The sequence below is a fragment of the Asterias rubens genome, chromosome 3, assembly GCF_902459465.1.
Source record: "Asterias rubens chromosome 3, eAstRub1.3, whole genome shotgun sequence".
NCBI classification, from domain to species: Eukaryota; Metazoa; Echinodermata; class Asteroidea; order Forcipulatida; family Asteriidae; genus Asterias; species Asterias rubens.
Window position 1 is genome coordinate 14,325,484 of NC_047064.1, and position 72,089 is coordinate 14,397,572.

The window sequence follows — 72,089 nt, forward strand, 5'->3', positions numbered from 1 at the left end:
TTGACACAGTAGGGCTTTTTAAACCAAGATAAACACCAAGTAGAAAACCATTTGAAGACCTTGTTTCAAATTCACTGAGCTCCGGCCAATCAACCAACAAATTTGATCCAGAAGGCCCCACATTTTGAAGAAGAAAAAGCCGGGGGAGAACAATAAGGGCAAGCTCATCCTCAGACACCAACATAAAGGCCTTAAATGCTAGTGGACACTATTGGTAATTACTCAAAATAATTATTAGCATAAAACCTTTCTTGGTGACAAGTAATGGGGAGAGGTTGGTGGTATAAAACATTGTGAGAAACAGCTCCCTCTGAAGTGCTATAGTTTTGCAGAAAGAAGTAATTTTCCATGAATTTGATTTCGAAACCTCAAGTTTAGAACTTGAGGTCTCAAAATCAACCATCTAAACGCACACAACTTCGTGTGACAAGGGTGTTTTCTTCTTTCATTATTATCTCACAACTTTGATGACCGATTGAGCTCAAATTTTCACAGGTTTGTTATTTTATGCATATGTTGAGATACATCAACTGTGAAGGCATAGTCTTTGACAATTACCAATAGTGTCCACTGTCTTTAAAGACACTGGACAATCGGTAATAGACCTTATGCACATGACGTCATTTCAGTAGGGCGCCCTCACCTAGAGGTCAAAAGGAGGTTGTTCATTGGCCAACCCTGTGCGTGCGCGTACAAATCTGTGCGTTTCGATTGTTTCGTCACCGTTTTTCCACTAAGATGGCCGCTGGATGACGTCAATGCATAAGGTCCATTGCCAATCACGCCTCTTCTCACTTAGACATCAAATAACAAACCTGTGAATTTTTTTTTAAGCTCAATTGGTCATTGAAGTTGTGAGATAGCTATAAAAGAAACACACCCTTGTCACACGAGTGTGCTTTCAGATGCTTCATTTCGAGACCTCGAATTCTAATTCAAAGGTATCGAAATCAAACTCGTGGAAAATTACTTCATTCTCGAATTACTTCTTTCCCATTCTTGGAAGATTACTTCTTTCCCATTCTTGAGTACCAAGATTTAGAATCTGTTACTTGTCCTTGGGTACCAAGATTTAAGACACGCTTGCCCTGTCCACATCAGATAACAGAATTATATAAAAGGCAGTTCAGCATTGGACATGGTCACCAATCTGACAAACCTCCTATAGTTTAGGAGTGAAACGCAACAACTAAATTATGTGTAAGTAACATCCACATAATTTTGGATTTGTAAAAACAAATCTTTTAATTCAGAATTTTACAGGATTGCTTTTCTCATCGTCCAATGCCAAGGTTACCCATTTTCTCAGCCTACCATACCAAGAGTTCGAATGCTTGTCTTAACACACACACACTGGTCTGCGTCTTGTCTGTCACTACCCCAACTTGTCAACTACTTTGATTACTAAATCTGGCGACCATGATTCAATTCATAAAGACTTGACGTTGAGAGACGGAAAGCAAAGACCAGGGGGATATTTATGAAGTCAATGCCTGTGCACCATACACACGGGTCAAAGGGGGTCTTTCCAAACAGTAACACTTAAGAAATAGAGCAGCTTTGGCACAAATATTACAAATTATAAGTAGGTTCCTAAGTATTAAACACACTGGACACTACTGGTAATTGACAAAGACCAGTCTTCTCACTCGGTGTATCTCAACATATGCATAAAGTAACTAACTTGTGAAAATTCGAGCTCAATCGGTCGTCGAAGTTGCAAGATCATAATGAAAGGAAAAAACACCCTTGTCACACGAAGTTGTGTGCTTTCAGATGCTTGATTTCTGGACCTCAAGTTCTAAATCTGAGGTCTCGACATCAAATTCGTGAAATATTACTTCTTTCTCGAAAACTACGTTACTTCAGAGGGAGCCGTTTCTAACAATGTTTTATACCAACAACCTCTCCACATTACTCGTTACCAAGTAAGGTTTGATGCTAATAATTATTTTGAGTAATAACCAATAGTGTCCACTGCTTTTAAGTTGGCACCGCCAAATATTTCTGACATTCTGAAATGTTTGTTGGAGTGCTATCTTATTCTCCTTGCCTCTCCCATAAGACAAATACGTTTACGGCAACTAATCAAAAGCAATATACTTGTGAGCACAAATTTTAATGAGTTTTCAAAAGTTTTGTGGCATGCTTCTGATAAGTGATAGAGGGTTTTTAAAACAAACACCATATTTAACTAGATAGCGTACATCCACTTACTAAAAAAACCCTCAAAGTTGAAGTTAACCCAAACTTCAAAGTTGCAGTTAACTGTGAAGTCATTAACAAACAAGCCAAAATTCTTGGTAGAAAAAAAATTCATCCTAAACAAATTATACTTGCACCTCTTACGTTTCATCTGATGAAAGAAGCTGTTGCAACGCAAGCTTAGTATGCAGTTTTTTAATGTAGTTAGTTCGTCGTTAAAGGCACTGTACACGTTTGGTAATTGTCAAAGACTAGTCTTCTCACTTGGTGAATCCCGTCATAAGCATAAAATAACAAGCCTGTGAAAATTTGGGCTCAATCGGTCATCGAATTTGCTAGAAAATGATGAAAGAAAAAACACCCTTGTTGGGCGAATTTGTGGGCTTTCAGATAGGAATAAAAGACTTCTAGTTTATAGAAGTCTTTTATTATTTTAGTGAGAAATTACCTCTTTCTCAAAAACTACGTTACTTCATAGGGAGTCGTTTCCCACAATGTTTTGTACTATCAACAGCTCGCCAATGCTCCTTACCAAGTCAGTTTTTAAGTTAATATTTGTTTCAAGTAATTACCAAGCGTGTACCTTCCTTTTAAATGCTACTACAACCTCCCTTGTTTCATTTCTGGTCAGTATACTACAAGAGCAGATTGCCAGCTGATTTAGGGCAATCCGTGCTCGTCGGATATCGGACAGCTATTCTGTAAACCTCGTCCCACTCCTATAACCTCATTCAATGCAGTACCATCAGCACCAATTATCCTAAGCCTCTGATATCCGGCTAAATGAAACACACACAAAAAAAAGACCCCGCAGCTTGGTCCTGCGCTTTTGTTGAAGTAGCAACGGCGACGCTCAATCAGGTCAGACAAAGTATATGATGAATCGGAGGGGATTCCGTCTGTGACAGCAGACCATGGCTGTTAAGCTCCGGCCAAGTAGACTGGCAATGACAGCAGTAAGAGAGAAAGATTCCTGTTCCAATTTCTTTCCCTCTCCGTGCGTGAATGGAAAGAATCAGAGAGGGAAACGTGCCGAGTCCGAAGTGAGCATCATCCCTAGTGACTGGCAGACAATATTAGATACTGGTGTAACTACAAGAAGGATTACTACAATTATTTGTCATCCCACTATGGATTAATAATATAGATTGTACCTCAACACCCCCCCCCCCCAAGCCTTCCCACATGGAAGGAAAACTGATCAGTAATTTCAGTAATTTCAGTAAGGTCAGTAATTTGTTTGGATCATTAGGCAAATCAAGTGCTTCACCACAAATGTTTGTGTAGGCCTACCATACCTTAAAATCTAAGGTCGTTTGTGATGATTTGAGAATCTAAGGTCGATTGTGATGATTTGAGAAATTAGTTGATTATTAGGGCCCCTAAACCGAGCTCCCATTTTGTGCCCTGTCCAAGGGCCAACTCACTACGGGAATCTTGTTTCTCATTTATAATGCAAAATGTTACCTTCATCTATACAGACATGTTATATGCTTCTTTGTCCAAGCGTCCAATACAAGTTTGTCGCTTCGAGCCGCAAACACAGAGTTAACCCCATTTTAAGGTTTCCACACAAAACAAAACATGACCAAGATTTGTCATCAAATCTGATTGAGTGATCTATGAATGTACAACATGCTTTAATGCTCAACGTAATAAAGCAAGTCGTCAAGGGAAAGATCAGTCCCGTTGACTGTACACAGACCTGACCTACTTCCATTATAATAGAACATCGTTATTCAATGCATGTTAGCATGTTATAACCACATGAGTGGAGACTGTATTCTATTATTTTTACCTTGACAAAGAAAATAGCCTCAACGACAGAGCACTTTTATAAGTTGGCGCTCGTCGAGTCTGTGGCTTTCTCCTTCTTCTCTCCCTTTTGAAAACAATGTTAGAATCGGACTATATAGGTCAGACTATATTGAGTAGGACTACAGCGTATGAACATGAGAGAAACGGTCATTCTTATCATTGTGTCTTTCCCTTCACTATACATTCTCATATATGAGAGAGTGTCGCACAAAAGCAGAATGGAACAGTAAGAGCACCACATGGGAATTGATTTCATTAGTAATAAAACTGCTCTGAAATCAGACTGTGAACGCACTTTAAGCGGAGGAATTTTTTTCTTCTTCCCTTTCGTCGTCGATATTAAGAGCTTTATCAGCTCCCTATGGAATGATTATATTCCTTTCTGCATAAAGACTTTTTCCGCATATTATCAAGTTTGCTCGTAACAAACTCAAAGTGGTGTGGAGGCTGAAGACAATTAATTATTTTGAGGATTTTAAGTGTCTTTTTCTCGAAAAATTTTGTTCATACTTCCTGCCAATACAAATGAGATGCCAATTATGATGAAAGAAACTTGGATTGAACAATTCGGAAGTGTTCATCCCCAGCGAAACATTCGCTGGAAAACATTTGCTGGAAAAAACAATCTTCGTCGCACCGAGAAGGAAATTAATTTTGTGAAATTATTTGATTCTCTTCTTAAAAACTACAGCATCTCTACAAGTAATATTCTAACGGAAGCTTTCTATCATCATTATCTTCAACCCGTGTTACTTTAATGTCAATCTGTGGACGTTTGTGTTTTGTGTCGTACAAGAAGTAGCCAAACCCTTTAAGCCTACACTGATGTAATAAGAACCGTATTTGCAACGCGCCTTTTGCCAAAGGAAAACAGATGTAAGCAGTTGTACACTCAGTTCACAGAACTTGAGAAAGTACAGAGTATACATGGTGCTTATACATACGAATGCAATGGCTCTTTACACCATTTTTAAGGCAAGGAATAGAGTTTGGTAATTTGTCCAAACTAACTTCCATACTCACTTCCACACTTACACAGTCGTGTTTGACCATTACTTTATGTTTCTGTATTGAAGCATTCCCTATTGGTTTTGTACACAAATGACTAGTGAGGACCCATGAAAACAAAGAACTGACTAGTGAGGACCTATTGCATGTACACACAGTCGTGTTTGACCATTACAATAGAGGACACCTATTGTGCTTTCTGTTGTTTCTGTATTAAAGCAATCTCTATTGGTTTTGTACACAAATGGCGACAGAGGACCCATGAAAACAAAGAACCGAGGACGTAAGGACCTATTGTCCCTATTGAAAAATGTCCTCGGAGGGTAGGCCATACAAACACACATGAGGACTCCATCTATAGTAAAATGAGTGCATCACAATATTGAATTTGACACTTCCCTTCCTCTTTAATGAATACAGAGTTTTATCTCCATCCAAAGGATGCCACGTCGACGACAACGGCGACGTCCCAATATCGACATCCTTCATTGTTGTGATTTAATTCATATTGGACATCAATTCACCAAAGAATTGTTCCATCACATTCTATAGCCACATATCATCAGAGAACCATGTCCAGTCTTATCAAAATAACTCATCCCAACAAATCCACAAAGGGGACCCCCATCTGTCCACCGGACAACCACCTGCCTCCGGCTCGGAGGTGCCATACTTTGTCGGCTCCTTTGAGTCTAATTCTTTTACAGGTTCGAGTAAAACTGTTACAAGGACTCTACAATACCAATCAATATCATCAAAATCAATTTCAATTAATTAAAACAAAAAAGAAATGCAGCATGTTTTTGTTTGAACAATACTGCCTTGATGTCTGAGTAGACATGACGAAACGCTGAATTCATCCATGCTTGGAAAAAAAAAAAAACAGAACTAGGCCGCAGCCAAAAGGTTGCATCAGTCCAAACGTCCTCGACATCATTTCAAAATGAACTGCCTCTAAAACAATGAGATGGGGTCCCTACTCCATTCTGCTTGATAGTTCAGCTTAACATTAGTTTCTGCTTAACAGTTTTAGATGAAGCTCTTTTCTCTATACTGACTAAGGGGCCATTCAGAATAGTCAATGTTTTAGTGAACAAATTGAAATTTATAGGATTTGAGGCATTGCATGGTGAGGTATCAATGTATATTTGGTTTGCGGTAACACCATGTGTGTATCTACTTGTCAGGTAGAGTTGTTCTTAGCGAACTGTCTTGCTTTATTCTACTGCCGTGGAGTAGATAATCGGAGGTTCGGGAGACTTCTCAGTTCTAAAAAGAACTGTCCTGCTTTTTAACTATTACACAGTCTCCTGACGATGACTAGAGCAAGCTAGTCGAAACGTTGAGACCAATTCAGAACTCCGCGGCAGTACAGTTATTACGATCCTATAAGCTAAAGTAGTAGTCCAGTCTAATTTCTATACCATCCGCCCTGGTAATAGTTAAAAAGCAGGACAGTAGAATAAAGCAAGACAGTTCCCTAAGAACAACTCTACCTGACAAGTAGATACACACATGGTGTTACCGCAAACCAAATATAAATTGAAATTTGTTAATTTTGTTTAAACTATGTTTTGACCCTTCCGCCCACCCCAAATTTCACTACATAACAAAGTCAAAACACTCAAAAACAAGGCAATGCCTCAAACGAACCAGATAGTTTAGTTTTGAATGGCTTTTCCTGACTTGAAAAAAACAACTTTGTAGTTTAACCAGGAATAAAATCAACAATCTTTGCCAGTTTGGCAAGCTAGGTATTTTGTCTTCTTCTTTTTCGCTTGTAATAATTTTTTATCATATATATGTCTTTTATAAAAACTTAATTTTGTTTTTTCATTTGTTTGCTTCTAAATGACCCACCCACCCAAAACTTTCGAAAGAAAAGAAACTAACAAAATTGAATGACCCACATGCCGCTCAGTTGGAAACAAACATGTACGTATATAAATATCATCACTCCATAAAAATCAGCTGTTGCAAAAAAAATATGATGAAGTGGAACAGAACGGGGGACTTGAGCTATTTGGGGTGGAGGGGGTGCAACCAGGGGAAGGCGCACACAGGATGCAGGTTACTTTCAATTAAGGAGACGGGTTACGTTCCCTCTAGAAAGACGGAACTCACCTGTAGTGACTCAGCGACAATGATAGGTCAGAGAAGATGACAAAAACACCTAGTTTTTCATGTGCGCTCCATTAAAAAATTATGAAATTATTTTGAAAAAATATTTGTCGCATCTTTCTGTGAGTACTTGTTGCGATACTTAAAGGGAGCATATACCTTTTTTTTTTTGGAACAGTTTGATCGTTTAGATCCTATATAAATGTAGATATTCAATGAAACTAACCTGTGAGTATTTCATTAAAAAAAGTTGGTAGTGTTTTCGAGATATCACCGTAAAAGAGCGGTTATGTCCACACAGGAAGAATAATCCGCAATTTGAATATGCAATCTGAGAAGCGTTTTCGGACAGGAACATTTCTCAAATTCAAAATTTGGGGGTTTAACCATTTAATTTATTCATAACCACATTGCTATGAAGTGAAATGATTCTCAAAATGCTTTATACTATCAAAAGCTGTTGTAGGTCCCCTACTCCTAACCAATTCAGTTTTTTTTTTGTTATGTTAATTTTAGGAGTGATTACCAAACGTATACCTTCCCTTTAAAGAGAAAGTTATAATAAATCAATCTGCTTTAAATAGCTAGCTACAATTAGAAGTAAGCAACCTCAAAATGTGTCATGGTGGCTTGTAACCTGATAGGAGACTTTCGAGACGCTGGAGGCAGCAGACATATTGGTCCATTTTCTGCTGCTCTGATCGCTGCGCGCAGGCTCAGTACTGTGCGCGTAGGTCTGAGCATGCGCAATACTGTGAAAAAGAACCGTCTTAAAGTCACCCATTGAGCTACATTCCGTTGTGCTAAATGTTTATGACATTTACACCAAGTTGTGTTTCCCTGCTGATGCTGCAACTTAAATTGCTTGAGATTGAAAGAGTAACGAGAGACTGAAGGAAGGGATTGAGGGTCAGGGGTTAAGGGTCATAGGTCAGCCACTCACCATACTGGTATCTCTCTCCGTGCAGAGTATTCGTCCCCTATCTCTGGAAGAGCTCTGGGCTGCTGCTGCTTTTCTGCTTATTGAATGACATGACTTACTGTGTCCTAATGTAATCGCCTGACACATTGTATCTGTAACAGACAAACAAAAACGAAACACGGTGAGAATGACGTCCAATAATCAGGCAAATTGGGAAAAATAAATACAGGAAAATGTTACACATGGAAGGTTTTAGAGGACGTTTCAGGCTATTTAATCACAACTATTTGTCTGATTTTTTTTTTCCAGAGAAAAGAAATCAGACTTAGTAGTAAAAATATTATGTCTGTTGCCAATTGATATTATGGAAACTTTGACTGTTGAAAACAATTGAGCAACCTTCTTCTGAAGTCATCTTCTTTTCAGGCAACTCCCTTCTGAAACTTCTTCTTAACTTTACAAATGTTCAACAGTCCGGCCTAAACATATGGCTATTGAGTGCGTAGGTGACACTGTCTGGTCTGTAGCTGGTGTGAGCATCTGATATCAAACTCTAAGTTTTGTGAAGTAAGACGATCTCTTTGGGCTCATAGTCACACGAACCTTGACTGACCTTTTGGCTGGTGTTCTAAATGACCATTGAACATTGAGTGTTCTAGCCTTTGTACCAGTGATCTTTAAGACGTGATTCAGTGTAATACATATCGCTTGCATACGGGGCATACATTTGACTGATGATGAAACTATTTAATGCGTATTAATCAAAAGCAGCAGACTTTTAAAATTCAGATATGTTCAACCAGCTTTAAAGGGTCTGCAGCCGATTAATCCTATCTTGAGTTACTCGCCCTTCAAGGTCTAAGTAACTTTTGTAGGACAAAAAAAACAATGTCCACAGATTTACACTAAACTTACACAGTTTGAAGATAATGATAGTAGAAAGCGTCCCCGAAAATTATTACGTGCTGAGGTGCTGTAGTTTTTGGGAAACTAGTAAAGCAATGTCATGAAAATTATTTTCGTCTCATGAGACGTAAATTATTTTAATAATTTACAAACGTATTTTCATGACATTGTTTTTACTCATTTTTCAAAAACCTCAGTAAGTAATATTTGAAGGGAAGCTTTCCACTATCATTATCTTCAAACCCTGTAAGTTTAATGTAAATCTATGGACATTTTGAAAAGGTACCCAAATCCTTTAACTTAGGATTAATCTTAAGGTCTGCATGCTACAGTGCAGGGTTGGGACTCGTCCGAAGTCCTAAGATTAATTTTAAGTTAGGAAGAGTTTGGTGAAATCGACGGCTGGGTACTTTTTATAGGACACAAAACACATTTTCATTGAACACAGTTTAAAAATGATGGTAGAAAGCTTCAATTCAAATATTACTTGCTGAGGTGCTGCAGTTTTTGAGAAATTAGTAAAACAAGTCACAAAAATCATGTCCGTCTCAGTAGACGAAAATTATTTCAGCATAGAATCTATAGTTTAGTGACATTGTTTTACTCATTTCTAAAAAACTACAGCACCTCCAGCAAGTAATATTTTAAGGTAAGCTTTCTACCATCAATATCTTCAAACGATGTAAGTTTAATGTAAATCTGTGGACATTGTGTTTTGTGTTACAAAAAGTACCCAAATCAGTTAAAGTTGCCCAAATAAAAAGATTGTAATTTAAAGTAAGATAGATTGGCTTAAATCTAATGGAACACCTCCAATTTGTTTTCTTGCAAAATAAGAACGCAATTTCCCATGAATTAGTGTTATAGGTGTGTCCGAAAATATAACACGTGATCAATGCGCAGCAATATTACAATATTACAAAACAATTAATAACATTGTGCCAATTGTAGTGATCATCTCCATAATATAAATTTGAAAATTTTTCTACCTAAAAAAATATATGTTTCACAAAACAAAATCAATCAACCAGAGGGAGGGGGGGGGGGTCCTTATGATTATAAATTCATCATCAACTGTTAAAAAATATATTGATTAAGGACTAGATTAAAAGTATTGATCAGGCTGCCTGGTTTGTGTATATCCGGTTCCCACGCAGCTAGCTAAGCAGCAGACTGTTGTGTACGCAGTGCTGTACATTAAGAGTCCAGAATGCACGCTACAATGTACATGTAGGCCACATGAATGATGGCACCCCAATCCAATTAAATATGTGCATACTGTCTGGCATCTAGGTCTGTAAACACTTTCTTAAAGGAACACGTTGCCTTGGATCAGTCGAGTTGGTCCATGAAAAGTGTTTGAAATTGTTATGAAATGCAAATGCTTAGAGAGATATTTTAAAAGTAGAATATAATGATCCACACAAACATGCCTCGAAATTGCATGGTTTTCCTTTTACTTTGCCATCTAACATCTAGTCGGCCATTTTATGGAGTAAAAAACTTGACTCCACAAAAAGGTGGCCGTGTTAGTTCACAACGTACAAGGGGAAGAAAACAATTTGAGGCATAATTTTGTGGATCGTTATATTCTACTTTTAAAACTTATTTCTGACCACTTGCATTTCATAAAAAACGGTTTCAAATGCTATTCATAGACCAACTCCCCCGATCCGAGGCAACGTGTTCCTTTAAAGAATCCACGCTGCTGCTGCTGTCCAATCAAACACATTGTATTCAAATACTTTCTGACGACCGATTTTTTTTGTTACAACACTCGTCCTGAAATATTATTGACTATTTTTGTTTTATATTTTTGTTTTCCTCCAGTTGAATGTCAAAATAAATACTTTCCAAGGTTTCCCAGTTGTCACATCTGTTGGGATTATTGATATTATTATTGTTTACAAAAATAAACAAGTGTGTGATGACGGCGACAAAAGCAAGCTGCATGAGTTTGTCTCAAGGAAAACAGTCTGAGCAAAATACAAAATATCATTTCAAGAATTTTTCTTTCAATTTATTGCCATGAATCTTTGGGGGTTTGTACGAATAGAGGTGTGAATACATGCTGCCTGCATACCATAATTTGTGTAACTTAAAATTGTGTTCCCTCAATGGGTATAAAACAGCGTTAGACAAAATAAACTTGTACAGTGATAATTTAAGAATAAAAAAAAGGGTGATAAACCGTGCTTCCACCGTACACAACTTTGTATACATGTACCTAAAAAATTGTGTTCTCTAATAATCAGTCTTGTGAGTTGACCCTTAAAAAAAGAGAGCTGAACCACTACATGGATGTAAGAATGACTGTGTAACGTCAAGTGAGCGCGCCTCACGCATTTATGCTAGTCGAATTAGAGCACCCCATTATTCCAGTAACTAGGCTAATCTCACATTATTGTAGCTGTACATTGTTGTAGCCTAGCTTATTTATACAAGGCATGGCAAACTTGTAAAAGGGGAATGGACAAAAAAACTGAAAAAAAAAAACGTCAATACAAAATCTGCCTGATCAATGAAAAGGCCTGAAAAATGGCAACTTAAAAACAATGCCAGCAAATATGAAGTGTTTACTTTTAACTGATTATTTCGCACACAAAAATACAGGCATGGAAAACCCTTTACAAATATTTATAGCCTAATTAATAACAACTTTAAAAACGAATTGTTCGTTTCCCATTTTAGTTGAGGTTGGTATATCACAAATTTCCTAGAAATCTTGCCTGTATTGAGAAGGTTCAAAGCATGTATCACTTTTTGGTATTTTAAAGGCAGTGGACACTATTGGTAATTACTAAAAAATAATAATTAGCATAAAACCTTACTGGGTAATGAGTAATGCGGAGAGGTTGGCAGTATAAAACATTGTGAGAAACGGCTCTCTCTGAAGTGGAGTAGTTTTTGAGAAAGAAGTAATTTTCCACGAATTTGATTTCGAGACCTCAGATTTAGAACTTAAGGTCTCGAAATCAAGCATCTGAAAGCACACAACTCTGTGTGACAAGGGTGTTGTTTCTTTCATTATTATCTTGGAACTTCGACGACCGATTGAGCTCAAATTTTCACACCTTTGTTATTTTAGGCATATGTTGAGATACACCAAATGAGAAGACTAGTCTTTGACAATTACCATTAGTGTCCAGGGGTTGATTTCACAAAGAGTTAGGACTCGTCTATCTCGAGTAACTCGTCCTAACTTAGGATCAATCTTAAGGTCTGCATGCTACAGTACAGGGTTGGGACTCGTCCCGAGTCCTAAGATTAGTCTTAAGTTAGGAAGAGTTTTGTGAAATCGACGGCAGTGTCTTTAATTTTACTTTGTATTCTTATTTTTTAACATTTTGGTTACTTTACAACAGATTCAAATTAAAATGGTCTTTTGGGCAGGAATTTTAAATTGGAAAGTTCCCTAGGACCTTGGGATGTCTTGACGTTCTTTCAGCTTTGTTGAATTCTATTCTTGGCCCAGATATGACTTCATACAGTCGTATTTAATTGAAGATGATGGAAGAGGTGGGTGTGGGGAGTGTTGTTGGGAGGGGGGGGATATCACCAGACATAACTTTGACATCATTTTCTGACCACCTTAGATTAGACTTAGCGTTCAAAACATTTGGATTATTTACAGATGTAAGAATTGAATTCAATTATGGTTTAATTTATGAAATTCATAGCAGAGTTTCAGATGTTCAACTTGGGTTTGCCTATTTCTGTATTTAATTAAATGTTGACCCTTTGCGTTTCTTTTTTGTTTTGTTTTGATTTTCAGCAATTATGGACAAGTCCATTCAAAAACAGATTATCTCAAAATCATTCAAGAATATTCAAGAATATCAAGAATATTCATACACCAACATATTTTGAAGGGAATATTTGAATTCTTTCTTCACCTTTACTATACTATTAGCAATTATTAGGTAAGTTTACTCAGTACACAAACATGTAACTATGTGTATACCAAAATGATAAATTTCTAATGTAATTATTAATCAAATGTTACTGTCATATTTGCTTTCATGAAATTATTAATATGACTTTGAATTTTCTCTCACATCATTTTTTAGCCTAATTGTTTTTTTGATAGTGACTTGTTGGCATTGGATAATAGCTTCCAGTTTGTTTGGCCTATTTTTCATTTTCATTATGTTTAAAGGCACTGGACACCATTGTGAGAAACGGCTCCCTCTGAAGTAACATTGAGTGTGAGAAAGAAGTAATTTCTCAATATAATATTTGAATTGAATTGGCGACCTCAGCTGAGGTCATGAATTCAAGGCATCTGGAAGCACACAACTTGTGTGACAAGGGTGTTATTTTCTTTCATTATTATCTCGCAACTTCGCGACCAATTGAGCTCATATTTTCACAGGTATGTTATTTTATGCAATATATATGCTGAGATACACCAAGGATGAGAACACTGGTCTTTTACAACTACCAAAGGTGAGTCCAGTGCCTTTAAAACAAAAACACAAAAAAAAATGGAGTTGAAAAAAGTCAAGGCAAATGTACCCAAGTACCAAAAGTATAAGATTGTGAAAACCTGTTATCATACTGAGCCCCTACCTACCCACGCATACATTACAGTAGTCCCTCTGTCTACAAGTAGGGAAGGCAATTAGTGTTCCAGCCAGAGTTGGACTTACTAATCAAGAATTCTCCTCTAGGAAATCAGGGCTAATGGAACCCCATCAGGGTCACCAGAGTGACCTCATTTGGGGGGTGGGGGATGGGGTTGACCTAATTTGGGTCATTCTCGGGCTCAAGGGTAGAAAGGAGGGTTGGCAGGAATTTCCCCCAGTTGTTTTTTTTTCCTTTTCAAAGGAAGGCTGGCTCAACCTGATACTTGTTTGTATTGGCGCCATTGTTGTGTTCATAGTTAATGCAGAGTGACATTTTGTCCTACTTGTTACTATGGGATAGGGCCCAATTTCCTGGCTCTGCTTACCGCTGAATTCTGCGCTTACGATCATCATTCTCTGCTTACTTGCAACACCAAATTTCCGCGCTAGCTGTGAGAGTGAAGAATGCCTAGTTAAGTGGAATATGCAAGCGCAGGAGCCAAAAGTCACCTCTAACCCGTGAAATCGTTTGACGTAAGCACGGAATTCCCTTCTTTTGTATGTATAGATTCTTTGCTTAAGGTAAGCAGAGTCCAAGTCCTTTGCACATGCTGGACCGTTCCTTTGGAATCAGTTACCCCCACACATTCGAGATAGTAGCACAGTGGACACATTTAAAGACAGATCAAAATTACATTTGTCTCAAACAGCTTTTTAGTAGTTTTTTCTTTCTTAATTTCCCTTTGTTCCATCTTTCCTCTGTTCCTTTTTCTTTCCTCTGTTTCTTCTTTCCATCTCGCGACCATCCCGCGACCAACTTTAACTCGGCCTTTAGGCCTGTGTTCAAATGTAAAATTCAAGCATTGCAATAATTTGGTTTCAAATTTGGAACCATAAAATTTAAAACACTCTTAAAAATCAATTGTGAAGTTGTACGGACCCATATAGATTGAAAACATACCCATTATTATCAGCAATAAAGTGACTACCAGACAGTACAATACCTATGTGTAATGTAACACAGACTTGTGTTATAAATGCACATAAGTATGTAAATATGTTCTATTAAAGCCATTGGACACTTTCGGTACAGAAAAAAAAAAAAAGTTCACAGATTTACAAATAACTTACAGGGTTTACAGAAGGTAGTGGTGAAATACTTCTCTTGAAATATTATTCCATGAAATGCTTTACTTTTTGAGAAAACAGTAAAACAATATCAATTCTCGTTAACGAGAATTACGGATTTATTTTAAACACATGTCATGACACGGCGAAACGCGCGGAAACAAGGGTGGGTTTTCCCGTTATTTTCTCCTGACTCCGATGACCGATTGAGCCTAAATTTTCACAGGTTTGTTATTTGATATAGAAGTTGTGGTACACAAAGTGTGGGCCTTGGACAACACTGTTTACCGAATGGGTCCAATGGCTTTAAACATCTGCGCCTTTTGTTGCTCACTCTATATGACTATCACCCTGCTTCACCCCATCAGTCGCCTCCAACTATAGCCTGTAGTGTCTCTGATAACATTCAGAGCATTGTTATTATTGATAGCACACATTATAAACAGATCTAACCAACATTGCGTATTGCCATTACTTTTAAAGACACTGGACACTATTGGTAAAATGTCAAAGACCAGTCCTCTCAGTTAGTGTATCTCAACATAGGCATTAAATAACAAACCTGTGAAAATTTGAGCTCAATTGGATGTCGAAATTGCGAGAGAATAATGAAAGAAAAAACGTCTTTTGTTGCATCAAAAGCTGTGTGCTTTCAGATACTTGATTTTGAGACCTAAAATTCAAATTCTGAGGTCTCGAAATCAAATTCAAATATTTTAGTGGAAAGTTATTTCTTTCTCAAAACTATGTTACTTCAGAGGGAGCCTTATCTCACAATGTTTTATACTATCAACAGCTCTCCATTACTCGAAATCAAATTCAAATATTTTAGTGGAAAGTTACTTCTTTCTCAAAACTACGTTACTTCAGGGGAGCCTTATCTCACAACGTTTTATACTATCAACAGCTCTCCATTACTCGAAACCAAGTAAGGTTTTATGCTAATAATTATTTTATGTCATTACCAGTAGTGTACTGCCTGTAAAGAGTGATTACCAAAGGTAAGCCTTCCCATGTTACAGTAACAGGCATAATGTGTCCAATATCTGCCCAAGCAGCCGAAAGCCTGATTCATACTTTCTGCGAATGCGAAGTGAAAATTGACGTCACATGGCTGTTTTCGCAGGGCGCAGGGCGTTGAGCGGAGGGCAACTGTTTCAAATTTGCGTTGCGAATTTCTGACGCCAAGTTTCATATAGCGCATTCCCATACCCAGGAAGTATGAATCAGGCTTTATGTGGTTTAAATCCGGAGATACGTGTGAACCTTTTTAATAAAATAAAACTAATTAATCATTAAAGATTGGAGAGGGAGAGGGGGTGGGGGGTTGCATTTAAGTAGGCAGGTCTTAGCAAAGTCCATAGCCAGTGTATGGTGTAAGTAGGTTCAAACTCCAACTGAAACAACTCAAACATAAACAGTGCGAGCTCTTCACCAACGACCATACTTATCCCAACCATACAAACGCTGATGTTACAAGGGTACAAGAAATGAGTTTATTTTTCACAGTAAATAAAAAAAAAAACCGAGAAAGTACAGTCCCAGCGACTCTCCTGGTTGAACTGCAGGAACTTTTTTGTTTCCCGAAACCCTGATCCATAAATCAATTTTCCTCTGGGACCCATGCCTTGGTAATCTCCTCTGCATACTCATTGCTAAAAACATCTACAGATCAGATGTCATAGGGAATTTCAGGGGACTGCTTGAACTCCCAGCGTTATTACCATTGTTGCTTTCAGGGAGGAGACTTAATTTAATTTGTAGGACTTATCAAGTGCAGCAGGGGGGCTTATAGCCTGGATGTATGCTGATACGCCAGTCACATAAATATGTATGAATCTGAATCCACTACGCTGTCTATGAATGTACAATGTGTTTCATTGTTTACAATTGGGACTTCCAATGGAGGAATGACAATTATTTATGGGCGTGACACATATATTGAGTGAGTGGAATGGACAACTTTTATTGAAAACAACTTCCTCCATTAGTAGCATCGTTTAAAGGAACATTACAGATTTTTTTTTTTTTTGGCAATCTTAACAGTTGCTGGCAGCGTAATCACAAACCTGTAGAAGTTTGAGATCGATCGTCCATCTGGGTCACGAGAGAGAATAGTGAAAAACCGACTACCAATTTTGCATTGCATCGGTCGATGCCAAAATAAAAATGATTAAAACGCATACTGTAACAATCATTTAAAAGAACAAGAGTCACAGAAACGTATTTTTAGTACAAATTGTCTTGGGAATATTTCCCTCACAGCTGCGGTTCCTTCCAGGAAAAGTTTGCAAAATAATTAATTTTTTTCAGCAGCTTCAAGACAAATAAGCATGACCTATAACAAACAAAAACTTCAGTGAAATTTTGAAAAAACATCTTTCTCGAAAAGCCATATTTCATGTTTGTGAAAAACAAAACTAATTTAATAGGAAAATTACACAAACACTGAACCAGAAGCCGAGTTACCAATACCTCCACGTTCAGTTGGTCAAGCTTTCCAATTCCAACACCAATCTTCCAGAGAAATTAAGTTAGGTAAAATGGCACGAAGAAGCAAAATAAACAATTATAATTGCCTAGCAGATGATTTGCCACCTACGCTAAAAGGAGCAGGGTAAGAAACTTGTGTAACCAGAGAGGAACTGTCAATCATAGTTTGTGGGTTTATAATCAACTGAAAGAGGTTTCTAGATTCTCTGTGGCATTCTGGACGCTTCTTCTCAAAGACTAGGGGAAGTTGAACCATGTTTGAATTGAAGACTACAGCTGGCTTACTTACAATTGCAGTAAACAAAGATATTGATGTCAACTGAAAAAAAAAAAGGCTATTGATAGCTACGGCTTAGATCCGAAATGGAACATAGCATTTCAAAACACAATAAGCGCCCATAGGTTATGAAGATTGCAAATGTAGGGATGATTTCTGGTTTATGGAATAGATGATTTCTGGTTATGGAATGGATGATTTCAGGTAATGGAATGGATGATTTCTGGTTATGGAATGGATGATTTCTGGTTATGGAATGGATGATTTCTGGTTATGGAATGGATAATTTCTGGTATGGAATGGATGATTTCTGGTTATGGAATGGATGATTTCTGGTTATGGAATGGATGATTTCTGATTTCTGGTTATGGAATGGATGATTTCTGATTTCTGGTTATGGAATGGATGATTTCTGGTTATGGAATGGATGATTTCTGGTTATGGAATGGATAATTTCTGGTATGGAATGGATGATTTCTGGTTATGGAATGGATGATTTCTGGTTATGGAATGGATAATTTCTGGTATGGAATGGATGATTTCTGGTTATGGAATGGATGATTTCTGGTTATGGAATGGATGATTTCTGGTTATGGAATGGATGATTTCTGGTTATGGAATGGATGATTTCTGGTTATGGAATGGATGATTTCTGGTTATGGAATGGATGATTTCTGGTTATGGAATGGATGATATCTGGTTATGGAATGGATGATTTCTGGTTATGGAATGGATGATTTCTGGTTATGGAATGGATGATTTCTGGTTATGGAATGGATGATTTCTGGTTATGGAATGGATGATTTCTGGTTATGGAATGGATGATATCTGGTTATGGAATGGATGATTTCTGGTTATGGAGTCACCAGGATTTGAAAAGGATGAAAGAGGTCACCAGACTAAAGCTGTGTAACATGCTAGGATTTGCAATCGAGGCAAGTCTCCAGATTAGAACTACAATCATTTTAAGATTTGAAATGGATGAAAGAGGGCTTCTGCGGCCTGTCCCAGGCTTCAACTGCTAATGTTTGAACCAACGCGTGAAATGCACACCCTGCTCCATAGGCCTGAAGGTCGACTCATACTCGATTCATACTCGTTTTCACTGCGTACGCAGCCTGCGCAGCCCAAGACGGAGCCCCAAGCCATGGCTTTAAAAGAAAGGCCCCCAGAATTTGCAATGGAAAAGAAAAGTCACCAGAACAGATCTATGTAACATAATGGAAGAAAAAGGTCACCAGACTAGAGCTATGCAACATACATGAACTTGCAATGGAGGAGAAAGGTCACCAGACTAGCTCTATATGCAACATACCAGGAAAGAGGGGTCACCAGACTAGAGCTATGTATTCGTAATGGAGGAAAGAAGTTAATGAATCAGAAACAAGACTTCAACTGGTTGTTAATGGGGTTACCACATACTGACGGATGTTTGAAGAATACAGGACGGACAGAATTTTATGAGAGTACCATGAGTTGCCGTTTCAGAAATACAGTTCACCCGACTTCTCAGTCACTTGGTCGACCTTGCCCTTTCCAAAGTTACGACCAGATAACTCTTGTTTAAAGACAGTGGACACTATTGGTAATTGTCAAAGACCAGTCTTCTCGCTTGGTGTATCTCAACATATGCATAAAATAACAAACCTGTGAAAATTTGAGCTCAATCGGTCGTCGAAGTTGCGAGATAACTATGAAAGAAGAAAAAACATCCTGGTCACACGAATTGTGTGCTTTCAGGTGCTTGATTTCAGACCTGAAATTCTCAATCTGAGGTCTTGAAATCAAATTCGTGGAAAATTACTTCTTTCTCGAAAACTAAATTACTTCAGAGGGAGCCGTTTCTCACAATGTTTTATACTATCAACCTCTCCCCATTACTAGTAATCAAGAAAGGTTTAATGCTGATAATTATTACCAATAGTGTCCACTGCCTTTGAGCTTCGTTGCCTCACAAGAGTGTGAAAAAAAATTGCCAAGTGCAATGTAAAACCTAATGAGGACAGCACTGGTTTCCTCAGACGAGAGATGTTGGAGCATGAGATTTCCTCTTCAACTGTAACTTTTTAATGTTCGTTCGTTAACGCTTAGCCGTACCCATAGGAAGCTGTTGCCAATACAACTAGCCTTACCTTTAAAATAGCAATTCCTTTCAAAAATGACTCATAATATAACATGCATGTTGCATCAACAGTTTCCTGCCATATTAATATTATATTTTCTCTTCCCCTTCCCTAGTCTGGTTTTTGGTCCATTTTGTAAAAATAATTTTATTATTATTTTTTATTCAAATCTAGTCTCCGTGTCTTGTGATGCAAAATGACTCAGGGAAAAGATGTTTCCTTTTTAAGTTTGAAAATTTAACAAAATCAATCATAAGAATTAGATGATCATGGTAATATTTGTTTTATCTAACGCAATTTGTTTTGATAGCTCCATATGTTTTAATGCCGTGGCAATTTAAATGTCAAAGAAAAAGTGTGGGATTGAAATCAGAATCTCCAACCATACCAGATACACTCCTCCAAAAAAATTTTTTTTTTCAAAAAAGAAAAAGAAAAAAACTACACCAACAAAATCATGTCAAAACCCCCCTGAAATCTCTATTTGATTGTTGCAATAAGCATGTATATCAACGTGAACATGCTAGGTACAAAGCGTACTGTTAATCGAAAACGTCTGGAAATATATGAATTTACTCAATTCTAAACAAAAAACTAATGATGTAGTATACCCTTGAACGTCCGAAACTGATCAATACAAAAGTAGGTCACCTGGTCACCCAGACACCACACCGCTTAAATACATAGTTCTAATTAAGAGCATGGCCCGAGGTGCGACTAACACATCATGCAACTTCGGCAACTTCCCCTCCCCCCCAGCCTATTGATAAAAATCATGTGACACATGAACTTCAAAAAACGTCTAGAACGTTGAGACACTGTTACAGGCTGACTGTTACAGGCTGATTGCACTTAATAACACTTAAAAGTGTTATTAAGTGCAACCAAGTGAGCCTTACTAGGACTAGGTCAAAGGTCAAGGGAAGGGTCAGAGGTTACCAAAGTTGGCCTTCTTGCTTCAGATACACTCCACATGAAAATGGGTGATCCCCGCAGAGAATTTTGACTAAGTGAAAAACCATCGGCAAGGAATACACTTGACATGACATATTGAAAGGGTGAATCAAATACATCCAGACAAGAACAGCATTTGGTATTTCCAGAGAGAAATATTTGTAAATTTAAAAATCTATTTCTTATTATTAAATAAACATTGTTGTCATTCAGTTTTTGGTTGTAATAGCTCCATGTTGTAATTCAGCCTTTGTGCTGCAAGGACAATTCGCAAGGACAGTTTTTATGAAAATAACTTCCGTCTCAGGAGATGAAAATTATTTCAGCATGTAAAACGTATTTTTGTGAAATTGTTTTACTAATTTCTCAACAAAAATACAGAACCTCAGCAAGTAATATTTTAAGGTAAGTTTTCTACTATCATTATCTTCAAACGGTTTAAGTTTAATGTTAATGTGGACATTGTGTCACAAAAAGTACCACAACCATTTTATTCAGTTTTTTTAATAAACCATTTTATCTATCTACCTACCTATCTATTAATTGTGCCATACAATTCAAGAATAAACTACCTCTATTTTACGCCATTCCATTTCAACAGCTAATCAGAAGCCATTGGGAACTCCATTGAGCTGGATTTTGCGAGAGGAATCGTGCAGGAAACTGAATACTTATTGATTAGCCTTCCGCATGACATTTGCGTAGACTCATGGCCAGGGTCTTATTAAAAATGCAAATTCTTCTCAGTGACAGTGTTTTGAAACAGAGAAACAAAGCTGTTACAGACAGTGAACACTATTGGTAGTTACTCAAAATAATTATTCGCATAAAACCTTACTTGGTAATGAGTAATGGGGAGAGGTTGGTAGTATAAAACATTGTGGGAAATGGCTCCCTCTGAAGTGACATAGTTTTCGAGAAAGAAGTTATTTTCCACGAATTTGATTTTGAGACCTCAGATTTAGAATTTGAGGTCTTGAAACCTAGTATCTGAAAACACACAACTTAGGAATAGTGCTAGAATAATGACATTTAAGAGCAAAATCAAAAACCCAAGACAAATACCTGTAGCACTGAACAGAATGAGCTCTACATAAACCAGGGGTTAGAATCACGGCTTACTGAAATGTCTGCAACCATTGTTTCAAATGCTAGGAGTAGTGCTGAAATAATGACAATTCAGACTTTAAAGATGCTATGTCAGATTTTTGGCGGATTTGACCCAAACATTTTGATTTAAAATTCAATAGGTATTTTGATGGGGGTCGAGAAAGTTACAAGCTTTCATTGGAGCCATTGCTCAAAAAAGTTTGCCAATTATTAGTAGCAGTGAAATAAAGTGCTCAAAATTAGTTTTTGTCGGGATCCCGACAATATATCACGTGACCAATTCTTATGTGTTTTATAAGAAACGTTTTTAATTTTTGTCATGGTTCCTGACCATTAAAAGTAAAAGTTAAACTTGTTTTCGTTAGAGCGGGTAAAACTCTTTGAAATACCATTCACTAAAAAAAAAAAAATTTTTTAATGTTTGGGGCCAAAAATCTGACATAGCATCTTTAAGTAACTCCTGGAGTTATAGATTTCAAGGAGCTTTTGAAAACAGTAGCCTCGGCACTATAGAAGTAAACAAGAGCAGGATTGCTATGAATAAAGAGAAGATAACAGCACTTTTTTCAGACGGCAGACAAAAAACCATCTGCATTCAGACAAAATAGTCTGAAAAATCTCGTCCCTGATTGAAGGCACATTGCTTGATACAACACACCCTGAAACGTATTCTTTCTCATTTTTTAACCCTATGCTGAAACGGACAACTATATGTACAGTCTCCTGACGATGGCGAGAGCAAGCTAGTACGCATGCGTACAGACCCTTCTGGTTGGCAAACGCCATAGAGTTGTGCACTAAGCAGACGCGCAATCGCGTCTGCGTCACGCAGCCATTAGCCATGTACAAAACAGCGCGATTTTCCCTCATTTTGCCAACCAAAATGTTAGTGCGCATGGGAAGGGTCTTTTCAGAACTGACCCCGCGGCAGTACTGTTAATTTTGATCCTAAAAGCTAAAGTAATAGTCCAGTCCATTTTCTATACCATCCGCCCTGGTAATAGTTAAAAAGCAGGACAGTTCTTTTCAGAACTGAGAAGTCTCCTGAACCTCCGATTATCTACTCCGCGGCAGTAGAATAAAGCAAGACAGTTCTCAGAGAACAAACTCTACCTGGCAAGTAGATACACACATGGTGTTACCGCAAACCAAATATACATTGATACCTCACCATGCAATGCCTCAAATCCTATATACATGTACTTCCTTGTTTACTCTACTAACCACTGGCCAGTAGAGGAGTGTCACCCTTCAGCCCTTTTCATGGCAAACTGTTTTCTTCTTTTTTGAAAAAAAGAAATGGGTAAATGTTGGTGTGATACGGCGAGCAATGGTTGCCACAATAACAGACTCCCATGACAAACTCGCTGGAACAGAAAATCCCTGAATCGCCTCTGGGCTGCGGGGCTCTACCTCAACACATCTTATTTGTTGCCATTTGACAATGAGCCATTGTGGTTGCCTCCCACCTCTTGTGTGCATACATAACACCGCTCTACCCCTTTTAGGAAAGGAAAAAAAAGAAGCCTTTTATGGGTCAGGTCGGCCCAGGCTGGCCATGAACGCAGGTGTGCTCCACCTCTATTCAATGGGTTGTTTTGCCAAGGAATCCAGGCCCTACTTTTCCAGACATTTTCTGCTGTTCACGTTCGAAAAAGAAGGAAAAAACCTGGGTGTTTTTTCTGCTCTCTGTTGTGGCAGATCAGATGGCTGGATAAGAAAAAAAGTCTATTGAGAGTTCACATTTCCATTGCAGTAAGGGACGAGACAAATAGTGGGGGGGGGGGGTGATGAATATACATATACTTTTATGCTTATTGGTGAGAGTAACAGATTTATTTTAATAACTTCTGGAAATAGAAAAAACAAAAACATTGGGACAAGATACTGCAGCTAAAACCAAAAGAATCTAAAATATTTATACTGTTGATTGCCACACACATAAAAATCTCTGTAGTTTATAAGTTGTCTGGTGATGACAAATATTAAACTATAAGCTATTGAGGAATTCAACTGTAACCCCGAGTATCAATATAGTTTCCCAAAAGAAACAATATAATATTGAATTTGTTTTATTTAGTATAAGCTACCCCTAATCCAAACAATCGAATGCAAGTATTTTTAGCCAACCCAAGGTTATCTATCATACATATATCCTCAATCCCCTGTCCTTACAAACAGCTCTTCTGGCTCTTTTATGTTTAGATTAACCTTATTAGAAGCAAAAGTGCCCCCTTTTTCTTATACTTTTGACATTTTCCCCAGGCTGTATCTTTCCCTCAGTCCTCCAGAGGCCCGATACCTTTTTACCATACAGTCTCATCATTATAAGCGAGGTGGTTATGTCGCCAGGGAGGATGGCTTAGGTCCGGGGTTTTACAGCTTTGTAGCTCAGCTCCCATGAGTTGTACCTAACGCAGCTTGCACGCCCCGCTCTGAACGTTCAGGTGCCAGAGCTTGTCTACAGGCCACACTGGTACAGTTTCTTTGCCAAAATCAGGCTAGGTAATTGCTAGCTGACGCAAGAACTACAATAGGATGAACCACAATATAGGCCAACTGCACCACTGGGTAGGGGGGGGGGGATGACCAAGATTAATGTCCAACGTTCCAATTGTGGATTTGTGGGGACTGTCCTCTTTATGGTCAGGATACTTCCATGGGAATTCAGTCGTTTTGTTTTGTGTTCACTTCATCACCGATGCATCTGAATTGAGGTTTATTGGATCACCGTCAAAGAGAGTAACATATTGAAACTTATTCAGAATTAATGATCCGCACAAATTATGAATGTTACAATGTGGTTTTTTTTTATGGGCTTTTTTTACGAGCTTCCCAGTCAATAGCACTGCTTACAGCAACTTATACCTCCATTGAACTACAATGTGTCGGCATTATTAAGAATTCAATGAAATAAGCGCCAAAGGATGCCCTGGTTTTAGGCTGATGTTTCTTTCCAAACAGCTGAGTCTTTTTTTTATACAAAATCTGGATCTAGCTGTTTAAATGTAACTCTAGTTTTCTCCTTTGATAATTAATTATTTTGGGGTGTTGCTTTCACAAAAAGTAGTCCAATATTTGTTCCCCCTTTGTGGATAAATTCTGCGAAATGATCCAACACCAATGTTACTTTTGAGCTAACTGCAAAAGGACTACACAACTCTCCCCACACAAACCCGTTTTCCAACATATTCTGCGCTTTGTCCAGTAGCATAAGTATGGCCTTGAAACTAACAATGGAAGAAACTGAATAAAAAAAAATATATCATAATTTTTTTTTGCTTGACTTGAAACAAAACACAGTCCACTTTCAATATTGCAATGAAAATAAAAACTCCCAGACTACACAACCAAAATATGGTTCATGTGATAGCCTTGAAAGGCAGAGGGATAGACAATGCGCCGTGTCCACAGCGAGGACAGCACAGAACGTGTTTCGAGTGCAAATTTTCGGAGCGGTTTATTCTGAGTGTGGTTCAGACTACAAACACATCCTGTGGAAATACAGGGTATTACCGCACATGATAAAGTGGTGCCTTCGTCAAGTGTTTTGCCACAGTGGACTCTATCTACAGTCCATTTTGCTTGTTTGAAGCAGAGGTAGATGAACATACCTCCATTGTATTCTCGTTTGTCGGCTATCTCTTCTGTATCAACAACTGAACGAGGTTTAATCATTACTATCAGGCCAGACAGTTTGTCTGTTTAACTCCTTTTGTGTGCTCCTACATTGTGTACACATGTTTTCTGTCCCTAGTGTTGACACAAACTACAAACTTGATCTGACTACTGATTTTTTTTTTATTTTTTTTTTTAATAAACTGGTCGTAAGTTGGTTTGTGATTTTGCTGATATAAGAAGATGTTGAAATGACAAGTACACCTGTAGTATCGTGTGAAAATGAACAGTTGATTTGTTATAGGCGCGCTGTCAAAAAAAGAAATCATTATTGGGGTGACATGAATGATGCACTTATACATGTGTTCTTGTGCTACTGTAAACATTGGACAACCAGAAAGCGCTTGTCCAAAGTTCAAGGCTTGACACATTTATTAGCTCAATAACACTGAGCTGGGAACCACTCCAACTAATTATATACAGATTTTGTGAGTAAAGCCCTTTTCATACGACAATCATTTAGCAGTCGTCCGTTTCTTTAAATGTTGTCCCGTCTGTCTGGACCTCTGTCTGTCAGGGTTCGGTTTATGGTTTTCTTTATTTGAAAACGTCATCGCAGCATACTGCTGAATTGCGACATATATGGACTGTCCCTAGTGAAAACTCAGAGCTCAGATCTCAAAGCTCAGATCTGTTGGAAATGAATTTTAACATGTTCTCGACAACTTCTTAGGGGTTGTGAGTCCTGTACAATCATGTAACCCTGTGGTTAGAGGTCACTAAAATGAACCTGAGTTAGAGGTCAATCAGGTGACCCTGAGTTAGAGGTCAATCATGCGACTCTGAGTTAATGAACATGAGTTAGATGTCAGTACTCACCTATTTCCACCCGCTTGTGTGACTTTGGCCATCTTGGTTGCCTATTTCTCTCGGCGTCCAAACAGCGCTCACTACATGGTCTGGGTACCTTGCCTTCAATCCTAGAGTCTATTTGTACCATGGTATTCCCTTTCTTTGGAGAGTCAACAGGAGGGGGTCTGGGGACTGCCATCTCTACGGAGGAGGAATACAGCGAATACTGTCTCGCTCTGACGGGGTGTTCGTCTTCGTGTTGTAAGGGGGCAGTCTGGCTGCTCTCCCGGCCAGACAGGCTACAGCTGACTTCCGGTACACTTTTGCCCCATGACTGTGTGGCTTTATTACCCAGTGTCGTGGTGAGTCTGTTGTCCCTTTGGTATTGTTTGGTAGGGGTAAAACAACAGTCCCGTGGGACCCTGTCACTTCTCTCCCTATGGTCTTCGGTGCTTGACAGCTGCCGGGCCTTCTTCCCTGGAGAGGGCTCCTGCACTTCTGCACTTTGCCGCTTGGACATTCTATCGCCTCAGTGCCGTGGGGCCCTGGTGATCAAAAACAAGAAAAGAACCCCGTTTGTGAAATGCCCTGGCTGAAACACTATCTAGCCTTCTACTGAGATTGACGTGCATCCAAACACTTACCACGGAAACTTAATCCTTAGGGCATATGGAACCCAATTAATACACAGGTCACCCATGCAGTCTTAAGCTAGGGTTTCAACTTTCTTTTTCTCTCCACCCCACACTTAACTAGAATATGGCATACAATGACAACAACTCCACAGTTACCTCAATCTGGGTTTCAACCACACAATCCCACACGAAGTCTCGTCCCAAATACTTACCGTCTCAACTATCCTGCACAAAGTGAGGCTCACTCACTAAATCCCCGCAGTTTTTTTTTTTTTCACTCACACCACACAGAAGCACACGTCTCTCATCACCCGTCATATTGATCATGGGGGGCTTTGGACAAATACATGAACAGGGAACTCCACAATTGCTCTCAGACACTGCTGTCCCAATTTCTCCTCCTGATTACCTATGAGATCAATTAGGTTTAAAATCCACTGCATACTTAAATTGTACATTATTTGTATATCACAGTGTGAGATACTAGCCTGGCACACACACAAAAACATTCCCACAGGCTCTCCGATCTTCAGCAAACCAACGACTGTATCCCTTCAACAACTAGACTAACAACAACCAACAAGCAACATGCTAAATACTGAACACTTACCCCTGTTGAAGGAACACCACAAAATGGCTAAAACCTGCCTTCGACGACGTACTCACACATACACACACACACACAAACTGCTCTCCTTCTCACTCCAAAATAACAACAACAAAAATCCACCACTGATTTCCACTCACAGTAGAGAAGACTTGAAAATTTGACCCATTTCAGAGTTAGACAAACAGTGGGGTACTGTACGCCAAGAATGGCCGGTGCGTATGAGTGTGTTTACAGCAGCTCCCCTAAGGCACCAGTGAGTAGACTCAAACCATCTGCCAACCCTCTCTCTCTCTAAACTCTTCCTTCCACACGCAGCACGTGCTGAACACAAATGATGAGCGGAAAAAATCAACACAGCATCCAGGCAAACTTTATATATATATATACAGTATATATATATATATATACAAATTTGAAGAAGGAAAAAAAAAATAATTAGAGCCACACACAAAAGGTACATTACAACCTACTTATGCAAATCATCTCTATAAAAAAAACCGTCCTCAACCAATCAATAAGTGTCTCACAGATGTTGAAATTAACATACCTAGAGTGTGTGTATAACTTCCAAACAGCCCAGTCCGTTTCCATGCATAGACGCGAGACTGAATCAAGATCAAGGCCTCGCACATATTTATAGTGCACAATTAAATACAAAATCGGTCAACCCTACATCTCCCTCTGAATCAAATGTATTATTTGCAGCACGCACGCACAGTGGATCTGAGCGGCCTTTACAGTGGCAAGGGTTCAGTGTCAACAAACCCCCCTGCTGAATGGAACAGTCTGATAGGCTGCCATGTCACCCCGGACAATTCATTGGTAATTTTAGGTGGGCGATATTCCTTAATGGAGGGTCGGCTGCCAATCACGAGTCTATTTGGATGGAATGAGTTATGTCTATGGGGGAGGGTACGGCTACCCTCCCTTGGTGTAATTCAATTTGCTCCGAGCTGATCACGAACAGGATATTGTTTAGTAGAACATGGACCATCACACATTTACTCTGCTACCCTTTGGTAAAACCTTGGTTCTACCATGTTCTACTAAAAGCAGGGTAGTAGTATTGACCTGTTACACATACTAGGCTTGATGTAGTGTGAAGGATTCATACCTTAAATAATCACCTACGCATAGATTATAAAAACGTTTCGTGGTTTTCAAACAAGATTTAAGATGTTTGATTTTTAAAAAACGGAGTACAAGAAATGAAGGGCGGATGGATAAACCAGGTCAGGGGGCTAAATCACTATCCCATGGATGGCCTGCTGTATCACGTTTTCATGTTGGAATGTTCCACAGCCGTTAACCATCATTTACAGAAAAATGATTCCAAACCTAAATGACTTTCCATTCTGCTGTTTCACTCATCGAGAGTATTATTGTGATCCTTGAGTAAGGGGGATGGTCTCAGGGGCAGGTCCACTCACCAAGTAGAGGGGGGGGGGGGTCTAAGGCTGCCCTACGTGTCCCTCATCATATCCAACAAGTCACCAGGTTAACACACAAACAGCCCACAGAGGACGGGTTCCTAAATTTGATAGGGACCTCATCACCAGTATTAAGTTCTCAACCCATGGCAGACTGCCGCCACACAGTGCTCACGGGAACTTCAGCGCAAAGGTACTTCACTCACCACACGCAGCCCATTAAGTCTAGAATTTCATGTTTTTGGAGTGGTCATTAATTTTGCAGGGCAAACTCATGACCTGGGTGTGCTAGCGCCCTACATCACCATGTGTGCCTCTCCTCTCTCTAGAGACAGAGACAAACCCACTAGAAATGATTCAATAAATCAAGGGATATGTAAGAAATGACTTCAATTTGATAAATGCATATTCTGTCTGACCCTATTGCAGGTAAAGCACAACCTTGTGGATTTATCAATCTGAGATGTCTGCTGACTGGTCTTGGGCTAAGTGCACATCCCAAGACACATTAACATGGAAGGGAAAAAAGACAGTGAATCTGAGAAAAACAATCTGTTGGTTAGATTTGCATTTTTGTAATGTCTTTTCAATGTTTTATCAAATTTATATTTCTTTTTACTGTCATCTTTAAAAGATGTATTTATGTACCCCCGTATTGCGATGTTGCTAGTGCTCACTTGGTCACAAGTAATGGGGGGGGGGGGGGGGGGTGATAGTATAAAACATTGAGAGAAATGGCTCCCTCTGAAGTAATTTCCCTCAGATTTAGAATTTGAGGTCTCAAAATCAAGAATCTAAAAGCACACAACTTCGGGTGACATTGTGTTTTTTATTTTTTCATTATTATCTCGCAACTTCGACGTTGAGTTGAGCTCAAATTTTCACAGGTTTGTTATTTTAAGCAAATTTTGAGATACACCCAGTGAGAAGACTGGTCTTCGACAATTACCAATAGTGTCCAGATGAATACTAGATGTACTTAGAAATTAATCAAGGGTCTAAATTCATGGAAAACACTTCAAAGTTTTCTTGCAAATGACAACATGAAAGCACAGCCCATAGCCAATTGTAATACTGTCCAAAACTGTCTTTCTCTATGAAGTTACAAAGAAATAAATCTGAGAAAGTAATTTTTTTCAGATTATTTATTCCTATAAGGGATTATTTTTCCTGTGTTTCCAGCGATTTTATCTCAAAAACCCAACCACCTTTTGTAATGATATTTTAACGTGTTAGTTTTATTGAGTACATCTTCATTCATATCTAAGGATTAAAGAGAAATCTGAGGTCACAAAATCAAATTTGAGGAAAAATTACTTCTTTCTTGAAAACTACATCACTTCAGAGGGAGCCATTTTTCACTCTGTTTTATACTATCAACCTCTCCCCATTACTCGTTACCAATTAAGGTTTTATGCTAAACATTATTTTTGAGTATTTACCAATAGTGTCCACTGCCTTAAAAACAATTTAACAGTTCCAAAAACAAAAGGTACACAGACTTTTCTCACAGTGCAGACATGTTTCACAACGTCCCAGAGCAATGTAAACCCAACCGAATCAGACAGGACAAATTAGTAAGACACCTTTTTGTCTATAATGAGAATCCAATATTCCTGATTGTTGTTGCATATTGGGAACGTGACAGGAACAGCAACAGCATGATTAAAGGTTTATGAAAAGTACAAATAAAAAAGCAACAGACTAGAATTCACACGATTTCTATTGATCCAAAACTCTCATTGACCGGTCAATCAAATTTGTTTTATAAAAGCTAGAAAAGCTAGAAAAATAGGTGCCCGTTACCTTTATTAAAAACCATTTAACCTTGCAGTATGAAATAGGTCATGGCAAAATGATGGCTACTTACTTTTGATAATCAACAAAACACAATTGATTTCACAGAGAAGGAAAAAGAAAAGACAATCTAAACCTTACCGGTAGTCAACCTTGCCCTTACACAGGAGCCAACACTATTTTAATATGGCGCCCTCTAGTGTTTTATAAAACATGCAAATTATGACCTGCCCATCCAACCTTGTTTTTAAGACCCAAGTTCCGATTGGTTTCTGTCAGACAAAGTATTAGGCCCTATTGATTGTAAATCTGAATGCTCACTTTGTATAAAGAAGAGTTTTATCAAATATTCAGAGAAATATTACCGTCTGAAATGACCACAAATTTGAGAAAGTTGTGACTTCTACGACAACTAAAAACATCCCACTTTTTTTCCAAACTGATAATTGGTTTATAACTGTAGCCAGCTATCAGTTTGAAACAAATAACTTTTAAATGCTTGAGAAAAACACAATGCATTTATTGAAATCACCAACAAGTAGTCACCATTAATTTAAATGAAAATTTCCAACAACTTTGAGAGTCATTACTAACGAAAGGTCTAAAACTTGGATGCAAATTCAGAGGCATACTGAAATGATGCAATTTTTACCGTTTGGTAACCCCTGGGGTTATAGATTCCAAGGAGCTTTTGGCAACAGTATCCAAAGCACCAGAGAAGTAGACCAATCAGCAGCATTTCTTTATTCATGGAATGTTTTTTGTCTGATTCTCTTCACCCGGCTGACATTAAAAGTCTGAATTCAGCCAAAAGTCTGAACAATCTCATCCCTGTTACACTACCCTTTGCAATCCTAAACCCAAATGCCTAGATTCAGAAAACTGTGAATTACAGCTTCCTATTCAATTAGTTTATTTCAATTCTCAGAAAGGAACAAATATCTTCAGAACTAGGCTGGACTATTTTTGGCAAAACAAGTCAATAGTATTTTATTTTATGGTGTTACTGCAAACCTTTCAATACATCATGCTGGATTGAAGACACGTCATAAAAAACTATACGGACATTAGGAGCGAGGTACCGTTTGGGTGAGAGTCATTACTACTGAAAAAGTCTGAAACTTGGATACAAATTCAAAGGTATACTGAAATGATGCCATTTCTACCGTTTGGTAACCCCTGGGGTTATAGATTCCAAGGAGCTTTTGGAAACAGTATCCAAAGCACTAGAGAAGTAGACAAATCAGCAGCATTTCTTTATTCATGGATTTTTTGTTGTCTGATTCTCTTCACTCGGCCGACATTAAAAGTCTGAATTCAGCCAAAAGTCTGAACAATCTCATCCCTGTTACACTACCCTTTGCAATCCTAAACCCAAATGCCTAGATTCAGAAAACTGGGAATTACAGCTTCCTATTCAATTATTTTATTTCAATTCTCAGAAAGGAACAAATATCTTCAGAGCTAGGCTGAACTATTTTTGGCAAAACAAGTCAATAGTATTTTATAAAGGGATGTTATAGTTTCATTTTGTATTGAAGTGTATTTGATGTTAATAAAAGACATTTAATAAGCGACCTTTAAATCTTAGGGCACAGTTATTTGAAGCCAAAATATTTGTACGAACCTGCAAATACCATGGAAAAAAACATCATTTGAATAGCTGTTTTGAACTCCAGTAACCTTTGAAAAAGTGTTTTGCTGGACATTTGATATAGGAACGGTACACAGCTTTAGTAAAGCTATGTAACTTTGTCTTTTATTCCTTTTCAAACTGAGGCTGGGAGGGAGTTAAGTCAATTTAATTTGTAAAAAAAAATATGCCTGTGACTTTTTTTCAAAGAACTCAAGAGGTTTTCAACTAGTGGTTTAAACCCAACGAGGCCTGGTTCTTGATAATTTTACCGAGATGAAGTTGAGGTAAATTATCAAGAACCTGGCCTCGGCTGGTTTAAACCACTAGTTGAAAACCGATTCAACACACTTTGATTCCCATTCATAAATACCTTTTCAGTCAAAAAACATCAACACTTTCTGGTCAAAAAGTAAAATAAATGCAAAAATTTATATTGTTCAATGATTTCTTTCAACACAACACCCCTATACTACGGAATGGTAAGGCCCTTTGGGTAAACAACTCCTTATAAGGGAATGCTGTGCACGTTGCGCGTATCGCGTGATGTGGCACAACTGTCCCGGCCATTGCTCACGACCAATAGGAATGAAGAAACTGTGTCACGCCCAACGCCCATGTTTCAACACTTGTTACTGGTCATAAACAAAGGTTTTTACACACCCACGTGACGCGCTCTCCACCAATAGGAATAACGAAAATTTCTGAGGTATTTATGAATATTGGTTGAAGCTTTGTATGTTGTGGATAAATAGGAAGGAGCTATAAATAAATAGTAAACCTGCGGTACAACCACGGTACAACCATGATGTGTAAATCTCTTAGGGTAAGTGTTGGCTATGAGAAGAGCCGGTTTGGTCTTGAAGTTTCAAAAAGTATTATCTGCTCGTCTTCAAGAGTGGATATGAACTGAAATGTTTACAAATCTCTCTATTCAGTGAAAGCCTTTAACAGAATAAAAATCTCTACATAAATGAGCTGCAGATACAGTGTGGAGAAATAATGAGCCCCCTTGAAAAGTGTTGATTGATCGCAATCGAAACTAATGATACATGCTGGCAATGAAACATTTGGATATGACTGTCTTTAAAGTCCTAACACAAATAACCCCTGGATGCTGTGAGCAAAAACTTCATCGCTTCAAGTCAAGCTAAACCAGTGCCGCCCGAGCGCCCCCCTCTACAACCCCCCTCTGCATAGCCCATTAAGCCCCCCTTCCCCTCCCCTCCTGCCTTCTATTACCGCTCCCGACACACATCCTGTGAATAGAGATGGATTCAGGGCCTAGCCAGCTTGTCATTAGGGGTCCTGATGAGAGGCAGGCTTCACGGCTTGTCAGCACCACTCTGCATCTGCCTAAAACACGCACATTCTGCATGGAGGTGATACTCTGGATTTGGAAGGGGGGGATGGGTGTAAAGTAGTCAGGGCTGTTACCACTGCTGGTAGCTTGCGGGTGGCCTGCTTATTACGTCCGATTGCTGAAGGAAGTATGTCTGTGAATTGCTAATTCGGACTCGCTCATAAGTGTTGAGCATTTGATCTTGCACTCCTGATCATTAGATGTGGTAATGATGAAACTGATCATTCAAAGGGACACTTCTGTCCGATTCATTAAAAATAAAACCTCATGTTTAGTGGAGAAAATTGTTTGCAACATCAATATTAGGGCTATACATTTTGTACATGTACTATGCAATTACTATTTTGTTTATATAGGTTTTATATTTATGTCAAGTCAGTAGAATGAAACCAGCCACCCATATTCATTCAGAGATTATCATTACATGGTGTACTAGTTACCGCAAATCTTTCTTTATCGTATTTCCATCTTGCAAAGTTTCAAATCCTAATTATTATTTTAAATGTGTACAGTTATTATTTTTGTAAAATTCCATTTATGCCTATCGAAAAATATTGGTAACAACAACAGTAACATAAAAAAGAGCAGCCAAGGTACTGTTCGATAACGTTATGAATAAACCGAGTCAAGGATGTCTGTCGAATGTACAACTCTACATTTCCTTCAACATTTAATCAATAACATCTGAAATAAAGAGTAGACCTCTGAGATTATTACAAAACAGAAAGGTTTGCGGTAACACCATGTAATGATTATCTATAAATGAGTTGGGTTGGTTCTGAAAAGAACCGTTGGTATCAACTCCAATTGAGTTAAAATTAACTGTTCTTTTCAGAGTTGAAACCAACGGTTCTTTTCTGAACCACCCCAACTCATTTAGAGATAGTCATTACATGGTGTTACTGCAAACCTCTCTATATCGTATTTCCACCATGCAAAGTTTCAAATCCTAATTATTTAAGATTATTATTCTAGGAAGAGAAGACTTTAATTTTGAAAATATATTGCAGATGTCATTTATCCTAATTCATTGCGTCAGTAAAGAAGATTATTCTTATTATTGATGACTCATGTCTGAGCTGACACTCACCGATGCAATATTTTATTGTTTATTTGTCAAGAACTGTGCAATTTATCTTTGGGTTGTGGTAGGATATACTGTGAGTTTCATTCCGATGCAATATGAGGATGTAATATTTTAATGAATTTGGAGTCAGTGAAGGTTTATTGGTACAGGTCTGTGTAAAGGGAGTGTACTTCAGAAATGATGTTCACTTGAAGCGCTAGCGTGCCGTGGCTGAGTGGATAAGAGCACCGAACTCAAGCTCTGGAGCTTCCGTTTAGCAGAGTGTGGGTTCGAATCCCGGTCAGGACACTTGTGTCCCTGAGCAAGACACTTAACTATAATTGCTTCCCTCAACCCAGGGGTAAATGGGTACATGTGAGGGCAGAGATGGTTCTTGTGATTGATTTAGCATACTCCGTGTTACTGGCAATCTTTGCTTACAAGGCTAGCGCAGAAATTCAGCGCTTGCACGTAAGCGGAGAAAGATGATCGTAAGCGCAGAATTCGTCGGTAAGCAGAGCCATAAAATTGGGCCCTGGTGGCATCAACCATTGATTAGGAATCTCAAATCATAAATCATAAATCATAAACCATGAAATGACTGGTTATAAAAAAAAAAACCCTCAATCCATCAGTCTGCAAAGAACTTGAACACCCTGTTTTTTGTGGTGCCATATAAACTAAAATCCATTTTTTTTTTCTTATCTTTTTTTCAAATTCTTAATAATGTAGTGTGTACATTGATTGTGGTCACCTTGCGTTGATGCATTGAAAATTGTCGCCGGATCCATATTTGCTGAAGTTGAAAATAACTACCCTTGATTTTTTTTCGTTTTGCCACTGACTGCCGACTATTCCTTGCTCTATGCTGTACCATGGCTGTACAAAGCATTACTCACGTCCTAATGTTCTAGATCATGAATGTATGTCAGCATGAATGGAAGAAGGGAGAAAAAAAACAAAAAAAAAACACTCACCCTAAAAACATGAATGACCTCTTTCCACATGATTCAGAAACTTGATCTCCGAATGTCTTTTGCAAATGTTGCCCCAATTTTTTGAGCGCCCAAAAACCATGCAATCTGTGCTGGCAATTTGCACACAGGTAATTCCATACATTGTCCCGTATCTGCTGATGGACAGATTGAAGGCTAAGATACCAATGGGAACATAATGCTAAAAGGGAGTATATGATACTGTATATCACTACCAATTCCCACAGCCAAAGAATGCTCCGCCATAACCCGAGACACACAAAAAGAAAGACGGGAGAGAAAGGGGGGGGGGGGGGACCCTAGAAGACAGGAAAAAAATATACCTTGAGACGTGAATAAGCATAAGGGATTATGTGCCGCACACCTCATTTCTGTTGCCGGGATCAAGACCGATCAGGTCTCTGTAACCCAATAGCCAGCATAATCAACCAGTGAGACTAGACTGGCAGTGCAAACACATGGGCCTCTTGGAAGGTTTTTTTTTGTTTCGTTCTCTTTTTCCTTTCCAAGCCAGACAGAGAAAGGAATAGAAACAAAGCTTGTGTTTTTGTCTTGGTTGGGTATATAGTCTCGGTAAATAAGTAGATCAACGCACACAGAGACAATTAAGTCCCCTCTTGGCGGGAGGTTTTTTTTTTTGGGGGGGGGGGGGGGGGCTCGTCGTGAGGAGGTTGGCAGTATCCATCTTATGGTTAGTGAAAAACAACCAGGGAATAAACACAGAGCAATGTGTGCTTAGTTTAATTTGAGCTAAGATTGTGGAGTCACACACGATGTAATGTGAACACCCGGCCACAGCTAATGCAAGCACTGCAGAATATAGGTCATATCCCGTCTCCACATTTCACTTATTATTTTTTTGATGTAAATGATCATTATATAAAGGACCATTCCATGAGTTGTCACCAACAATCAAAACACAAACAAAAAAACACTGACAGTTATTGAGCGTTTTTCAGGGAACCATGATTGGTAAAGTGACAGCTTTCTTTGTTCCTCACTCTCAATTAAGAAATCCTTTATTTAAAAGGCAAATTTGTGCTGCAATCAACGTGTTGTATCGTAGAGTCTGGTCCCTGCTCTATGATAGTATCATGTAGACTATTCAGGAAATCTCATAAACTTAAAGGCACTGGCATTCTTTGTAACTGTCAAAGACCAGTATTCTCACTTGGTGTATTCCAATATAAACATAAAATAACAGATCCGTGAAAATTGTGACTCAAATGGTCATCGACGTTGCAAGAGAATAATGAAAGAAAAAATACCCTTGTTGCACAATTTGGGATGCCTAAAAGAATATTTAGGCCTGAAGCCTTTTAATATTTGAGTAAGAGATTACATCTTTCGCAAAAAACTACGTTACTTCAGAGGGAGCCGTTTCTCACAATGTTTCATACTATCAACAGCTCTCCATTGCTTGTTACCAAGTAAGTTTTTATGCTAACAATTATTTTTGAGTTATTACCAATAAGTGTCCAATGCCTTGAAGTATATTCCGTTAACTCACCCCTTTCTGAACAGCGCGATGTATCATCTTAAGTACTCAGTATTCAACTTTTCATAAGTTTATGACAACGACCTCGCAAATGATATAAAGGTGCAAATAAACAGACTTTGCCATATCTTCCTCGGCAAATACTTCAGAGGTCACAAAGCATAATGGCAAGTTCATAGAGTGACTACAATTATAGAGACCCATAACTTGTTGTTAAATTGCTGCCATGTTTAACCCCTTTACCATCTAACCCCTTCACCATGTACTCTCTGCTTCATCTTGTAGCCCCCCTGAACTCTGTAGCACCTGAAAACTTGCCTCCCCCATTCACCTAGTCCCACGAGCCCATTCGGCCTCAAAATCTCAACCCCCCCCCCCCCAACAACAAAAACGCCCAAAAAACTTGACTCTTGCGGACATCATTTGAGACTTCACAATCACCAGTTTCAAGGAAGTTGAACCTTTACGAAAACATCACAACAAAAATACTCTTCTCATTTGGCGCACAAAAGTCTCAGAACTTAGGACACATTAAGTTCCATATCCATAGACGTTAGGTCACATTGAAGCCATCCTAAGTTAGGACGAGTTACTCGTCCTAACTTGAGATAGGACTAATCCTAGTGTTTCGTGAAATTGGTTGCAGGTTCCTCACAGAGAAAAATGAAGTAAATCTTTACAACCCGAGAGCTGTCCTATAAAGAGAAGATTCCAACATGGACCTGTCTGCCATTCCCTGTCTGCCACCCGCTGTTTCTTATCACAAAGTCATACTTGGTTATTATTTGTGATAAGGGGCGAGTGGCAGCTGCTAAGATACAACTTTTTTCCAAGTTCATGGTAGCCTCCTTTTTCTGGTTTCTCACATATGTGACAAATTTGGATGATGTTCTCCAAGAGGCAACGTCGTAACATCCCATACAGAGACCATGACTGCGTTCCAACTGGATCTACAATTGCGAGATCGGGATTCCGCAGCAAGATTAGTTGCAGGCGTGAAATCACAGTCGTGTTCCCACTTGTGATCGCGCACTTGTTTTGGGAACGGACTTAAGTGGGTTTAAAAGAGCACTGTTTTGCAAGCAAATTGCGGAGTCTGATCGCCTTTGCGTTCCCACTAGACTTTTGATCGCCCATTAATCCACAAGGGCCATCAGATCCTGCTTTAATCCTACTCCCGAGGAGGATCAAAATTGCACGGTCAGATCCTGATCGCCCTCGCGTTCCCACTGGAGCTTATTTCTCTTTGATCGTCCTCTGATCGCCCTTTCGGGGTCTTGATCGCCCTTTTCTTGAATTGGGAGATCAATGCGGGGTCCAGTGGGAACAGGGTCGATATGTTCTTGGTCTAACCAGGAGATTAAACTGGGATAATATTACCACCAGCAAAACCCACCTGTTTCTAATCACAAAGTCTTACCTGGTTTTTATTTCTAAATAAGGGGGTGAGTGGCAGCTGGTAAGACGCTAGTTTCACTGATAGCAAATTTTCCAAGTTCATGGTAACCTTCTCTTGCTGGTTTTCTCACAAATGTGAAAACCTGTTTGGGTGGACATTTTTTTTTTTTTTTGGGGGGGGGGGGGTTTAAAATGTTGTAGCTTGAAATTATCAAAGAATAATCAGAATTCAAGATACTCTGTGACCCTGGACAAGCCAAACTCACTTTTTCAACATTTCATGTGTCAATCACTCAAAAGACTTCGCTGATCATGCCTGACTTATCATTTATCTATTGATGACTTGTCAGGTTTAGAGTAAGACCATTTTATAGAGCAGCTAAGCACGGAATTTGCTTAGCATGAAATTTCTTCTTTGATAATAACAGGATTACCAACCAAATTTTTATTTGTTGCATATTGCTTGTTACTCAGCTGTTGTTTGCTTGTCCTGAAAATCATGTGAAAATTTGGTTGGTAATCCTACTTTTATCAAGGGAGAAATGTTATGCTAAGAGAATTGTTGTGCTTAGCAGCTCTATAAAATTGGGCCCTGGTCTGGAGAATATGATGTTCCAAACAAAAGACCATGTTGAATAACCCATTTTTTCGCTATAAAAGTCGCCATCTTGTACGACAAACCCTTTGGGCGTCCAAACGCGTACACCAATGAAGCATAGCATGCAACATTCCCGGTTTGATTTCTACGGCACATGCGTGCACACACCCACGCAAACGCGCACAGACGCCATGTTGTAGGTCAGATATTTAAACGGTGTCGTCATTTTCAGCACAGTCTACAGACAATGCATGGGATATTCATAAAAAGTATTCTGGAAAAAATGTTATGAAGTCCCTCTCCTAAAATTACCCTCCCCCAAAAAACGAACAAAACAAATAAATAAATCCAAAAGAAGGAAAGAGTTCAAAGGGACACAAATGAGTCTTCCCCCACCTTTCTCCTTCTTATCGATTACTCTCTTGCATCAATTTACAAAGAAGCTCAAATCAGTCAGCAATAAAGAGCCAAGAGGCAACCCCCCCCCCCCAAAAAAAAAACCACAACTCTTGCGGGCATCATTTTGAGGCTTCATAATCGCCAGTTTCAAGGAAGCTGAACCTTTACGAAAACATCACAGTAAAAATAGTCTTGTCATTTGGTGCACTCCATCCCACATCCCCGTGCAGTCGTACATTACACAGGGCAGTAACCGGAGAAGTGTGTCACGACATGGTCTACAGTACGCCTTAGCTATGGATTGACACTGCGCATAAAACTAGTGAAATGTGAGCACTCAGGGTAGACTGGAGTTTTTCCAATTCGTAGGATAAACATGAACGAGTTATTATGACTCTGTTCTTGGGCAATCTTGGTGATTCCCGGTATTACGAGAAGCCCCCCCAAAAAAAACCAAAAAACTACAGCTTCGTGTTTTGATAAACACATGGTTGTGCTCCAGGGGTAAATCATAACACATTCCTTGATGACTAAAGAAGAAGGAAAAAAAGAACTTGAAACATCGTAATTGCTGCCGAGTCCTGGCAAAAAACCACCATGAATATAACAAATTCAAAATGTCCATTCGAAAATTAAACAACTATGTTTCTGATTAATTGAAAATTAATGTTTAAATTGTGCTATTACTACTACGCTCTATGTTCATTACTATGTTCTTACAATCCAGATAAACTTCTGTAACATGAAAGGGGTTTGAACCTCAAGGAAACATGGTCAAATTATTCTTATTACAATATCACTTTCCCTACACTATGAAAGACTTAACTAGCATTTCACCATAATTTGATAGAAAACGCCCTTTGGCAACTGTAGGTGTGGTTTGTAAAAACGATACAATTTTTAAGTTAAAGACACTGGACACTATTGGTAATTGTCAAAGACTAGTCTTCACAGTTGGTGTATTTTAACATAGGCATAAAATAACAAACCTGTGAAAATTTGAGCTTAATCAGTCATCAAAGCTGGGAGATAATAATGAAAGAAAAAAACACCCTTGTCAGACGGAGTTGTGCGCTTTCATATGCTTGATTTCGAGACCTCAAATTCTAAATCTGAGCTAGGTCTTGAAATCAAATTCGATGAAAATTACTTCTTTGTTGAAAACTACTCCACTTCAAAGGGAGCCGTTTCTCAGTGTTTTATACTATCAACCTCTCCCCATTACTCGTTACCAAGTGGGGTTTTGTTCCACTGCCTTTAAATCTTTGTTTGTTTTGTTGTTCCAATCTGCAGACCAGGTAACTTTATGCTGTCTCAAAGATAAGAACCCTTCCAATAGAATCATTTGATCTACTTCACATTAAGTGAGCCTCAAAGCCTTAATTGATCTGGCAATGATGAATTCTCCTTTCATGTTACTGATCCATTTCCTTCTAATCTTTAAAACATTTCCAATATCCAACGCCATTAGTCTCAATACTTGTTATACAATAGAAGGGGGATAAATTACTTTCCTTTCAAGTCGTATTTTGTTTTAAATTGATGGGAATAAAATATGGGTGCCATGTGACAGAGATCTAACAGACCGGCTGACGCACATTAACTTGACAGCCCCCGCACTATGTATCACATAGTCTTGTGCATAATAAGGACAGCTAGGAACATTTTTCAATTGACAGCCTACTAAATGTGCCTACTGAATGTGCGCAGAGTGCATTCACATGCATTTGCCCTTTAACTCATTTCTGCTTGACTGCCCAATAAGCAAGGCGCCAATTTATCGTCGAAATTGTAAATCCGTTCTGAGTATTCTTTGTATACATGTCCACATTTTGGGGAGTTAAAAAAGGCAGGAACTTTTCAGTTGGCTGTACTATTATTCAACTATGTTTTGGTTAGAACTTCTATATTTTCGACATGATTATGTTTTCAAAAGACAGGATCGTGTAGACTTTGTAGGCTGATGTTGTTCATCGTATATTATTAAAGAGGTGTGATGAAGATTTTAGGTTGATTCCCCGTTTCCTATTGCCATTGTTGCTGAACTTGTTTTGACACTTTTTTTTCCATGCTGTGAATTTATTGTAATTAAACCCATTAAGAAAATAAAACAAAACTAAGTATGATTTGCTCCATATGTTTTTACTTCTTTATTAACAAATTATTGCAATTTATGTTTGTATTTATTTGTTTTTTACTACACATCTTAAAGTTCACTTTTTCTTAATGTTTATTCATTTATTCAAATAAATTTTAATTTATCTTAAATCACCTTATTGTTATTACTTGTACTTTTGTATTATCTCTTTCAATTTAAGTGCTTGTTTTTAAATGTATTGCTTTGCAGATTCTCAAAAAATAATAATAATAACAATAACAATAATAATAACAACAACAAAAACCTCATTCAGGATATTGGGTTTTGATCCAATAAAATGTAATAAAATGATATAAAATGTTTAAAGGACTTGATTCCTAAATGTTTCTAGTAACATCTTATTTTGACCATTTTCTTTTTGCTCCATAAAATTGAAAATGACCCAAAAAATACAACAAACATTTGGAAATTTTCACAGAAACATAGGCATCCTCACTGACGCATCTGACCAGTAATGGTATTCAAATAGATTCAACATCTCCATCTCGTTCAGGATTGTGCCAAGAAAAAAAACCCGAAAAAACAAGCTCCATGTAGGACGAGATGAACCCACATAACCCGACGACAGGCATGATACAGTCGTCTATATCAAACATCTACCAGGAATATATTTTTAGAACGTTGCCTGCATTGTAATTTTCATTTTGTAGTTCACTGACCGAGCGACCATCATCGATTTTAAAGCCAAGAAACCTAATAGGTTCCGTTTAGAGGCAGAACAGGGTTTACATGAACAATCCAATATGCAAATGGCAAATCCAGCTCCTCTATGCCGGGACACACACACAGTGGCCAGGTTTTAAGACTGCAACAAGGGCCCGGGTAGCGTTGTATAACACCTGAACAGACCCTAAAGGGAGCAAATTATATAAGATCCATTAATACTGCTGGCCCTTCGTCATAGAGGTCTAAAAATAATATCTGGAACCCCCCTCTGCCATTTCAATTAATTCGTGCGCAAGCTTTCTTTATGTGAATCTAGATTGCAAGTGAGAACTGGGGCGAGTTTTGAGGTCACAACTCTCGCCATTATAATGGTTGAAGAAGATGTGAATTTTGGGTGGGTGAGGTTCGTAGACATGTCATGTTGCACATGCTACTGCTTCGAGAGGACTGCGTAGAAAACATCGCCAGCATGTAAAAGATGAAATGAAAGAGAGCACTTGTATGCATCAACATTGTTGTTGTGGTCTCAATAATTCTGTTGCCATTTTTATATTGTAGTTTTTCCATCTTCTTTGTGATTTGGTTTACTTGTTTTATTCTGTTGTTTGCCTGTACTTGTCCTTGTCCCTTGTTCCTTTAGTTTTATTTTATTTTATGTGTGAACAAGGGTCCCCATGAAGTGGGCCTGTGTGCCTGTGTGGGGCTTCCCTTTTGCACCAATGTCATTTTTTATGTATTTGTGCAATGAAGGTAATACAATAAAATAAATAAATAAAAATAAATAATCAGGCATGTGAGTAACTGTCCATGAAAAAAAGAGGGGAAAAGAGAAAACCGGGCAAGAAAAAAAATAGAGGAAAAGATGCTATTCCTATACTTTTGAAACTTACATTTTGAATCATTGTTCCTACATTTCCTCGCATCTTTTCCATACCCGATCTTGTTTTTTTTTTTTTTTGTTCAAGCGAGTGCCCCAAACAGTTAGTGGTTTAAAAAAAAAAAGTTTTATTCATTAGTTTTCTAAGTGGTCCATTATAGCCCGTTTATATTGATATTTAAAAAAAAATTAAAACCAAAGAAGAAGAAATCAGCTGAAAAGAGGAAGTCCCACATGCCTGCATAATACATCCCACACCAACACACGAGATCCCACAATTTAAGTTCCAACTACAACATTTAATAGATGTTAAATTTGCATCGGGAATAAAGAAATATAATCCTTTTGGTTTTACCCCATATACACTGATGTGTGTTAGCACTGTATACTCAGTACTAACCCGGGTTCTGTGAACAAAATCACAGGCATATTACTCGGATTGGATTCAAACCCACGACCTTTGCAATTCTAGAGCAGGGTGGCTAGAGACAGTTTGAATCCTATGTTTTGGTATCAGGTACCGCAAACTACAACATTGTATCAGGTTTATGTGAATATAGACTATAACAGAAGACGTTGCATTCAATGATTGGGGACTTATTTTAAGTCCCTGTTTAAAACTCACTTGTTTAAAGCTGCTTTTTTTGTAACTTGCTTATTTTGTATCTTGTATCTTTCTCTCATTGTTTATTTTATTGTTCTCTTTATGCGCTTAGAGGCTTTTTGCATTAGGCGCTTTACAAATGTCTTATTATTATTATCATTTTGAGATACTGCTCTAGCTTGGTTGAGAATCAAAATAAAAAACCAATAATAAATCTACATCAAAACCCTGTTACAAAACAAACATATATTGTCCAGAACAAAATACTGTAAGAGCTTTAAAAAAAAATTTGGCTTTCAAAAAAAAAAAAAAGCCACAAGGAACATTTCTTTTTTTGTGTTTCCCTAAAAACATTTTTATGAATATTATTTCTTGAAATTTGTTTCTTGAAAATTACATGCTTTAATTGAATTATCTCAAACCAACGGTGTCACACATGCCTCTCAATATTGTTTGGGTTTAGGGTTCCGGTAAATGTGATCGCGACATTGTTCCATGTTGAGTAACACAATCATTCTGAATCTGTAGAAGTGTTGAAACAAAGTATAACACATAATACTTATGTTATCTATCATCAGACGTGCCTTGATGTCCATACCCAAACATTGCCAGATAAGGCACAACTCAACAATATGATAAACTGGCATGTCGATGAGAAACAATTATCTAGAAACAAAGCAACGAGGAAAACAAAAACTAGGGCGGTTGAAATTGTTCTCTTATCCAAAATATTTCAGTCGGAGCATTTTTACATGGTGGGAAGCGTGAACTAATGGAACCTTGTGGCAATCTGCCAGTCAAGATAAACACTTTTTTTTAAATAATTTTTTTTGTAAAGCAATTGAACAACATCGGTTAACACTATGTCCAAAGGCCCACACTTCGTGTGTCACAAATTCCATATAAAATAACAATTAAACCTGTGAAAATTCAGGCTCATTCAGTCTTTGGAGTCGGGAGAAAATAACGGTAAAACCCACCCTTGTTTCCGCACGTTTCACAATGTCATGACATGTGTTTAAAATAAATCCGTAGTTCTCCATGGCGAGAATAGATCATTGTTTTAATGTTTTCTCAAAAGGGAAAGCATTTTATGGAATAATATTTTAAGGGAAGTCTTTCACCATTACCTTCTGTAAACCCTGTAAGTTATTTGTAAATCTGTGGCTTTCAAATTTTTGTTTTGTTCAGAAAGTGTCCAATGGCTTTAACATTTAATGAGATTTTATTTGTCTTTAATATACTTTTTAGGTATGTATTTTTCTCTTTTGAAAGTGAGCGATCTGCAACAAAGCGTTTGTGACTTATTGTTGTTGCTGTTTATTTGGTGTTGTCGTCCTTATTTTGAGTTAATTTAATTATTTACTATATTTATCTTCCTATATTGTGTTATATTCATCTACCCTAGAGGTTGCTTTGATTTAATAACCAATAAACGCAAATATTAATAATGATAAATGACCTACATTTTTAAAAACCCAACACATCGAAAGAGCACTGACACACTTGAAAGGCAGTGGACACTATTGGTAATTAAACAAAATATTTATAGCATAAAACCTTACTTGGTGACGAGTAATGGGGAGAGGTTGATGGTATAACAAATTGTTAGAAACGGCTCCCTCTGAAGTGACATAGTTTTCAAAAAAGAAGTAATTTTCTACGAATTTGATTTCGAGACCTCAAGTTTAGAATTTGAGGTCTCGAAATCAACCATCTAAACGCACACAGTTTCGCAAGACAAGGGTGTTTTTTCTTTCATTATTATCTCGCAAGTTCGATGACCGATTGAGCTCAAATTTTCACAGGTTTGTTATTTTATGTGTATGTTGAGATACACCAACTGTGAAGGCTAGTCTTCAACAATTACCAATAGTGTCCACTGCCTTTAACAAAATGAAGTCCTGCCATGTTGCTTTTAATTTCATAAGCACTACCCCAGCGGTAAACAAATTATCATGCCAACTATAGCAGAAAGATTTGAATATTAATTTTTTTTTTTTTTTTTACCCATACACCAATGTGTGTTAGCACTGTATACTCAATACTTTCCCGAGTCCTGTGAACAATTATCATAGGCATGTTACTCGGGTGGGATTCGAACCCACGACCCTTGCAATTCTAGAGCAGTGTCTTACCAGCTAGACTACCGAGGTTGCCCGGTAGCTAGAGGCAAATTCGAATCCTATGTTTTGGCAGCGGGTACCGCAACGATATAAGAGATGTTAAATTTGCATTAAGAAAGATTTGCTTAAGTGTTGACAGGTAAGCAAGAAAATTAAGCGGCAAGCTTACATGTTCACCATGGATTTGCTTTAATCTGTCACTCATTTTCATACAGTAGTCATCTGAATAGAGCATGCCCTTTCGCGTGCTTACAGTCAGCGGTGCTTTGAAATAGAAACTAGCACAGTAAGCACAAAATCAGCTGTTAAGCAGATCTATGATATCGGACCTTGTTCTAATGATATGAAATCAAGCATGAAACATCATTCAAAGATTCTAAAAGTGTTTTGAATGATGTTTCATTCTTGATTTCATATCATTAGAACAAGGTCCGATATCATAGATCTGCTTAACAGCTGATTTTGTGCTTACTGTGCTAGTTTCTATTTCAAAGCACCGCGAAAGGCCTTGGCAAGTGTAACCGCATTTATGTACTTATTTATAAGACATTAGTTGTGACAACAATGTTATCTCATGTCATATTACAAGTGTTTTTGGCTATAAAAAGAATCTGACAATTAAAGAGAGAACTTCCATATGGACGTTTTCTTCCCAGAAGTGATAGTACTTGATCACAAAGGAAGTCACAAGACCTCTACTTGAAAATCATTGTTAAAGGGTTTGGGTACTTTTTGTACGTAACGCAAAACACAAACGTCCATAGATTTATATTTAACTTAAACAATTTGTATGAAGATAATGATAGTAGAAAACCTCCCTTAAAATATTACTTGCTGCGGTATTGGATTTTTTGAGAACTGAGTTAAACAGTTTCACAAAAATTAGTTAAGCAAGTACATCGGATGAAAACATGAATGAAAACTTTGCTTTGTAATTTACTTTTTTTCTTTCTTTCTTTTTCCCCCCACAAAATTTGACAACAAAAGAAGCTGAAACTTCGACAGGTAAATTAAAATACAAACATCTTCATTCACAGTGAGTAGGGATTCACAACACGGGAAACAAATTGTTCTACAAAAAGCCCTTTAAATTGAGACAAGGGCGGACCAGGGATTGATGTCAAAGTTTGATCTCTGTGTATTCACGGACTACTCCTGAAGGTTGTCCATATGTTATTGCTATCCATTGTTGTCCTTAAGTTGTTACTGCTCAAACTCCAACCGACCATGGGGACGGGCCATAGTATCATGTTCCTTAAATTAGGTTACCCATAGGGTCAATACTGATAACAAATGATCAGAGTTGACTGTAGGATCTGCGACTCCCATATCGCCTTGACAATGACTGTCTGTCTAGGAAGTGGAAGTCTTCCCATTAATACCATAAGGCCATGCAGACCTGCATTAAGCGAGACCCCCCCCCCCCCCCCCCGACCGACCTCCAATGACCTACTTGTTAGACAGTGACTTGATTTCACCATCACATAATTGGTCCACTAATAAAAAGAAGTGAGTGATGGGATTCAGGCATTGTGGATAGTAGGTCTGATATATTGTTGTCCTTCAATGATGCATACTACTCAGCAGGGATCTGACACGCGCATGCGCAATTCCGTTTTGCCGACATGCAAATACATGGTATCGCATTATTATCATGTTTACATAAAAAGTCCAGTTTGTCAGGTTACTCGAAGTGAGAACAACTTTCTGAAAAGTTACCAGGAACATTTTTGTATGATTTCTTTAAAAAAAAAAAAAAAAAAAAAATTTCAAAACTGGTTACTGGTTATAAAATGTCTACCCAAACATCTTGAATGCACCATGTACATGGATTTCAATTTTCAACAAGATTTGTACCTAATTTTGTCAGAAAAGGTTTTGTCTATTTGATTTTCTAAAGGTGGAGTCATCATTTGGTTTAAAGTCTGAAAACATAATAAGGGAATCAATGCGTTACGGAGACGAAGTCGAGGTAAATTACCAAGTCATAAACAAAGGTTTATACACACCCATGTGACGAGCTCTCCACCAATAGGAATAGCAAAACTGTCTCAAGGTATTTATGAATGCTGATTGATAGGCAAATTTATAAAGAAATGTTCACCTGTGAAAAAGTCAGTCTCTATAGGTACTGACTTTGCCTGCATTGCGTATAGTAAACACACGTGCAAAGTACATGTACATCCAAGTCGTGAGTTGGTACATTTCAAAAAGTGTTTTTCTGCATTCAGCAGCAATACACCTGGTCAGCATTGCCGGAAAAAACAAAAACAAAATGTTTTGAAACGTACAAACTCACGATTTGGTCTGTACATGTACTTTGCAATTGTGTTTACTCTACGCATTCCAGGCAATTACCAATAGTGTCCACTGTCTTTAACATCCCAACGACCAAAGGGCTCAGGGCCCAATTTCACAAAGCCTGTAAGCACAAAACTTGCTTAGCATGAAATTTCTTCCTCGATAAAAAAAACAAGATTACCAACCAAATTTCCAAATGATTTTCAGGATAAGCAAACAACAGTAGAATGCCAGTAGCAAGCAATATTTCATGCTTAGCAAATGTTTGTGCTTACATGCTTTATGAAATTCGGCCCTGATGTTTTAATGACTCGTACATATCTAGATTTACCATGAAAGCTTGCCATAATTTCATGTTCAGTGAAAAAAAAAACCGAAAAAACCACAAACCACAAAACCAGCAACATCACCAATGGCCAGCACAACACTACTGGCAACATCGATTTTCCACTCTAGACCCAGACAAAGACTCAACGCCGTAATACGTTTCTCGCCCGGGAATTCTACTTTAACCAATATCTTCGAATCACTTCAGCTTGAAAACGCAAGAAGAAAGAGCGCTTCTGGCCAATATGGCGCCCGCCCCACATAACGCACGCACAATTCAAGGCAATCGCTGTACAGCCAGAATGCACATGTGCCTGACACATTTATTTCCACTCCTCTTTTTTTTCTATTTCCTCGGAAAGTTCATGCAATAAAACCCTTTGTTAAACAGGGTGGGACTTGTAAGTGCTTGAGGCCAATCATTACTTCCAATCCTAAGGGGATGTCTAACAAAGTCAAACAGCATTCGTCTTCGTCAGGAACTTCTTACAACATGCTCAAACTTAAACTTGACTCTCTCAACGGATGCTACTGAAGAAAGAACTAGGTAATAAATCTAATTTCATACTGCTATTGACAGTTTTATAAACTCGGTTAATTCGACCAGAGAAAGCAAAGAATTTCAAGGTTGTACTACTTCAACTTCCAATACCACAGGGACGACCAACCGACGACAACGCAGATTGTACAATGAATAACAAAAACACTTTAGAAATTTGTCAAGAAGTAGCTAGAGCGTAATAATGAAGTGCACATATGAAAAGCCAGGATATGTATAATCTATTTACTGCGGTGTACACTGCATGCATTTCTATTATCGCTTCTCGGGGACTAAATACAGCCCAAACTGTATAATTCCTTGGCATTGGACGGTATCTGACGACATTGAGTGCAAATTGGGTTACATTCCAACTGACATTGGGATCTTGGAGGTAGGACATATCTAATACAATTAAGGAATCGGACACAGAAATAACAGCTGGAGGGTGCATATTACATCTACAACACAGTAATGCAGAGAATCAACATCCCAAACTAGAGTATAAAAAAGAAGAACTTGTTACCAGTAACCTTATTCTACTTAAAGGAACACGTTGCCTTGGATCGGGCGAGTTGGTCTCTACAAAGGGTTTGAAACCATTTGTTTTAAAATGCATATGGTTATATAGATAATTTTAAAGTAGAATACAATGAATGATCCATACAAACATGCCTCAAAATTGCACGGTTTTCCTTTTACGTCGGGAGCAAACAGGGTTGGCCATTTTGCGGAGTCAAAATTTTGACTTCATCAAATGGGTGAAAGTGTTAGTTTTATCATTTTATGCATGTAACAAACGGCTTCAAAACCCTTTTTAAAACCCTTATCCAAGGTAACATGTTCCTTTAAAGACAGTGGACACTAATGGTAATTGTCAATGACTAGTCTTCACAGTTGGTGTATCACAACATATGCATAAAATAACAAACCTGTGAACATTATAACACAATCGGTCGTCGAAGTTGTGAGATAATAATGAAAGAAAAAACACCCTTGTCACACGAAGTTGTGTGATTTCTGATGCTTGATTTCTAAACTTGAGGTCTCAAAATCAAATTTGTGGAAAATTACTTCTTTCTCGAAAACTACATCACTTCAGAGGGAGCTGTTTCTCATAATGTTTTATACTTTCAACCTCTCCCTATTACTCGTAATCAAGAAAGGTTTTATGATGATAATTATTTTTGAGTAATTACCAATAGTGTCCACTGCCTTTAATGCAATTGCAACTCTTGTGGAAGTTTTCCTACCAAGATTTCATTTACACTGGACAATTTACCTTTTAAGATTTGATAGAACTTTGGTGACTTACAAAGAAACAAAGTTTATACGATATAAAGTATTGTAGGGAAATATTTCATGTCATCTTTCAGGAGATTGTGCTCGCATTTGATTTCCAGAAAATAATATGGAACTTTTTGTTTTAATTTGTTGACATGTTACGATATATGACTATAGAGTGTCCATATGAATGTAGAATTATGTGAGTTATTATTCTTTATCCCCGATGCAAATTTAACATCTATTAAATCGTTTGCAGTACCCGCTGCTAAAACAAAGGATTCAAACTGCCTCTAGCCACCGGGCAATCTGGGTGGTCTAGTTGGTATGACACTGCTCTAGAATTGCAAGGGTCGTGGGTTCGAATTCCACCCGAGTAAATTGCCTGTGATTTTTCACAGGACTCGGGAAAGTACTGAGTATACAGTGCTACACACATCGGTGTATATGGGTAAAAACCAAAAATTAATATTCTTTATCCCCGATGCAAGTTTAACACCTATTATATGTGAGTTATGTTATGAATTCAGGAGTAAATGTTCTTTCTTACAGTTTAACACTAAGTGGTTTGCTGGAGAAACTTTCAAAATCACTTAAGATTTGAGACTGAATTGTTCTACCTGAGGTACGAAAGCCTCAGTGAATTATACTGTCTCCATAGAGGGTGCATTAAGATTGATGGCTTCATGACTTGTTTATGGATGCTATTAAAAAGTAAAAATAAAAGTCTACAGCTAGAACATCATACTGCCATGTGTTCTCACATCAATTTACTTGTGTTCAACCATTGTCAATGCTTATAAAATAGCAACAAAACATAGGGTTGCATTTTGATTTTAAAATGCTGATTTCACAATGACCAGCATTTGTTGTCGTCTAGTTACTGATTGAATCACAACTTCTCGATTTGTGCAGTTTACAATTAAAGAAGCTAAACCGATATTTGTAAAATTAAGAAAGATGTTGTTTTGACAATTTGCGCTTGCTTTGCGTACGCGCTCAGGGCTTCAGACAACAGGATGGAACCTGAAGCCGAACCCAAAGCCGAAGCAGTAGATTTCGAAAAAGGGCCTACGATACATTCACAGAGCGGATTAGCCCATCCATAACCACAAAAAAAAATGAAAATTTCTAGCAGTCAAACTCTCCACAACCCAGATTATAACCGAATACAACACTTGATTGCTTGTGCGTGGAACCAAAAAGTGAAAAACCAGTGGTATATAACTCTGACAGCCCTGCTGTTTACGATAAATTCAGCACACTCTAACAACTAGCCACAAACACCATCACAGGGGAGGGGACACAAATGAGGGCCAATGGGTCATGGCATGCTGGTAGTACCAGCTATCCATTCTTGACAGCGAACCTGCCAGTAGGATATGTATAAGTGGGGTACCCTATACTGCTGGCTTGTCTAGACACTCATGCTAAGGATCCACTGTGTAGTGGTCTACTGCCACATTAGGAAGCTGGCTAAAGTAGGAATGGCAGCTCCCTGCAGTAGTCCAGAGGCGGCGGTGAGCCCTAAATGAAAGTGACAGTGCTAGCTAGAACTGACACAACAACACGCACATGACTGCGAAAAAAAAGGCTCCAGAAAATGTCATAAGAGTCAGTTCAGGTAAATAATTGACATAGTTGCTCACGGTCAAAAAATTAATTTTTTTTATACTTTGTTGGTGGAAGGGCCTAGGGGTGCAAGTAAGTAAACAAAATTACATTTTCAATTCTATATATAGCCCGTTGCCATGGTTACGGCTCATCTTGTTTTTTGGCCATTTTAGGCCGATTTTGGGGTTTGAGCTCATATTTACAACTCCACCCCACAAAAATGCAAAATTATTTCAAAAAACCTTTTATATCACTACAAAGTATCATCCTTGGCCTTCCTTGACAAAAAAAATTATTGCTTTAAATATCACCCTTGTGCTATTTTTGCATCATGCATTACAGTATGTTTTTAGAACTTGCAAAATCGACATTTTTACCCTATTTTTGGACCCCAAAATGTCAACTTGCCAGGGGTCTCAGAAAATTTTCCTTTTGGCTGTGATTAGGGCCAACATTGGTCTTTCCATATCTGGTGTCAAAAACTTGGGCAATTGTATCTTGTTGTGACAGTACTGCCTCAAAACTAGACTTTTTTCCCAAAAATGTGAAAAATGCCTTTTTAAGGGTCTTTTCACATAATATTGACATACGTGTCCACAAAAAAAAAAGGAATATTTTTCTTATGCTTTGTGGATGGTAGGGACTTGGGGTCCAAATAAACAACATTTACATTTCAAATCATAATATAACACGTTGCCATGGTAACAGTTCATTTGTGTTTAGGCCACTTTAGGCTGATTTTGGGGTCTGAAAAACTGTTTTTTTAGTTAGTATTTAAAACTCCACCCCACCAAAAAACAAAAATATTTCATAAAACCTTTTACATCACTACAAAGTATCATCCTTGGCTTTACTTGAGACAAAAAAATATTGCTATAAATTTCACCCTTGTGCTATTTTTAGAACGTGCATTAGAGTATGTTTTTAGAATTTGCAAAATCAACATTTTTACCAAATTTTTTGCCCTCAAAATTTCATTTTTTCAGGGGTCTCAGAATATTTTCCTTTCGGTTTTGATCAGGGCCAAAATTTGTCTTTTTATTTCTGGTAAGAAAAACTTGGGCAAGTGTATCCTGATGTTAACAGTACTGTCTCAAAAATAGACTTTTTTCCCCAAACAGAAAAATGCATTTTGAATTGTTTTTTCTTCATATTGAATTTCTAACATTAAAAAGTAATAATTCTATCAATCTTGCTGCTTTTCCTAAGCACTAGTGGATTACCCAACATTGATCAGGAACTGTTGATGACCTTAATTTTAGAATTTGCCCGGCCCAGCCCCAATCATATTTCTTGACATTGCATAAAACAATGTTTTGTGAATAGCGCCTCTTTTTTGAAAGTGTTCCCTTTCGGTTGTTATTGTTGTTTTCATGTCTTCTGGGTAGAAACACTGTGTTTATTGTATCCTGTTGTGACTGATCATGCCTTAAGTATAGTAATTTTTCCAAAAACAATGCATGCTTGTTAAAAATCTGGCACTGTTTCCATGCCCTTTGAGTAATTAATACAAAGTTTTTATTTAAACATAATGGTATCCAACCAAACCATAACCAATGTTTTGCCACTGAGAGTTCTTGATTTGGCTACTTTACCTATTGTACAGGTATGATTCCCATTGCAAGTAGAGTGCGATATGAGCATTCTTTACAAGTTGTCTTTAATACAGGGCCTACTCTCCTTGGTCCCTGCCTGCTACCAAATGTAAAACTTTTCATAGAGATAGAGATCATAAACAATGTAGTTTCTGTGCTTGAGGCAGATGGTTTAGAGCATCCAATCATGTCCAACACAAATGTGGGAAATTAAAAAGCCCGCTTAAAAGTGTTGGAAAAGTTTGCCAAGATCTTATTAAAAACAATGATACTAACGATTTGCAAGATGAGCGTAAGAGATCATTTAAAAGGAACACGTTGCCTGGGATCGGTCAAGTTGGTCTTTGAAATGCGTTTGTAACCGTTTGTTATAAAATGCATGGTTAGAAAGATGTTTTTGAGTGATACTTGTGTGGATCATTATATTCTACTTTTAAAATATCTTTCTAATCATATGCATTTTGTAATACGTTTACAAACGCTTTTCAAAGACCTACTCGACCGATCCAAGGCAACGTGTTCCTTTAATGAAACAACATTGAAAGAAGTTGTAAATACTTGCACCTGCTCAACATAAATAAGTAAGATGCATTTGCAGTGACAAAAGTTTATTCAGGCTAGTTTGATTATTTTTTCCATTCACTATCTTACTAACTCATAATTATTATATATGTCTCTGAGAACGATCAACAAAAAACATTGTCAAACATTACCTGCTGAATTGTTTATCACGTTAAATAAACCAACTCTTTTAATGTTTGCAACAGTACAATTGAAAGGAACCCCACCATGGGTGGGGGAACTGCTTACAGAAGGCCAAAGCAGGTGAATGGCCATTTAGATACTTTGGATACAGTACTTGCTCACTTTTAGAGCCTCTTTGTTCTGATAGGGATGAAAATGTTTAGTTTGGTAGCGGGCAGGGGACCCAGAAGACTGTTAAAAGGCCATGTATAGACAAGAATAGTAAAGAATGCTCATCGCACTACTTCTCTTCTCACAATGTGAATCATACCTGTACAACTAGGTAAAGTAGTCATGACAAAACAAGAACTCTCAGTGGCAAAGCATGGTTATAAACTTTTTATTTGTTACTAAATGAGCATGGAAACAGTGCCATATTTTTTTAACAAGCATGCTCGTTTTTGTTTTTTATCAATTCAAACTAAGGGATAACTTCAAAATGCATTTTTATTGTTTTTGGAAAAATTACCATGTTTGAGGCAGAAGTGTCACAACAGGATACAATAAACCAAAGTGTTTCTCCCCAGCAGACATGCAAACCATAATGATAGCCCAATCACAACCAAAAGGGAAATATTCTGAGAACCAATAAAAAATTAAGACAGTACAAACTTTCTTGATGTGCAAGGGGAATTAAAAAATGTGACTTTCAAAAAAGAGGCGCTGTTCACAAAACTTTGTTTTTTTTATGCAATGTCAAGAAATATGATTGGGCCGGGGCCGGGGTGGGGCCGGGCGGGGCAAATTCTAAGATTTAGGTCATCAACAAGTCCTGATCAATGTTTGGTAATGCACTAAGCCTACAGAGTGCTTATGAAAAGCTGCCAGATTGATGGAATTATTACTAACTTCTTAATGTTATAAATTCAAAATGAAGCAAATTTTGGCCCTGATCAAAATCGAAAGGAAAATATTCTGAGACCCCTGAAAAAAAGCAATTTTGAGGCAAAAAAAAGGGTAAAAATGTTGATTTTGCAAGTTCTAAAAACATACTCTAATGCACGTTCTAAAAAAAAAACAAGGGTGAAATTTATAGCAATATTTGTTTGTCTCAAGTAAAGCCAAGGATGATAATTTGTAGTGATGGAAAAGGTTTTATGAAATATTTCTGTTTTTTGGTTGGGTGGAGTTGTAAACATTAACTAAAAAAACAGTTTTTCAGACCCCAAAATCGGCCTAAAGTGGCCTAAACACAAATGAACTATTACCATGGCACTGTGTTATATTATGATTTGAAATGTAAATGTTGTTTATTTGGACCCCAAGTCCCTACCATCCACAAAGCATAAGAAAAATATTCAGTTTTTTTTTTACTGTGGACACGTATGTCGATATTATGTGAAAAGACCCTTAAAAAGTCATTTATCACGTTTTTGGGAAAAAAGTCTAGTTTTGAGGCAGTACTGTCACAACAAGATACAATTGCCCAAGTTTTTGACACCAGATATGGAAAGACAAATGTTGGCCCTAATCACAGCCGAAAGGAAAATTTTCTGAGACCCCTGGCAAGTTGACATTTTGGGGTCCAAAAATAGGGTAAAAATGTCGATTTTGCAAGTTCTAAAAACATACTGTAATGCATGATGCAAAAATAGCACAAGGGTGATATTTAAAGCAATAATTTTTTTTCTCAAGGAAGGCCAAGGATGATACTTTGTAGTGATATAAAAGGTTTTTTGAAATAATTTTGCATTTTGGTGGGGTGGAGTTGTAAATATGAGCTAAAAACCAGTTTTTCAAATCCAAAAATCGGCCTAAAATGGCAAAAAATCAAAATGAGCCGTAACCATGGCAACGGGCTATATATAGAATTGAAAATGCAATTTTGTTTACTTGCACCCCAAGGCCCTTCCCCCCACAAAGTATTAAAAAAATTCATTTTTTGACCGTGAGCAACTATGTCAATTATTTACCTCAACTGACTTATAAGTGTTCGTTTTAAAGGGGACGTACAACACAGGTATTAAAGGAAAAAATATTTGCAAATTACCAAACAAGACTTTTAATTTGAAATTTGAATGAATATTAAGTAATGTTCTGAAAATCTACTCCGCGGTAGAAGAAGTACGACTATACTCCTCTAGAGGAATGTACTTAATGGAAGATAGGTAGATAGAATATAAAGCAAGACAGTTCTCCAAAGAACAAATCTACCTAACAAGTAGAAACATGGTGTTACCACACATCAAATATATAATGTCTAATTTATCATTGGAAAAAAGCCAACGACAATTGCGCTCTATTGCCCCAAATAAATCTTCAAGTAGCAGTCTTAAAGGGAGGGTATTAGTCCTAAAATTAACAACCATAACAACTTGTTTTGTAAGAAGCACTGCAGCTGTTTAAGAAACGATTCCCTTCAATGGAACGCAGTTTTAGAGAGGGATTCAACAAATTTCAATATGAGAAACGTTTCTGCATGAAACATTTCTCAGATTGTGTGATCATATCACAGATTATTCTTCCTGCTTAGTAGGTTTTTTTATTATATACATCTATATACAGGAGTGAATCACTCAAAACAAAGGTATTCTGCGCCTTTAAAATTTCCCTTATAGATCTGTTCTTCTTCACTTGTCTTTTGATTTTGAGAGAGTATGATTGCGTTAATTTAAATGTTACTGAGGGGGATTGGGCAGGGGTGTTTCTTTTTTAACTGGTGTATCTCTATCAAGTTTCAAGGTACATGTATTCTACCTGTCAACCGTGGGCTTCCTTCCTACAGACACACAGGGTGATTGTTATGTCTCAAGTCATTTTTCTCTCAAAACACTGTATGAGACTGGAAGGTTTTCATCTGTTTGACGTAGACCAAATTTGCCTACCGGGGGTAAAGTCTGATTTCAAGCTGGAGAAATATCACTGTGACTTAATAATGTAACAACTTGATTGAAAGGTTAAAACACAAAAGTGAAATCTTTCTAAAAGACACTGGACACTATTGGTATTGTCAAAGACCAGTCTTTTCACTTGGTGTATCTCAACATATGCATAAAATAACCAACCTGTAAAAAATTTGAGCTCAATAGGTCGTCGAAGTTGCAAGATAATGAAAGAAAAAACAACCTTGTCACACAAAGTTAAGTGCTTTCATATGCTCTAATTCTGAGGTCTCAAAATTAAACTCCTGGAAAATTACTTCTTCCTCGAAAACTACATTACTTCAGAGGGAGCTGTTTCTCACAATGTTTTACACCATCAACAGCTCTCCATTACTTGTTACCAAAGTAAGGTTTTATGCTAATAATTATTTTGAGAAATTACCAATAGTGTCCACTGCCTTTAAAACACAAAACTGAAATGTTTGTTAATGCTACAAATTGTATTGTATTGTAAGACGTAACACTGTTAGTGTTTTCAGCTTATCTCATTGAACTGCTTTTGCACTCACGGCAAAAATATAGCAAAGTTGGGTTTGCTAATTTGACTGATTCGACACACTATTGCAATTCAAAATAGTACGGAGAAAATTGATAATTCACACAACAGACATCATGGAAGTAAACCAATACTAGTCTAAGTAACACTCTGTTTCTAATCTTTCCCGCATAAAAGTATTTTTCTAAGAAATATAAAGAATGTCATGCAGAATCCTCACTCATCTAAAATATAGAAGTGCACCTGAAGCTAATCATGTGTGTCCCACTATCAAATCAACATGCCATACCTTGCCTGCTCTCCTCACACTTCTCTCGGACATATCACATGTAGCTTTTAAAGTTTGTAATTTCAAAGCTTGATAATGTTTATCAGCTGGAAATAGCTCCAGATTTCCAGGAAGACCAAACTGCAACAGTTATCAACCTTATATATGACTTGAGGTATTGCATGGTGATGTATCAATGATATTAGAAAGACAGTTCTCTAAAGAACAAACTCTACCTTGCAAGTAGATACACACAGGGTGTTACCGTAAAACAAATATATAGTTATCAACCTAAAACTTAATCTGGTTTCATCCAACTCAAAATTATCAGTTGAATACGATACAGTTTCTTGAAGCGTAGAGCAAGGAAAAGGCACCTTTTAAACTGGGTACAAGTTTAACATGAATAGAGTGCTCAGATGTCAGTTTTGTTTTAGAGAGAGAAATCATTTACGGTTTTCAAATTCAGAAAGGTTGAACTCAGCACCTCCGTAGAACTTGAGTTTATTACATCATTGAATCCAGTTGCTAGTACGTGAATCACTGTTTTAAATTACCATAACATGCATGTATTTACCACCTTCTTCTGAATATTCAAGCTTTTGGCAAAAAACTGTGAATTTCAAATGAGATTTATCACCTTTTCTTGTATTAAGTTTCAGTATTAATCATCGCATGCTTTCTCGGGTTAGTCATTAAAAGTCAGTTTTCTTACAGAGAATAACCTGCCTGCCAATGAGTGGGAAAACAGTATTAGATTTCATAGAAACAGTGTTCCAACGTTGACCAAGATAAACAGCGAGAGTTGGTCTCGGTTCGTGGGGGTTCTTACCTGTAAAGTAGGGTTGATGAAAACACGCTCTCTCTCTCTCTCTCTCTCTCTCTCGCTCCACAGTTGTGATTTCAGTGATGGAGTTTCCGTGCTCCTGGCTATGCTGCACTCCCTGATTGTTGTCGGGGTGCCGTGTCACTCCCGCTGTGCTGTACCGCTTGCTCTGCAGTAGTCGTCGACCCTCAATGGTAAACAAGGCAGAGATCTGCGGAGTTAGGACAGGGGATGCTCAAGCATTATGAATGTTTGAATTACAGTTTGCCGACACACCAACAGGCATGAGGAGGAGAAATGTGCTGATGGAAACCCCAACTAACATGATATGTCGTTGCAAGGCGTCCCAGAGGCACGGAGCGGAGAACAAAGCACTGGAAGGGAGATGTGTTATCAAGGCAGGCAGCGGGTCCACACTACATAATAACCAGCTTGGGTTCCAAGTTTATATTCATGTATGTATGCATGGGATGCCAACACTGCCCTGTATGGCACTGGCTGCATTAATAAAAGGCTTTGAGTGCCTAGTGCTGAATGATGGCATGTACAGCCAAAATACTGTCAACATTCGTCCGCTGGGTGGTGGGGGGGGGGGGGGGGGGGGTCGAGTGGACTGGCTGCTAATATTCATATGGGGCTGTGTTAGGAGAATCATTACCAGTTTTTAGTTTCTAAGACCAGACTGTAGAACGGGTATTGTTTTGTCCTCCTTTTTTTCTCCCCACAGACTACTTCTTCTTGACAACTTAAAGCTCAGGCCTTTGGGTAGGGTATTGATTGCACATCAGAGAATGTTGTGCGTTAAAATACCAAGATATCTACAGATTCACTGGCAAAGGATGAAGGGTTCTAAGCCAGCCCCATGGAGAGAGTGTTCTGCCAGGGAGACTGTGGGGCTATTCACAGCTGGCTCATGGGAGTGTTTTTAGGAGTGGAGTAAACCGGGGCCGGGCAGGCCTCTGATGATGTAAGTCTGCCATCATTGGGCAAGAACTGCCCATGTTTACAACCTAGGGACTGCCAGCTGGTGCGGTGATGATAACACACGCACTGCTGATCGACAAGTAGTCGGGACTAACACAGAATGGGACTGATTGTACTCAAACACAAATTGGTTTTCCGTTCCTACATATATTGTACATATATTTTCAATTCTCACAAATTTCGGTCAACAAGTAAAAACTTCCAGCATAACGAGCACATTTTAATGACAGCTAAGCTATGCTTACTCCGAAAAAATTATCAACAGTTAAACTACCTTTTTCAACAATTAAAACTTGGTGTCCAGCTTTCTCAAGAAAACGATCAGAGCATACTCTTCGAAACGTCAAGTCGAAACCAACGGTTCTTTTCAGAACCACCCAAGCTCACTTAGAAATTATCATTACATGGTGTTACCGCAAACCTTATGCATTCCTACCATGCAAAGTTTCAAATCCTACTTAAATAAAACTCATCAAAGTTGTCTATTTTTGTTACTGGGAGTAAAAAAATAAAAGTTTGCATAATACAAAAGCCTTGCTGATTATTCTAGCATTCAAGAAAGATATTTCAAGTGGCACCCGAACTTGACTCAAAACAGAAAATATTTATAGGCCTTACTGAAACTACATACTGCTGGTAGTTCTAAAGATTTAATCCGAGAAATGAACAAATACAAAGGAAAGACTTCAAATTTCAACCAAACAGTTTAAATAGAGTGGGTTCATTAATTATAATCCCCTTAACTAACTATCTCTGTTAATCAATCTCAATGCAGGAGTTAGCTTCTTGAGAGTGCATAGTGTTTGACCAATGGGGCAACTGCAACTGCCCTCCCAAACTCGGCAATACAGTGGGGGGAATAATAGCCACAGCAAGAAAATTCTTAAGCACAATTTTCTACTTAATCTGCTTTAGAAACACTGGACACCTTTGGTAATTGTCAAAGACTAGTATTCTCACTTGGTGTATCTCAACATATGCATAAAATAACAAACCTGAGAAAATTTGAGCTCAATTGGTCGTCGAAGTTGCGAGATAATAATTGAAAGAAAAAAACACCCTTGTTACACAAAGTTGTGTGCTTTCAGAGTCTTGATTTCAAGACCTCAAATTCTAAACTTTAGGTCTCGAAATCAAATTCGAGGAAAATTACTTCTTTCTCGAAAACTACGTCACTTCAGAGGGAGCCGTTTCTCACAATGTTTTATACTATCAACCTCTCCCCATTTCTCATTACCAAGTAAGGTTTATGCTAATAATTTTTTTTTTGTAATTACAAATAGTGTCCAATCAAAAATACCGGAATTCTAGGGGATAGCCGGAAAAATTTGCATTCCTGGGGGGGGGGGGGGGGGAACTTGTACTGATAACAACCCTTTAATATCCATCATGTTTATTCTCAGTTTAATCTGCCAGTGATAAATCGGTGCCACGAACATAGATACCTGAACAACTTCTCGCCTGGTATTAATTGAAAACTAGGTGCTATTTTTAGCATTTTAATCCATAATATTTAACAATTGTGATATGGACTAAGAAAAGATAGGCTCAGGACAAGAGTTCATTTGTTTTCCATGGGTTAAGAAAAAAGCAGGGCAGGTCAATGGGCTCAAGGAAGAAACCATAAAAATAAGAGGGGGGATTCATAGTCAGTCATGTTACCTACAACTTACAACACAATCATCATTTGCTGACATAAACACATCCCTTTAATATTATTGGTCTAATCTTTCAGGTTCAAACTTGCTTTGATCTAGACAGTAATATTTGTTTATTAAACACATCAAAACTATATTTGTGAAGAGTTTGAAAGTAATCAGGGGGATTCATCTGAAAATACTGCAGCAAATAATTTATTTTATTTTAAGATTGAGCGAAGCAGTATACCTTAAGATTGAGCGAAGCAGTAAACCTTAAGATTGAGCGAAGCAGTATACCTTAAGATTGAGCGATACAGTGTACCTTAAGATTGAGCGAAGCAGTATACATTAAGAGGTAAGCGAAGCAGTATACATTAAGAGGTAAGCGAAGCAGTATACCTTAAGATTGAGCGAAGCAGTATACCTTAAGATTGAGCGAAGCAGTATACCTTAAGATTGAGCGAAGCAGTATACCTTAAGATTGAGCAAAGCAGTATACCTTAAGATTGAGCGAAGCAGTATACCTTAAGATTGAGCGAAGCAGTAAACCTTAAGATTGAGCGAAGCAGTATACCTTAAGATTGAGCGAAGCAGTGTACCTTAAGATTGAGCGAAGCAGTATACATTAAGAGGTAAGCGAAGCAGTATACCTTAAGATTGAGCGAAGCAGTATACCTTAAGATTGAGCGAAGCAGTATACCTTAAGATTGAGCGAAGCAGTATACCTTAAGATTGAGCGAAGCAGTATACCTTAAGATTGAGCGAAGCAGTATACCTTAAGATTGAGCGAAGCAGTATATACCTTAAGATTGAGCGAAGCAGTATACCTTAAGATTGAGCGAAGCAGTATACCTTAAGATTGAGCGAACCAGTATACCTTAAGATTGAGCGAAGCAGTATACCTTAAGATTGAGCGAAGCAGTATACCTTAAGATTGAGCGAAGCAGTATACCTTAAGAAGTAAGCTTTCCCTTGTTGCAGCTCAAGACATCCATTTGTATTGTCAACCAACAGTTATCTATACAGAAAGCTTTATTTAACATCAAGGAAACTTAATGCCGAATGGACCTTCAAAACAAGCCCTAGCTTCATCTAAACTCTTCATTTATTCGGAAAGAGTTTCACCTCGTCTGAAAAAGGCAAAGGTTACAAGCAAAGCAAGTGTATCAAACCACATATTGTACATTATCTAGGGCACTCGGCCAAAAAGTTCATGATCGCACACAACAACATTCAAGACGTGAAGGCGTAGATTTGGGCGTGTAGCGGCAGGCATGGGCCAGTGAAAATAGAAACCCCCGGGGGAACTCTGCAAGTCTGGCGCAGCAATTTGCCCGAATCATGTCACTATTCCTGTTTCTTGATGGGAATTCCACAGAGGCAAACAATCCTGCTATTAGTAATCCCGCCCGCTCTCTTCTAGCTTCTACAATTCTTTCTTCTTCAGTCGCCTCTCTCTTTCTTGGAGCCCGAAGAAACAAAGATTGAAAGCAATGCCTCGGAAAATGAATGTTACCTCTGGAGAATCTGATGATCCAGATTTCTTCTGATCCTTTTTAGTATTCACCCCCCCCCCCATGTTCCATTATCTTTAACTTTACAGACAGTTAAAAACTGAGAAAATAGAATCAGCCATTTTAAAACTGCTTACCAACCGAAAGGAAATATGGTAATTAATGCAAAAAATAGTTGATGGCCTGAAATTACAACCCTAGCAGAGTCTTCAAGAAAAAATCTGCTAGTTTTTCCACAGTTCGAAACTAGTTCTCTTTCATAGTTTATTCATTCATTCTCATTACAAATGTCATGTATTATTCAAATTTGATTTTGAGGAAATTCTATGACCATTATTGCAAGCACTTGATATATCTAACTGGAAAGAAACCTTTAGATTTTAGAAATCCAATAGATTGAAAAGCTAATTAAAAACCTTCAAAGCTGATCAGTAAAAATGGTTACCAGTCAAAATGCCGAAAATATGATCACTGCTTGTAAGACTTCCCTCAATAGTTTCTCAGAGTGAGTTTCTCCAATCGAGTTTCTCAAAATGAGTTTCTCAAAATGAGTTGGATTTTTTTCAAAGTGAGTTTTTCAATGTGAGTTTCTCAAAGTGAGTTTCTCAAGCGATTTTCTCTAAAAGATTTTCGCAAAGCAAAGTTTCTCAAAATGAGTTTCTCAAAGCGAGTTTCTTACAGTGAGTTTCTCACAGTGGGTTTCTCAAAGCTAGTTCCTCAAAGCTTGTTTCTCAAAGCGATTTTCTCAAAGCAAGTTTCTCAAAGCGATTTTCTCAAAGCAAGTTTCTCAAAGCAATTTTCTCAAAGTGAGGTTCTCTAAGTGAGTTTCTCAAAGCGAGTTTCTCTAAGCGCACATCTTTGAGACGCATACAAATGATGTATCGTACATCAAGCCCATTAACCATCAATAAAACCCCCATAAAACCCTTGTACCAATAATCAGTCCCTTTATTTGGACTCATCCATCAACACTTACTGATGGCAATTATTTCTCTACTCTCTGAAGGCGTTACCATTCACCCCTGACCTTCTACCATTCACCCCTGACCCCATCGCGTGACAAGCATGCTGTCCACACAAATCCCCTTAATGAGGGTTATCAGGTCTCAGCATATGGCAGTCCTCAAAGTCAAGTTCCTGAAGGGGGGATCAATACAAATCATTGAAATATGGGAATATTGCGAGATAACCACCAGACTATTCTGACCTCAAGCCTCACTCTGGTCCTGGCAGACTAGTATATCTGGTCTATTTTGAAGCAAGATGGCAGTAGCAGGATAATGATCTACTTGCAATGACAACAACCCTGAATCTAGCACTGGGACAGAAACATGAGATGCCTCAACTTGTAAGTAGTAATCCAGAATAGACCATGATTTGTACTGATGCTCCAAAATCCATCTGTTATGGGATATACGTTACCAACAACCCCCCCCCCCCTCCTCCTTCTCCTCTCCCATGTGATTTAGTAATCAGGACAAAGGATGGAGTACAGGTTGGTGTTTTTGTATCCTAGTGGAGCAGACAGAATCCCATCCTAGGAGATGGCTTTTAGGTTACAAAAAAAAAACAGTTGGTCGTCCGGATTTTTCCCCAAAGAGGAGGATGAGGGCCCTTTTTTTTTCTTTTTCTTTTTTCAAGATGGCCGCTTAGTATTTCAAAGAAAACTTATTTTATGTCTAATTGTTACATGAGGTCCCAGGTTAACAGGGTGGGATATTCCACTAAAACTATTAGCTGATATGCATTCACTAAGTTTGTTTTATGAAACAGACGGTTACACGTGTTCGAGACGTTTGATTCGGGAAAAGCCCCTAGGCCGAGTCCTTTTGAAAGGATGAATTTATAAGTAAGAAAACAAACAAATTTTTTAATCAAATAAAAAAACGAAAATAAAAAATAGTGAAAATAAAAGAAAGGATGCTGCTCCCCAAAAGGATGCGAGCAGGCAGGGACGATCAACTGTTTTTTTGTGGTTTTTTTTGGCCTTATATCGAGGCACCTGTCTCCATCTATGGCTTTGATGAAATGTCTCTGCGTTTTTCGTCTCCGTATCAGAGCTCAAGGAGGCAGAAACTATTACCTTCTGCTCCGCTCCACATTTTTAAATTTCCACTTAACCAAACCTAGGTGGGACTATTCAGAGTGGCTTATGACTATATGAATGGCTTGCTGATTGAATTAAACCACAGTCACCTTCTTAAAAGGAGTATTTTTTTAAATGATGAACTTCTCCGAGTAGGTTTTTAGCCGTGGTCCAAGCTTTTTGAATTATAGAACAAAATTAAGGGTAGTTGATCTTTAATGCCCCATTTATTTTCTATGGTTTTTTTCTCTTTCCAAATGTTTCCATTGTTAGACATCTTGCAAGTTTCCATTTTATAAGATCAGGCAAGCAACTGTAACCTCACCAAACTTTCAATGATTTTGGAAAGTATTTTTCAATTTTGAATGGTAAAACCGAGAAAAAAAAAGAAGACGAAATCAGCTGATCCGAGGAAAAGTTGCATTCCTGTAAGATTTTTAATTTAATTTCTCTTCAAAAAAGCAGTGAAAGTTCACATTTTAAAGCCATTAGACACTTTCGTTTAACAGTATTATCCAAGGCCCACACTTTGTGTATCACAACTTCTATATAAAATAACATTTAAAATTTAGGCTAAATCTGTCATCGGGAGAAAATAAGCTGAATAGAAAACAAAAATTTACAAACAAAATCTTAAGATCAAGTATTGTATACTCTTGAGTGAGTTTCGTTTCATGATTTTTAAAAGTAGAAAGAGTAAAGACACATGGAGATTATTCTGACTTGAGTCATGCGCTTGTGTGATAACTTATAATATAAAAACTGACTGTTACTATTCTTATTTTTATTATTAAGAATCCAAAGGCAAATCACTGTGGTGAGATTCGAACCCACTACCTCTGCATTGCTAGATCAGATTCAAGAACCCTCAATACACCAGAGACAGACTTCTGAACAGAAAAAAACACACACAAAATCAACAAAATCTAAAGGGTCAAGTATTGTATACTCTTTGGAGAGTTTCGTTTCATGAATTTTGAAAGTAGAAAGAGTGGAGAAACATGGAGATTATTCAAGTTTCCTCTGTGTGGTTACGGTTTGCTCTCGCATAAGACTCTTCAAACGTGTATGGCAAACCGTCAACTGCTTTGCTCAAAAATCCAAACACGCACTCTGCAAGCAATTAAGTGTGGAGGACATACAGGGGAAACAGGACTACTTTTGCATGTCTGAACATCAAATAATATCGGGTCGTTTATAATATCAGGGGCATGGTCAAGGAGTTGTACATACATGTGGCACAACACATAATGATTTACAATTAAAAAGACTCCACAGTTGAAGTCGGCAGACTTTAAAAGCGGGCAAGGCTGTCACTACTTTTTCATATTTCTTATGGTGCTTTTTTTAAAGGGTTTTGATACCTTTTTGTAGATCAGGGTTTTTTTTTTGGTTTTTTGGACATGACATGAACCCCCACTGTGAATAAAGATGTATGTAATTTAATTTACCTGTAGAAGAGTCAGCTTCGCTGATTTTGAGAAAAAGAAAATTGAAAATCACATATTTTTTCAGCAAACTTGCGTGAATCTGTTATCTTCTCACAGAGGTGAAAATTATGTTTATGAATATATTTTACTCTTTCCTAAAATACTACAACACCTCAGCAAGTAGTAATTTAAGGGAAGCGTTCAATAATTATCTTTAAAAACCTGTGTAACTGTAATTTTAATCTGTGGACGTTTGTGTTTTGTGTCGTACAAAAATACCAAAACCCTTTACATCAAGATGCATTAACCATCTCATGTTTAGTTTCTTTCAAGAGCACAAGCACAAACAAAACAATGTCAACAAGCTTTCATTAAAATCTGTGCAAAAACTAGTTGATTAATTAGTTAATTAATTAATTTAAAGTTATCTTTTGGAAGGGGGTGGGGAAAGTGATAACAAGACCCGGTGCTCTCGTTGTGTATCACTGCGTTTCCTCGCTCACATCCTTCAAGGAAGCCAGCCATGCAACGAACGTCATCAGACTGCACCAAATCATTAGGTGATCACCCGTGCATACTCCAGACATGCCCAGACTCTTACAATTAGCCAGATACATAGGGAAAGGACCTCTTGATATACAAAGCAAGACATAGAACACCAAACTCAAGCTCTGGTGCTTCTGTTCAGCAGAGTGTGGGTTCGAATCCCGGTTGTGACACTTTTGTCCCTGAGCAAGACACGTAACTATAATTGCTTCTCTCCACCCAGGGGTAAATGGGTAACTGTGAGGGCAGAGATGGTTCTTGTGATTGATTTAGCCGAGTAGCGCATATTAATGTTGCACAGGCTGCGTACTCCCCACCAGGGAGTTGAGATGGTTTAAGGAGTGAATTAAGGCCCAGTCGCCAGGGGTAATAATGTGAAGCGCTTTGGGACGCCCTCCGGGTGTGAAAAGCTCTATATAAGACTGGCTATTATTATTATTATTATTATTATTATTATTATTATTATTATTATTATTATTATTATTATTATTATTATTATTATTATTATTATTATTATTATTATTATTATTATTATTATTATAATAATAATAATAATAATGCACGTTTTTTATATAGCGCTTTTTCACGGGGTGTCTCAAAGCGCTTCCGACATTATTACCCCTGGTCACTGGGCCTTAAATCATTCCTTAAACCATCTCAGCTCCCTGGGGAGTATACAGCCTGTGCGACAATTATATGCGCTACATGGCTAAACCAATCACAAGAACCATCTCTGCCCTCACAAGTACCCATTTACCCCTGGGTGGAGAAAAGCAATTATAGTTAAGTGTCTTGCTCAGGGACACAAGTGTCACGACCGGGATTCGAACCCACACTCTGCTGAACAGAAGCAGCAGAGCTTGAGTTCGGTGCTCTTAAACAAGGACGGCAGACTAGTTTTTACAGCATGAAATGTTACCCCCATATCCTAAAAATGTTCATGTTGAGAGTTCAAATAAAGACATACAGGCCTGAAATTACATGCAGGCCATGTAGGGCCATGGAGGCTATGACCTTTGTTGCCCCTGGTCTTGGCCTTGGTGCCCTTTAACAAGTTTCTCATTGACTTCAAGACTTTCAAATGGAAGTGCCCTTTGCATAATGAAAAAGGCCTTGCCCTTTCAACATGTTCAAAGATGAAAATCCATGGACCTGACATACTTTCCACATCAACTTGTTGACGGCTGGTAATTCCTCAGACTGTCGACCCAAAGCACTTTTTTTACAAAAATAATAATTTTGCCAGAATTTGGGGACATACCTGTAAAAGCAGATGACTTTATCATGGTCAAACCCTTCTTCAAATCAATGTTAGTAAACTGAGAATGGAACATAAAAGTCTGGTTACGTTATGGTATGACGAGAATCAGCAGTCATATCTGTTATTGCGAATAGGGAACTTGACACAGACCATGGGTGGCAGCAGGTCGAGATATTCTAACGTTGACATAAGTCAGAAAACATAGCCAAAGAATGCTTCCCATTGTTTATTGCCTCCACTTGTTGAACGGGTGTCAACAGGGGGGTGGGGTTGGGGGATCAGAAGCCAACGTGACAGGAAAATAACAGGATTAAAGCGGAAGGTTGGTTTTCAAAAAAAAAAAAAAAAAAACGATCCACAAACATGTTGTTCACATTCTAATTCCAATTTTCAACACGCCGCCGAGACGAAACCCTACTCGTTTTACATTTGGGTGGGTGTGTAGAGTGCAACACTGGAATCCCCTGACCTAGCTTTGTGTTGAGAAATCAAGGCTGTATCTGGGTCTGGTGTCCATTGTGCGTCGATGATGAGTAAGTGCAAGCAAGTTCACTTGACCAAGAATCCATGCCCTCCTTTTTTTTCCCAATTCAATAATCCTGGGCAGCCAAAGGGAGGGGATTCAGGATTAGACGGTTTAAGTGGATTTCCGAAACCGCACATGCTCGGAACATTTTTGTTTGCCTTGCGGCAGGCAAAAGAAAGAAGGGGGAACAAAAAAGGAGGCGGTTTGCTGACAGAAGTGTATCACCACACGTACGGGTCAAAAACGATGATGGAGGGGGGAGGGAACGAAGCAATAATGCTCCAGGGCTTCTAAGAGCAACACATGGACACATGAAAAGTTGTTACAGCTCTCTCTCTCTTACAATCTCTCTCACGAGGTATTAACATCAACATTCTTTGCTTAATCAAAATGTTCATGTTAAACATCCTCCCGCATGATAAATGACCCAATTTTTTTCTTCTTCACAATTGCTAATAAATATGTTGGTTGGTCTGCAGTCTGGCCCAGAAATACCTGAAAATTTAGAAATAGCTTCTCTTTGTCAAAGTCATTTTTTTTTTTCAGTCAATAAGAAACATTTGTGAAACTACTTTCTATTACTGATCAAAAACATTTCTTCATATGAATGGATTGGAAAGAGAATTGTGCTGGTGGATCAGAGAAAGGAATTGACTACATACGTAAGCAGTGATTCTTCCAGGGCCAAGTTTCATATTGCTAAATATAATATTTCGTTGAAATGTCCAGCTAAGCAGAATTAGCAGGGATATACCAACTTAAAGGCACTGGACACTTTGGTAATTGTTAAAGAACAGTCTTCTCACTTGGTGTATCTCAACATATGCATAAATTAACAAACCTGTGAAATTTTGAGCTTGATTGGTCGTCGGAGTTGCAAGATAACCATGGAAGAAAAAAACACCCTTGTCACACAAAGTTTTGTGCTTTCAGATGCTTGATTTGGAGACCTCAAATTCTAAACTTGAGGTCTCGAAATCAAATTCGTGGAAAATTACTTCTTTCTCGAAAACTACGTTACTTCAGAGGGAGCCGTTTCTCAAAAAGGTTTTATACTACCAACCTCTCCCCATTACTCGTTACCATGTGAGGTTTTATGCTGATAATTATTTTGAGTAATTACCAATAGTGTACACTGCCTTTAAACTCTTTCAAGACCACAGCTGCCACAAACAATATGTACCAAAATGCCCTTTTAGCGACTGCAAGATTTGACCATTCACACAAAGATGTCAAAGTAAAGGTCATATCTGAACATGAAAATCAACAATCTTACATAGCACCCAATTTGTAAAAACAAACCAAAAATTATGCTTCGTGTAGAATTTGTACTGAAATCATTAGAAAGAAATATTTAATGCCCTTTTGACCCTAGCAGAGTCTTTCTCGAAGGCAAAATGACAACACAACAAACATGAACAGGTAACTAAGTGAACCATAAAGCAGTGAAATAATTTGATTCAATAAATGAACAACATTAGTGATGTCTGGGCATTTTGTGACGATTATAAACAAATGAGTTGTCATTAAAGGGTTGAAACATGCACCAAGGAAGCTTTTAGATTACTAACACCAATTAACTTTCCAGACAAACAGTCAAACTACGCCACGTCTCCAAGTGACACATCTCAGAATTGCTTTCAATTATAACAGATGATGCTGACGATGCCTGGTGGCAGCAGAGCATTTCTTCCCCCCTTCTCTCCCGTCGGTATTAACATGATTCTAAACACGCACATGAATGCTTTACTCAGTGCACATGCATGTTGGCAAGGCGTCGATGCGACACAATTTATTAAAGTCAATCAAAAGTTGGATCGATGGAGGTCCCCAGTGATTGCACTTCACTGTGTAGAAGGACAGAAGGGGGCTGTACCCGCGCTGTGCTCTAGGGTTGTGTACGTCACAGAATTGCGATACTGCATTGAGAGCAGCTGGTAAAATGCACTTTGCTGGAAGGTGTTCATCAGACAGCAGTAAAAACAATGACTAAAATTTACTCTAATTGACTGATCCGCCCACTTGTTCTCAGGACACACCCCTTCTTTTAACACCTCAGTAAAAAATTTGGTTGAATTTGAGCGCTTTGTTTTCAACACCTTCAAATTTACTGGAAAATGTTCAAATAATTCAGTGAGCTATGCGCCATGGTGTTTGTTTCTAGATATATTCAATATTATGGGAGGTGTAGCACCGAGTTTGGTAGGGAAACAATTTGTCTCCTCGGGACTATAAGGTCATCAGAGTCATTTACCTTATTTCATAAAAGTGCCTTTGCATAATTTGGAGCTCCTGGTAAATGGAGTTTATTGGTCAAGAATGGTCTTCAGAGTATTGGTTTTGATTTGTTTGATTTCGATTTATATACATTTTTCATTTAAAGGGAAGGTACATGTTTGGTTATTACTCAAAACAAATATTAACTTAAAAACTAACTGGGTAAGGAGCATTGGAGAGCTGTTGATAGCATAAAACATTGTGGGAAACGACTCCCTTTGAAGTAACGTAGTTTTTGAGAAAGAGGTAATTTCTCACTAAAATAATCAAATACTTCTAGCTAGAAGTCTTTTATTCCTATCTGAAAGCACACAAACTCGTCCAACAAGGGTGTTTTTTCTTTCATCATTTTCTCGCAACTTCGATGACCGATTGAGCCCAAATTTTCACAAGTTTGTTATTTTTTTGCTTATGATATGGGATACACCATGTGAGAACACGGGTCTTTGACAATTACCAAAGGTGTACAGTGCCTTTAATGACCTTTTGATCATTATGAGTATGAAATTGCAATTATTGGCATTGTAAGCAATGAGCCGATGATATATTCAAATATACATGTACATCTACCTTAAACTAACCATTACATTAGCCAGTACAATTCTGTACGATAACATTCTTTTTTAAACAATTTCCCTGCCAGATAAGACTTTTGAATTTTTTTTAACTCAATCATAGGCTTTAAGCCTGAATAGATCTCAAAGCAGAAATAATCTTCACGCCAATTTATACTTGCATCAACTTTTTTTTAAGTGAGTGCTTGAATATTTTAAGAGTACAGTTGTTTCCAAAGCTGTGCATCTTCTTTATAATTGGTAAAATCTTGCCACTAACTTTGACCTTCCTCGCAAGTGAAGTCTGTCTTCAGATTAAAAATCTTAAAAACATCCTCTCAGTTTTAACTATGAAAAGTGTAACGACTTTATAAAAGTGTCCTCTATTGTTGCCAATTGAATATCGCCGCCGAATGTAAATGGAAACTTGCTGACAGAAT

At 37.9% G+C, this 72,089-nt stretch overlaps 1 protein-coding gene across 1 annotated transcript; it reads right to left on the minus strand.

Moving 5' to 3' along the window:
• Positions 1 to 5,626: 5,626 nt before the first annotated feature.
• Positions 5,627 to 27,666, minus strand: LOC117288093. The gene is made up of 4 exons (XM_033768793.1): positions 27,349 to 27,666; positions 26,131 to 26,648; positions 8,096 to 8,226; positions 5,627 to 5,764 (listed from the first exon to the last, which is right to left on the minus strand). The coding sequence occupies exons 2-4, from the start codon at positions 26,621 to 26,623 to the stop codon at positions 5,627 to 5,629; spliced, it is 762 nt and encodes a 253-aa protein (XP_033624684.1). The 5' UTR covers positions 26,624 to 26,648; positions 27,349 to 27,666.
• Between the last annotated feature and the right edge of the window lie 44,423 nt (positions 27,667 to 72,089).

Excerpts from the sequence above, each read along its gene's own strand:
- LOC117288093 (XM_033768793.1), bottom strand. The coding sequence starts at position 26,623 with ATGTCCAAGCGGCAAAGTGCAGAAGTGCAGGAGCCCTCTCCAGGGAAG. Across the intron at positions 8,227-26,130 it reads ACACAAGCGGGTGGAAATAG|ATACAATGTGTCAGGCGATT; the intron begins GTGAGTACTGAC and ends TGTCTGTTACAG. Across the intron at positions 5,765-8,095 it reads CGGAGAGAGATACCAGTATG|AGTCCTTGTAACAGTTTTAC; the intron begins GTGAGTGGCTGA and ends TTGGTATTGTAG.